The sequence below is a fragment of the Cricetulus griseus genome, chromosome 5 (genome assembly GCF_003668045.3).
Source record: "Cricetulus griseus strain 17A/GY chromosome 5, alternate assembly CriGri-PICRH-1.0, whole genome shotgun sequence".
NCBI classification, from domain to species: domain Eukaryota; kingdom Metazoa; phylum Chordata; class Mammalia; order Rodentia; family Cricetidae; genus Cricetulus; species Cricetulus griseus.
The window spans coordinates 155894767-155966855 of record NC_048598.1 but is presented as its reverse complement, the minus strand read 5'-3'; the positions used below and the strand labels follow the sequence as shown (position 1 = coordinate 155966855).

The 72089-nt window shown below is 38.5% G+C and overlaps 2 long non-coding RNA genes across 2 annotated transcripts; both read left to right on the top strand.

Moving 5' to 3' along the window:
• The first annotated feature begins 15109 nt into the window (after positions 1 to 15109).
• Positions 15110 to 23957, top strand: LOC107978217. Its single transcript, XR_004770333.1, has 3 exons — positions 15110 to 16124; positions 22162 to 23052; positions 23900 to 23957. It is a non-coding gene; the product is annotated as an uncharacterized LOC107978217 (long non-coding RNA).
• Positions 23958 to 47982: 24025 nt separating this feature from the next.
• LOC103160099 lies at positions 47983 to 66071 on the top strand. The gene is made up of 4 exons (XR_004770332.1): positions 47983 to 48922; positions 50059 to 50188; positions 56282 to 56542; positions 65408 to 66071. It is a non-coding gene; the product is annotated as an uncharacterized LOC103160099 (long non-coding RNA).
• The last annotated feature ends 6018 nt before the right edge of the window (positions 66072 to 72089 follow it).

The following is a 72089-nucleotide window of genomic DNA, read 5'->3' as shown; positions in this document are numbered from 1 at the left end:
TTAGTTATTTCAATAAAGCAGTGTGAGTGATCTTTATCATTGCCATTCAATTCCTCCATGCATTCATTGCTTCCCGGAACACATTCCTACTACATTCTTGGCTGTCTTATAATATAGTTTTGGAAAATGGACTCAAAAGAGCAGAAGGCTGATGATATTTAGTAGTGGACGTTTTCTCTATAATTTTACCAAATGCTGCTTTTAAAATGTAACAATTTAACCAGGCACAAAAGCCAGTCTTTTGCTCCTGGGCTTTGCTCAGAGTGGTGATTTGATTTTAAAAAGGCAGCCTTGGCTGAGCTGTGATTTCTCCAGGCTTGTCTCTGAACTTTGTGTATTAGTCCTAGGTGTGTGTGTGTGTGTGTGTATGTGTGTGTTTTCACGTATATGCATGCACATGCTTGTATTCTTGTGTGTGTACTGAAACATCTTTGCATTCTTCCTTTGAAAGTGTACATATCTCTTCGAGAAGATAACCTGCTTTTTTATACTCCCTACAAACAAACACAGCAGGCATAGGAAATATTAATTTCTTATTGATAACTGGGTGTGAATGGGCAGGAAGAGAATCTGTCATGGAGGACATCTTTATCTAAGTCAGTCACCAAGTATAGGACAAAGTAGTCACCATATATATTCTTTATACATGTTTATTCAAAAATTATGTGTCTGTAGATTATATGCATGCTTCTACTTCTGTGTCTTCACATGTTTAAGAGTTCATGTGAATTTGGAGGCCTGAACTTTATCTCAGCTGTCTTGCTTATTTCTTGCTGAATCTTCAATGCATCATTTAGACTACTCAGGTGAGTTTTTCTTCTGGGTACTTCAAGCATCCACCTCCAGTGTTTCAGGAATCCAGGTGGGCCTCTACATCTTTCCTGCTTTTATGTGGGTTCCTGGAATTAAACTCAACTCCTCACACTTGTGTTGGTAGCACATCACCAGTACAGCATCTCCCTAGCCTTATGTCCATGGTTTTCAATTACTTCATACTTGTCCTTGAGTTTCTGACTTTCAAAACTGGCCCCCTAGAAATTCTAAGCCTTTATAAAATTTGCAGTTACATAGTTTTAACTATAGTCCACTCTACAGAACATCCAAACTTACTATGAAACCTAGACCGCCCAACCTAGAACTCTTAGGAATCCTCCTGCTTCGATCTTTCTATTGCTATGATTATAGGCAAATTACATCAGGTGTGGCTCAACCTTCCTCTGAAACAACAAATGATAAATTAAGGACATTTTGTAAAAGGGACCCTAAACACCTCTTTTCCCAAAGCTGAAGCTAACACTAAGGAACAGCAATAAGGACTCTCATTCTCAGCCATTCTTTTTGTTCCTTGATGATGTTTCTCTCCAGATATGTGAATATTACTCAGGATCCTGACCACTCCTCATGTCTTTACTCCTACACTTTCTAAGGTCAACTGTGAATTAAATCAACTAAGGAATTAGTAACACAAAATAGAGAAATATAACTAGTGTGCAGTGTTGACTAAGCATAAACCACCCTTGTTACTCACAAAGTTTATCAGTTGATGGCTTATTTTCAGTCTAGGGTGGCTATCTCTGTCCATGTCATCCTGCAGTATCCAATGAAGGTTGTGGATACAAGCCAAGTTTTCTACCTCTTGTATTTTGTTCTATCTTGTCCTCTTTTTGGCTTTGCTGGGAAAGTAGTCTCCAATGTTTCTACATAAGAATGCTTGGGAGAAAAGGCAACTAAATAAATTATACTAAAATGTTGCATACCAGCACATTTTCACAAAAGTGTGTTTATTAGAGGAGACTTGGGGAAATACAGAAATAGGTGGACATAAAAAAATATCTCCCATCTCCATCAACCCTTGGCATAGGCGAAGACAAGAATGAAGATAACTATGAAGGTATTTTTAAAGGACACATGTCTTCATTTTGACAGTAAACAATTAATGCTTTTTCTGAACTAGCTACTTACAAGTTCTTCATCCTAGCTCATGCCCTCTTGGTTCTTCTTACATGTCTCTCTTCTCTGAGAAGTTTTGTTAGGAATGGAAACCCAGGGTGGCTCTGTTTCTGCCTTAGTAACCTTCATACCAAAGGTAATCTTCATACCAAAAGATTCTGCAAACCAGAATCTGATCCTACTGGTACAGATTGTATACTCAGTTCATGTATGAAGACAGAGTTATAGCTAATCCACTCAGGAATGTGGCACTATTTTTAAAAACTCCAATTATGTAACAAAAAGATGGTTGAACTATCATCTACCCACGTTTTAAATACTGCTGTGTACCCACAGATCAGTGCTGTTCTCACCCCTTATCAAAGAAGCTCCTTTTGCAACAGTGTGAAGCTGTTACAGAAAGCCATGAGTGAAAATACATAGAACAACTAACTATGGGGTGCCCAACCCCAACTAATATGTTTACAACACAACTCCAGCATTAGCTGCTCAGAGAATATCACAGAAGATGGGGGCAGGGAGGGGGAGAAAATTCTTAGAGCCAGAGGACCAGGAAGTGTGTTACAAGATAGTGTCTTGTAGATAAGGCAGGGAAGTTGCACCCTGAAATCTCTACAACATATCTTCCTTAACATGACCTGAACGAGGAAACAGTACTTGCTGTCTTAAAGTGACAGAAATTCCATGGAGCTCAGCCCTGGATGAAAAGCTCCAGGCAAATAACAACTACTAAGAGAGAAACTTAATCTTCCCCCAGGGATAAAACATAGAGGCAACAATGAAGGAATTCATCAGGTTGTATTTTCCTGTTATTCGCTTATATGGATATGTAACAACCATGAATGAAGAAGAGGAGGCAGTGAAATCAGGTGGGGTGTTAGAAATGGGAGGGGTAAGAGTGAAGAGAGGAAAGGGGGAAGTGATACACTTGTATTTTAATAAAATAAAGAGAACTGTCTAGACTCCACAGATAAAATTATAGAAAGCAATCTTAAGCAGAGGGGACAAGACCAGGCTGAGGAAACCCACAAAAATAGTTGAACTGAACAAGGGGGAGCTCATGGACCCCAGACTGACAACTTGGAAACCAGCATAAGAGAGAACCAGGCCCGATACATGTGGGTGTCAGTTAGGAAGCCTGGGCAGTCTATGAGACCCCTGGTAGTGGAACAGTATTTATCCCTGGTGCACGAATAGACTTTGGGAGCCCATTCCTAATATAAGGATACTCTCTCAGCCTAGACACATTGGGGAGGGTCTAGGCCCTGCCCCAAATGATACAAGAGACTTTGATGATCCCTCATGGAAAGCCTTACCCTTTCTATGGAGCAAAAGAGGGATGGGATGGGGGTTGGTGGGGGGCATGGGAGGATGGGAAGGAGAGGGAACTGGGATTAATATATAATATAAGATTGTTTTTAGTTTAAATAAATATATAAAAAACCAATGAAATAACATCTTCTACAATTTCAAAAAAAAAAAAAAAAGATGTGTAGTTTCATATTCCCATGGTCCCAAAGTTCTGTGGAAGAACATAATGGTAACCTTTAATGGGTGTGACTGGGAGAATAATGGTCTAACCTGGATCCTCTGCTCTATGGCAACACCTTTTTATTCCAGTATCTGTTGATCTGCATTTTCCACTTCTTCATTTAGAGTCTCTAACACTGAGCCATGATATTTACTAATGTGTTTGCTTAAATGGAGTATTAAGGATTAAGAGTTAAGTTTCTGGGCATACATTTCTTCTACCCCTTTATGCTCAGTGTTAAATGAGATGGTTCTATGATTGCATGTTTTCCACACATCTATAGGCATTTTTCTACAACTAAACTGTGACTATTTTAAGGACTGGCCTTTTTTTTTTTTATTGCAGTTCCTGAAACACTGAACTGAGTTAAACGAGTGAATTATTAAAAACAATTGAAGACATCCTACTTTTTAGAATGCATTTCCCCAATATCCCCACTGTAGGGGCATATAGAAAAACCTTGGCCACATTAATTCAGATTTCATTATCAAGAGGCTTTTAAAGTTAATTTGGCTTAAGATTTCTCAGCCATTACTGGATTCTCTCTATTACTACCAAAAGTCACCTGACAATACTACTAAGAAGAAAACACTGTATCCTCACTTTAAAAAGAGAAACTTTATAAAAATCAAAACATGCATCTCTCCCCAGAGATGGCAGCACACTGATTAGATGGGAGATTTCCTAAAATACGTTTCAGTAACAAGCCACTAAAACTGTCTTGAATGACTGATAAAGGAATGAAAGTTTTAAGATCCTTCCCAGGCATCCGTCCTGCATTTTAGAGTGCTCCATTTTTATTGTACTGATTAATCATATGCTCAGAGGAAGTTGGCAAGAGCTATCAAAAGCCAACAGTATGACTTGAATGCCAACCTCGCAAAATAATCAGGGTGTAGTGGGGAGTGTCACAAAATATGCCAAGATGGGTCATTCTAATGCCCCCATAATGTATTGTGCATATTTATTCTACTCTTTTAGCACCTGACTGACACCAAACAGGTGAAAACACCAGACCCAATTGTCAGGGCACAGTTTCCCCAATGAAGGGAGCATAGAGAGCTAAGGGGACTCAACTCAAGTCTAGCCAGTGCTGTTCTCATTTGATAGAGGAATGAAGCTTGCTGGGAGAGATAACTACACCTTACTGTCATTTCTGCTTGTAGTTTGGTGGCAAGCTTACAAAGAACATGCTCTTCTCAATAGAAGACCCCATAACTTTTTGGTTTTGTTTGTTTTAGACTCATTGTGAGGAGGGAAAAGCCATCAATCTAAACGAAATGCTTTCTTTAAATATCTAAGATCATCTATGAGCAATGGAGGGCTCTATTAATCACTAATGAACTCCTAAATGCCACCTTCAGCTGAAATAATGATAGGTAAAATTATACTGTGACACACTGAGTGACAAAAAACATCCCCCTTACCTAGTTTCACAGTGTGTTATTGAATTGCAGGGCACTGCTTTAAAGGAATAGAATAAATAGCTAATGACCCCTAGAGAATCAATTCCACTTTGCCATATATCTACTTCTATGTGTATGTCACATATATACATATACATATACATATACATATACATATACATATACACATACATATACATATACATTCTTTTGCATAATTTTGACAGTTATTTACAATGCTTCATGTCACAAACATCCACCTTCTTACCTGTCAAATTTCAGTGAAGAGAACCATTTACTTTTCTATAATTAGGACAGTGATACTTACAAAACTAGAAGTATATATAATTCCAGGTGAGCTAAAGAAAAACAGTTGACCTCTAGACAGCAGTAATATTTCTAGAAGCCTTTGAGTCTTCTACATGCTTTACATTGAAGTACATTACATTACAGTACAGAGCATGTACTGACTGAGGGGGGAATGTAACTTTCCAACATGATTTCTGTACTATCGTACTATCGAAGATTTGACTTTACAAGAATGTGTGGTTACCCTGTCCTTTTGCCAAGAGTGTTGCTCATAAATTAAAGAGAAGGCTCTAAGCTGCCTTTGCATGGCCTGAGTTTCTGACCCTGATCCAGTTTTTATTCTTGTTAGCCTTTCCCCAGACAACCCAATGGAGAGAGTACAGTTGATGATCACATGGTATCTGATCTAGGAATGACTTCCTTTTCATGGTTTCCAACTTCTTTCATTCCACTGACCTGAATTTGTTGTTGGTCACACCCTTTTGGACTCCTTTGTTCTGTCTTAGCTAAGGTGATGGCTTGGACTGAATTCATATGAATAGAAATAACCCAGATTAGATAAAGCCAACAAACCAGATAGCAGACTGTGGTAGTGGGCCAAGGGAAGAATAGTCACTGCATTGCAATGAAGAAAATTCTTAGCTGTAACAGTAGGGTGGGTAGGGGGAAGACTGTGTATGCCTAGATTAAGAAAAACTCACTGTAGATATTTGACTTCAATGGCCTCTTCTGTAGCTTTCTGAATTTCCTCATAGCCTGCCTTGCAACTGCGCTATACTTTTCTTTCCTTCTTACTGTTAATTTTTAAAGTTTTAATATTTCAATGAGCTGAAGCAGAAGGCTCTGAATTCATCCCCATTGCTTGGAAACTCTTTGGGCAACTTATTTCTCCTTAATTTTTGCTTTCTTTTCTAATGGTGTTCCTTTTAAATAATGGCTTCTTCTTTTTGCTATTTAAAGAGTTTTTTATTTGAATTAGAAAGATTATTTGACATTTCAATCCCAGTTCCCTCTCCCTCCCTTCCTCCCCTGCACCCCCAACTAACATCCTACCTATCCCATACCCTTTCTACTCCCCACGGAGGGTGAGGCCTTCTGTAAAGCACAGGCATAGCAACCTGGCAGTGCCTGCTGCCTCAGGTGAAGTTTCCAATCTCCAGGGGATTAATCACATTCTATTCAATAGTATCTTTCTTGCCCAGGCCACTGCAGAGCTATAAAGTACTCCAAGACAGGATTTCCTTGAAAACCCATCCCAATGGAGGGGCTCAGAGAAGGAAATGAGCAGTCTAAATATGAAAGCTCTGGCCAATCTGTCGTTTATGGAGGATACAAAAAATTTTGCAAGTTAATCTTTGGGTGGCGTAGCCCAGAATGGTACAGCAAGGTATGTACCCACAGGTGACCCTGGCTATGGTTTCTTGTATCCGACTTGAAGTCTTAGTATCCTCAAAATGTATGGGAAGCAGGCACAGTAGAATTTGACTCTAAGAAAGCACATGGTGTACCTAGAGGGATTTAGGTTAGGATATCTTTATTCAAATAATACCAGACAAGCACAAGCCAGAGCGTGCCCAGAAGCAGCAAGTTAGGGAGGCCAGAGAGAGAGCTCCCATGTGTCTGCCGCCCCTTAAGAACTCCCCACATGTCATCCTGAACCTCCCCTGACCACGCCCTGACAGGCATGGTCAAGCACACCTGTAGCTAGGTCTTAGGAAGCATGGTTACAGTGTCTCCTTACAGGGTGCCAGGTGTACCAAGAGGGATGTTGGTTAGGATATCTTTATTCAAATAATACCAGCCAAGCACAAGCCAGAGTGTGCCCAGAGACAGAAAGTTAGACAGGACTAGGAGTCAAAGGGGATTCTGGGAAATGTAGTAGAGAAGTGATGATTCAGGTAGGAAGTGACATAACAAGTTGACTCATATATAAACAAGGAGAAACAGGAAGTGTCCCCTTTTCCACTTCACTTCCTCCAGCGGTGCCATCTGAGCCACCAGCAAGAGAGGATACCAGCAAGAGAGGACACCAGCAAAATGCATCCTCTATAAGATAAGTCTTATAAAATATATAGATTTAGGATAATTAAGACTGAGCTAACAGATGAGAATCCTAGTCATCAGCTAAGCAACATTTGAACCTAATACAAGTTTCTATGTATTAATTTGGGCCCTAAGTCAGGCGGGCGGCTGGCGTAAAGTGCGCATGTGGCTGTGGGGCTTGGCGGCTTTTGGCAGAAAGATTTATTGTAACACACATGGTGAAGTTTGCTCAAGCCCTGTGGCTGCTTTCTGTCTTCATTTTTGTTACTCTTCTGCCAGTGAATGTTTCTGTTCTGTCTGATTTTATTTTCTCATTTTCATCTACTTACTGGTCCTTATACTTTAGAAGGAATTTCGTCTTGCAATTTGACAAGCTATCACTAATTTGCTCCTTTATAATTATTTGTAAAGAATCTATTATTTGTTAGGTATAGTCAAATATCAGCTGTTGCAGAAATATCAAGGAAAAGGAAATAAAATCCCTGTTCTGAAATAATTTTTACTCTAATGAAAGAAGATGGACAGATAGATATTTTGAATTCTCACGTATTTGTTACATCCACATACTGAGTTTATGAATAGAGTTATTGTTATTTTCTACATTCTCCTTCTCATTTGAATCTTTCTAATAGAGTCCTTATTCTTGGGCATATTTAGTAGATATTTAGAAGTCTGAATTTGGTAAGTATGAAATTTATATTTCCTCTGGCTCTTTTTTGGGTTTTATTTTTATGTTTATATATGTATTTTTGCCATTTGGTAGAATCTTTTTACATTCCTGGTACATTTTTAACTAAATGACCATCATTGAGAATTTATAGGTAATTAGTTCTACACTGAAAATTTTATTTTATCGTTGCTATCAACAAGCATTTAGGATAAGACTAAAAGAGATGGACATATTCTGACTGAGGAAGTACTAAAAGTCAGGGTTCTGGTTATGGAGACTGTTTAACTCTCTGCATGATCTTTGTGAGATATTTTCTCTCTTGGTAATATTGCAATGAGAAGTTAATGTGTCTCACTTTTGCAGTATCTTTCTTTTCCCTTAAGCTTTCAGAGTCTTAAAGATGAGCTTAGCTTTCACTCTCAGGGGCCAGCATTTACAAACAGGGAGAACCAGAACTAAACAGCTTTTTCAGGAACTCTTTTCAGGAATTCTTCAAGATCTTGGCCCTCTTGTCTTTGCTGACTTGGACTTTTCCCCAGTATGTCTCTCATTGTTTGATGCAGCCTTTTAAGTTCTTAAAGGAGCAGGGGATGGTCTTTATGCAGTAATCCATCATAGGCAGAAGCATAAGCCCTTTATTGTAAGAATTTAATCTTTTAATGTAGACAAGTTCCCTTTTATCATCACAAGATCCTGGTAGCTTTATCCTGTTCTCTGGCTAATGATTAGAGTTTTTTCCACAAATGCCCATCATAAATAAAGGCTGCCACAGTGAGGGACAGCTTGTAAGGTGATGTGCATGGGCCCTCTATCTTCACGACTGAAGTAAAAATGCTGAATGCCCGTGATACTGAGCAGACATTCACATCAACTTCACATAAGGACAATAGTTGATTTTTAATGTTTAGGTTTCTACAAATATTTCTGGAGGAACAAAATGAGATATTTTGTTCTTAGGACTTCGGGTGATTTTATGACTTTTGAAAAATTACTACAGATATACAGTTCAGTCAGTAGAGAGATTTCAAATGCTGAAATATGCTCTTCTTTGTTTTCCCTGACAGTAATGCATGGATAAGAGCCATAAGTACTTGGAATACTTTCCACAGTGTTCAGGTATTGATGCAACTCAGCTGGGTTCACCTTGAGATTGAAATTCACTTTTTTCTCTCTGGCCACAACATGATTTATCTTTTGAAATACATCACATGGATTCATGCACATTTTTTGCATCTGTTTCCAAATCACCAATAGTCGCTACATTTAGTGATCCTCTTCTGTTTCAATAGCCACACAAAAAACAGTCTGCATTATTGGGTGGCTCTGTCTCTCTAGCTGAGTGTCCTACCTAGACTGACACCTAATTAAGAACATGTTTCTAATACAGTTCCATCTAAATGCAAAACTATTGTTTCTAGAACATACCATAACAGGATTAAAATACTCACACTTAATAGCATCTCCTGGCTGGAATTTATATTTTATTGAGAGAAATATTTAATAAAATTTAGATACAAATGTATAAATACATAACAATATTTGAATTTTTAAATGTAAATTTATAATTTGTATTAAATTACAATGCTTTTGGTCCATGAGGTTGGAGGGAGAAGAAGCAGGGAACAGGGTATGGACAACTGTGGATATGACAGTGACAGCCCTTTGGACAGCTTTAGTACATCTGCTCAGCATCATTCCAGAATATAAGAAATATGTAGGACTGGGGAGCCTAGGGACAAAACTTAATTTGTATTAAGTGTTACAGTCCCATCATAAAGCTTCATATGTGGCAGTGGGGTCCTTATAGCAAAGCTCTTAGCACAGTTCTTAGTTACCATATATGCAGCAGGTGAGGCTTCTAGTAGGAAACATTGCCAAGGGTCAGCTTAGAGATAAATCAGGTTTCCAGGCTTAGAGATAGCTTTCAGATAAGGTCAGTTTACCAGGCGCAGAGACATTCTCCAGGTAAGGGCAGGTAGAGAGCAGGAGGTTTTGCTGATGGGAGGGAGTCTCCATGTTGTCAAGCTTTGGAAAAAAAAAAAAAAACCAAACAGCCAGGCCATGATAGACTGCAAACTCTGACTTGCCAGAAACGTCTCCCAACAATGTCTTTGCATTTAAAACTTTCCGAAGTATTTACATTTGAAATGATATTTAATATTTATCACCTATATGAAATGCTAAAACCTTAGACTTTAGAATTACCATTACCAGCCTTCACAATATTTGTTCTTCTATATAACTCCACAACATTAGCAAATAATGAAGAGTGTAGAAGAGTAGATTTTATGTTGTAATGAGTTTTACATTCCTGACCTGAGGGAGACAATTATAGAGCTTGGGAAATCTAAGTAGTATACAATATTTTGTTTAGACATAATTAATATTACAAGAAAATCTGTTACTATATTTAGGTATATTATGTACTGTCCCTTAAGAATTATAGAATAATTTAGAGATTATATATACATATATATGTGACATTATATATATATATATATATATATATATATATGAGTTGAAAAAAATGTCACTTATCAGAATAAGTAAATCTTTTATAGTGACATTGAAAATGTTCCCAAACTAGTTTTCTTATTTGCCTTAAAGAGGTCCAGAAATTTTCACAACTCAACTTGAAGGAATCCATTTTCGTATGTCCACTATTAATAGTCTATAAAATCTCGCTTCAAACTTTAACCCATGCATATCAACACATCATATAGAAGCTTGACATCTATGTTGTAAGCCCTAAAATAGCATGCTTATTCTCCTTTTTGCCCTACAAATTAGTATTTGTCAGAAAGAAAGGCCTTTCCTCACATCAGAAAACCCTCAGAGGTAATAGCACAGCAAAAGAAGAGGAACATATTTCTCTATGAATTACAGGGCTTCTGCCATGATTATATATGGCATGTGTTGATATTACAAGGCATATTAGTAAGGTTACAATTTTCTTCAGACTACAGTACCTGAATTTGCTGCTCTTTATCTCTTTAGGAGTGATTTTGCAATGTAGACTACCACTGTTGTCAAAAACATTAAAGTACAAGAAGTTGGAGTAGCTGTGTTTGATCTTGGCAAGGGGGACAAACAAAGACATGAAGGTTGAGGAAAAGGGAAAAACTACATTCTACACGTTTTCACAAAAATGTCCAAGTCCATGAGCATAGATACTTTGCTAATCTTTTAATTAGCTCTTTTTTCCCAACACTTACTGTGTAAATAGGACTGGGTTACATACTTGTCCTATTGCAATTTTTTTCTTATTTTGACAATAAGAAATATGCATAAAGCCTATGTAGTTAAAACCAAAAAGGTCTTTTAGGAAATTAAGTAGTCCTACTTATCATAGTGTTGAGGAATATTCCCAATTCTAAAATACTAATATTCTGTAATGTCACTAAAGACAATGGTAAATCACTAAGGTTTTGTAGAAAATGGCTTTGCTCAAAGTAGTATTCTGACAAAGTTTTTAAAAGGTCATATTGAGCAGAAGAAGGGAATGTAGAAAAGTGATTTAGCACCATGCACAAAACTAAACTCCAAGTAGATCAAGGACATCAAAATAAGGCTAGACACACTGAACCCTAGAAGGGAAAGTGGGGAAAAGGCTTCAACTTTTTGGCACAGGGAAAGGCTCTCTGAACAGGCATTCCAAGAACAACAGTTAATGAATGGGACCTCATGAAGATACAAAGTTTCTGTATGGACAAGGACAGCATCATTTAGGCAAAGCAATAGCCTACAGAATGAAAAAAAATAAACCTTCATCAACGATACATCTAGTACAGGGTCAGTACGTACAATAGATAATGACCTAAGAAAAACTGAACAGCAAGAAAATGAATAATAGGTTTTACAAAATGAGGTACATCCCTGGGAAGCTAGGAAACAAGGGAGACCCTAAGAGAGACAGACATACATGGTCCACCAGAGAAGGGAAAGTGGCAAGATCTCCTGAGATAATTGGGAGCACAGAGGAGGGGAGAGAGAGTTAGGAGAAAGAGAAGGGGAGAAGAGGAGGAGAGAGGAGGACATGAGAGAGCAGGAAGACTGAGTCAGGGGAAGAATAGAGGAGAGCAAGAAAAGAGATACCTTAATAGGGGGAGCCATTATAGGTTTAAAGAGAAACCTGGCACTAGGGTAATGTCCAGAGATCTACAAAGTTGACCCCAACTAACAATCTAAGCAATAGTGAGGAGGCTACCTTAAATGCCCTTCTCCCATAATGAGATTGATGACTACCTTATATGTCATCCTAGAGCCTGCATCCAGTAGCTAATGGAAGCAGAAGCAGAAGCAGACACCCACAGCTAAACACTGAGCTGAACACTGGAATCCATTTGCACAGAGGGAGGAGAGATAAGGAAAGTGTTCAAGACCAGGCTGTAGAAACCCACATAAACAGCTGACTTCAACAAGGGGTAGCTCATGGACTCAGACTGACTAGGCACTGCTCCAAATGATATGACCGACTTTGACGATTCCCCATGGAAGGCCTCACCCTCCCTGGGGAGCAGAAAGGGGATTGGATAGGGGTAAGTGGGAGGCAGGGGAGGAGGGGAGGGAAAGGGAGCTGGGATTGACATGTAAAACAAGATTGTTTCTAATTTAAATAAAAAGAAAAGGTAAAAAAAAAATGAGGTACAGAATGAATCCGAGAAATCTCAAAACATGAATCACAAGTGGCTGAGAAACAGTTAAAGAAATGTTCAACATCCTTAGTCATCAGATGCATGCAAATTAAAACTACTTTGAGAGTTCATTTGATGCCAGTCAGAATGGCTATGATTAAGAAAACAACTGACAGCTATGCTGGTAAGGATTCAGACAAAGGGGAATACTCATTCGCTGCTGATGTGACACATTTATACAACTTATACAGGTGCTGTGGAAAGCAGTGTGGTGTTTGCTTAGAATAGATCTACCTCAAGAACCAGCTATACCACTGTTGGGCCTATACCCAAAAACCTTTCCATATAGAGATCCTTATTTATTTATTTATTTATGTATGTATGTACGTTCATTGTTTGCTGCTTTGTTCAGAATAGCCAGAAAATGCAAGCAACATAGACATCTGTCAATGGATGAATGATGAAAATTATAGTCCTTTAAAAAAACGGGTTATTATTCAGTTGTTATAGATGGCACTAGAATAAAATCACCCTGAGTGAGGGAACTCCAACCCCCAAAGACAAATATTGTAACTTTGATATGTTTGCTACAAACCAATAAGTACAGAGTATACATATCTAATAAGTGACTAGAGAATGAATGAATGAAGACAGAATATATTATTATGGAAAAACAAGGAAACTAGAATAGGAGGATTAAATATAGAAGAATATGGATGACAAGTGTAAAAGAGGGAATGTTGGAAATGACAACTAACACCAAAGACCATTTGAAAAACCATACGCAAACGTCTAAAGTGCATACATAATTGAGAGGAATATAAATAGCAGCATGAAATAATAGGGAAGAAAATGTCCCCAACTGGAAATCTTACAGCATCAACTAAAATCTCCACAGCCATGAAAAGGGTTTAAATCTTGTTGAATTGTTTGCCAAGGGGCCACCTGGAAAAGCCCAAACAGTACAGGCTACTGATAACTATACACAAATTTTGCATATCTCATTGAACGTGAAGAAATTAAGCTGATGTCTAACTAGAAGCTTCATCCACATCATCAATGACATATCATCTATGTTACTAGATAAATATATATCATTGTGGTACTGGAGTATTCTCTACACAACAAAAGATGACACAGAGAGTCACCAACTTATGTTAGAAAGCTCACTGTTGTAATGCTTTGCCTTTATATAATGTAAATCTTTCTTTGGCATCTTGTCAGTTTGACAACACAAAAAGTCTTTTTCAAAGATCCCAGACTCATCTTTTGAAATGCAATCATCTGTTTATGCCCATACCACCATACTAGATCTCATTTGAAATATTGAATATTTTCAGGAAGATTGGAAACTTTTACCCCAGTCTCTGTGGGATAAAAATCATAGAGTAAGTGGTTCTTTCAGTAAATACTGATTGTCAAATCTCAATGCTCTGGCCACACTGCCCAATCTTCTTTGTTGTCTAATACCAGTATTGTCTTCTAGTACTCCCTTACTCTCCTCACCCCACAAAGATCATCTTGAGGCTTAAAATTCTTCTGCTTTTGATAGAGTTGGGTAAAATCTTTCTTCCCTAAAGCATCAGTTTTTAATAACTTTTGAAATGTCCTATTTGACTTGCCCAGTATGTTTTTTTCTCTGTGCAACTGTCTCCAGATTCTTACTATGGATTCCCTTCAGTTCCCTGGTTTTTGTGATAGCTGTTGAAAGAATTATTAGAAATACAAAGAAGACCCTGTATGAATGTGCATACTTGGGTATTCATAAGGCTCTTTCCAACTATGTTCATAGCAGCATTATTTGTAATAGCCAGAACCTGGAAGCAACCTAGATGCCCCTCAACTGAAGAATGGATAAAGAAAATGTAGTACATTTACACAATGGAGTACTTACTACTCAGGAGAAAAAAACAATGGAATCTTGAAATTCAAAGACAAATGGATGGAACTAGAAGTAAACATCCTGAGTGAGGTAACCCAGTCACAGAAAGACAAGCATTGTATGTATTCACTCATATATAGATATTAGACATAGAGCAAAGGATTAAACAGCCTACAATCCACACCGCCAGAGAAGCTAGGGAACAAGACAGATCCTAAGAGTGATATAAATGGTTTGCCAGAGAAGGGGAAAGGGATAAGCGCTCCTTAAGCAAATTGAGAGCATGAAGGGAGGGTGGAAGGAGGTGGGAGGAAGAGAAGGGGAGAAGAGGAGAGGGGAGGAGAACAGGGGGGATCACGAATATTGAGTCAGGGGAAGAATGGAGGAGAATAAGGAAAGAGATACCTTAATAGAAGGAGACATTATAGGTTTAAAGAGAAATCTGGCACTAGGGAAATGTTCAGGGATCCACAATGATGACCCCAACTAAGAATCTAAGCAATAGTGGAGAGGCTAACTTAAATGCCCTTTCTCTATAATGAGATTGATGACTACCTTAAGTGCCATCCTAGAGCCTTCATACAGTAGCTGACAGAAGCAGAACCACAGCTAAGCTCTGAGCCGAACTCATGGAATCCAGTTGTATATAGGAGGAGTGATGAGCAAAGGGGAGTAGACCACGCTGGGGAAACCCACAGAAACATCTGACCTGAGCAAGTGGGAGCTCATGGACCCCAGTCTGACATCTGGAGTACCAGCATAGGACAGAAGCAGACCCCCTGTATGTGGGTGTCATTAGGAGGCCTGGAAAGTCTATGGGGCCTCTAGCAGTGGAACAGTATTTATATCTAGTGTACAAATGGACTTTGGGAGACCATTTCCCATGGAGGGCTACTCTCTCAGCATAGATATACAGGGGAGTGCCTAGGCCCTGCCCCAAATCATGTGACAGACTTTGATGATCGCCATGGAAGTCCTCAACCTCCCTGGGGAGTGTATGGAGGATGGGATGTGAGGGCTGGTGGGAGGCATGGGATGGAGAGGGAACTGGGATTAATATATAAAATACAATTGTTTCCAATTTAAATAAAAATTTGCATATATTTAAAAAGGAAGACCCTGTACAACAGTGGTTCTCAGCCTGTGGGTCATGACCCCTTTGTGGTGAATGAATGACCCTTTCTCAGTGGTCACCTAAGACCATTGGATAACACAAATATTTACATTACAATTCATAACAGCAGCAAAATTACAGCTATGAAGTAGCACCAAAAACAATTTTAGGGTTGGGGGTCACCACAAATTGAGGAACTGTATTGAAGGGTCACAGCATTAGGACAATTGAGAATCACTGCAGTAGAAGTTAACTGGGTATTATTAAAATATAAATTTAAGCAGTCACAGGAGGTAAGTTTAACAATTGTCCAAGCATTCATAAGTCCATCTATATCTGAAATAAGCTTCAAACTATTTCTGAAGTTTCTAGAACATAACAGTTAACCCTGCAAAAGTTTGCCAAGCCCATTTGGGTTGACTCTTGGGAAAAAGACAATGGTATGTTCATGATCCTTGTTTTTTAACAGAAAACCTGTGCTGGATACAATATTATGACCCTTACTGCAATTCAGAATACCAATTATCCATTATCCACCCATGGGTCAGAGGAGAAAGTCACTGTTTACATTAAATGCTTGCAAAGGTAATGGGAAAATGGAGCAAAATTGTTTTTTTATTATATAGAATATAAGAAAACCCTGAGTCTACAATCCCCACTGCCAGAGAGATAGGAAACAAGGAGGACCCCAAGAGAATATTGCATAGTACCTCAAAGAAGGGGATGGGGACAAGAACCCCTTACCAAAGTGGGAGCCAGGGAGAAGAAGGAGAGCCTTCATCCGGTTGCTGTTCAAAGCAGAAACAGGCACGCACAGCTAAGCACTGAACCATACTACTCGAATCCAGTTGTGGAGAGATTGGAGGGATGAGTAAAGGAGCTAAGAGGTGGCTGGAGAAACCTGCAGAAGCAGTGGACTTGAACTGATATCATGGAGACCCTTGTGATAAAGCTGGGGAAACACCATAGGACCAAACCAAGCCCTCTGAATGTGGGTGCCAACTAGGAGACCAAGACAGTCTATGGGTCCTCTGACAGCGGAGCCAGTCTTTATCCCTAGAGCACAAATGGACTTTGGGAGCCCATTCCCTATGGAGGGATACTATTGCAGCCCAGATACAGTAAGGAGGGCCTAGACCCTCCCCAAATGATATGGCAGACTTAAAGGTCCCTGGTGGAGGACCTCACTATGCCTAGGGGGGAGCGGGGGTGGTGGGGAACATGGGAGCATGGGAGGGCGAGGGAATGGGGGGATGGATACGTAAATATGAGTAGTAATTAAAGAATTTACATAAAAATAATTAAAAAAAGAAGGCAGGGTGACCTGGGCCAATATGTAATTGAATAACACTGTGGACAGAAAAGGGGAAGTAGAATGTACAGAATTTGGAAGCTGTAGTAGCATCTTGACTTGCCAGTGAATTTGTGTTAATGGCCACAGCACTTTGGGCTTGGCTTCAGGTGAGGATATGACTGGAAGGTAGAGAAGCTGGGAGTGGTGGTGGGGTTGGGGTGTGGGGGGAGGAGAGTGGGGTGTGGGGGGGCATGTAAAAAAGAAAACAATGAGATATAAGGAGCACCAGTTCTATGTGAAAAACAAATATATACTATAAGAAAAAGTCAGTGCACTAAAGCAGACATGGAAACACATCTGCAATCCCTGCAACTGCACTCTGAAGACTGAATCAATGGAACTGCAAGTTCAAGTCAGTGTGGGTTATATAGTGTTACCTCAAAAACAAGTAATTGGATAAAATGTTCAGGTGAGAAGAGGTGATATTTATTCTAACATTTTAGTTAGGTACGTATTATGGAGTTTTCAAAGCTTGAGTTTCAGAAATGAGTAAGGCAATCAAAGCCCCAGGGTGCATACAGCATCTACTGAATTGAAGGCATAAAATAATAGTAATGGTATTAATAATTGAATTAGTAGTGGTAGCAGTAGTAATATACTAAATGCTATTAAGGAATTGAAAACCAATGTCCAAATAGAAAGTGACTGAGGAGATATTCTAGACTGGACTGAGATGGAAGCAAAGAAAGGCCTTTGTGAGGAAGATGGAATTTGGCTGTGGTCAAATGACCAGAAGTTTCAAATTTATATTGTATAATCAATATCAACCTTAGCTCTAGTGCAGAATGTGAAGCTGAGAATGGCATGAACTGAGGACAGTATTGTCCCTAACACTGTAGACCATGATAAGATGCTCAAACATGTTTTTTCAGTGTGACAAGGAATCACTCTAAGTATTTAAGAATAAGGTCAGGATGGTATCCTCAGGTGTGTGTTTAAACAGATCATTGGAAGCTTTATGGGGAAGAAATTTTAGCCATGTATATCAGGAAGCAATGCCTCTGGGGTTCTTTCAGTGATAGACTAGGGTGGCTTAGATCAGTTTTTATTAAGAAAGGAATTTTGGTTTTAAAAATGGAGGCTTGGCATTAGATTTGTGTGAGAGGAAATAGGAATGGGTTCAGTGGTAACAGGAGCAGGTACCATCTTGGTTTAGACACTTGAGTGTGAGGTATACAGGCCTGGAAAAGAAGCATTAAAACTCCTCTTCTCCATAGAAAGTCATTCTGCGAGTTTCAAAAAAGAATGGATCTGAAGGAGAACATGAACTCACTTCAGAGGCAAACTTTAATAAAGGAAAAGAAAAAGCATGAAAAGACAGACTTCCAATAAACGTAAATGGTACTTTGGATGGGAATCTTTGCATGGTTCAGTGAGTGGACAAGGTACTCCTTTCTCACTTCCCCCATTGCCCAAAGAAATAAAGGCTAGCAAACAGTAGTTAGTGCCAGAAGAGATTCCACCTTTCTTCTCAATTTACAGGTCAATGTCAATGACTACTCCATATGCCAGCTGCCATCAGACCCTCTCTGAACTTCAGAGGAAGTTGAAGGGAAAGTCAGAATGTAACAAGGCCAAGTCAAACAACAAAGCAATAACAATTACAATGAATATTTTCCCTAAGAATTTTGTTTCTGAATAAAAACAATTTATGAGACTGGCCAATAGACCAGCAAAACTCTGCAGGTATTTTAGAATGTGAAATCCATGCTGAAAAATGATTTGAAACATGTGTCAAAAGGCTACACCATGTTGTCCTGTGCTTCAGCTGTGCTTGTATGAGCATCAGAGCATCAGTGCAATTACTAGAGGAGAAACTTTCATAACCACTGATAAAATACCTCACATCAGAAGAAATTCTTGAAACCAAAGCAGTAGCAACTGTTGCCTTAGCATACCAGACCAGTTGAGACTTAATAGTACACATTGTCCCTTAGTGTCCCAAGTCTTTCTCTTGCCACCCTTAAGGATACTTTCAGGGTCCTACAACATGAAGTAAATACTCGTGTGTCATTATTATATTTTTTGTTATTTGTTTAAAGCACCAATTGCTCCTATGTTTCCAGTGGCCTGAGTTATCATTGTGTGCCACCAACAAGCAGAAGATGAGACACTTACAATGTGTGGGAAGTCAGATCAATGAATCTTTAATGTGTCTTACTGTTCTAACATGACATAAGATACTGCCCATGAGTCCCACTGGACAGAGGGCTGTGAGCCTCTCACCTTGACTCCTAAGCAAAAACCCACAATCCTTGAACCTTTAGGAGACAGCATGTGGCTATGGAGGGCTTGGGAAGATAGGTTGAAATATTCTAGGCACAATTTCCTGTTTGGTTTTAAGGCTTCCAAGACATTTAGATAATTTCTTTCCATAATAATCATATGAAAGGTGAATTTATTTGGCCTTGGGTTTGGCATAACTTTCGTTCATGGTTAGCTTTGCTGCACTGCTTTTAACGACTTGAAAGTGTATATGTCATCTCTAATTGGAACTCCCAGGCAGAAATGATGCCATCAGGGAGCTTAAAATATGTGGCCATATGAGTCGCCCAGCAGACCAAACATATTGCTGTAAAGCAAATAATTTACATTTAAATAACTTATCTGCATTCACCTAATTTAAAAGTAATCTTTATTCTTTCTCAACTAATCCCCAAACTTATGGACTAGTTTGATCATATTTGTGCAATAAAATTGAAAATTTCAGATATGGTAGGTAATCAATTTTAGTCACCTCATCTGCGTTTCCAATCTCATTACAGATTGCAATTTTCAGTGCAGATTACATGATGACCCATCAGTGGCTTTGTTGTTTCTGAATTACTGATTCCTTGCCTACTGCCAGATAAGAACAAAGCCTATGCATCAGCCTGACAGCTTGCAAACAGAAAATGGGCTTGTAGGATTGGATTTAAATCCCAGGTGTAGGGGATAATTACCACATCACTCATGCAGTAACTGAAAAATGGTATTTCAACAAGAAAAATTACATTCCGTTTATAGTGCCAACAGAAATCATTATTTGAGGCTTCACACTGATTCCCTGTATCATTACATGTGCACTGTACTCATTAAAGGGAATGTTTGTTGCAACATAAAAAAGTTATTGTTTTAGGTACTTTAGTGGAGCAGGTAGCTTAAATTTAAGGTTTGTGGGAACTTGATGGTGTAGAGGTCATTTGGACTCTAATATGTACTGGGCAAGAGAAATGACAACCCAGATGAAGGGCTTTTCAACTGGCTCCTATTACAGGAGGTGTGGATGGATAGTACAAAGAAAATGGAGTATAAATCTTTTGTTTCTGAAACTTCAGCCATTTAACCCTACAGTATGTGCCAAACAGAAGGACAAATAATGACTCAAAGCTCGACAGAACATTTCCACATAGTGCATATTTTACCATTAGCATTGATGCCATCAAAGTCTAATGTATATATTCATAAAATAGGGAAGGACAGGCACCGTATTCATTCTTGAAATCATTAAAAAGAAGGCAGGAGCTGGCACACTGGAAATGAACTACGCACCCCTGGCACTTGCTCTATCACCTACAGGCCTGTGGTTGTTGTGTGAGCAGCACAGTAATGAAAGCAAGACTGGGCATTCATATGTCAATGCAGTAGGCTGCGTGTCGATGCTGAGAACACTACACTGTATTAACTGGAGCCCTGTTATATTTAAGACCAACTAGCTTTCTCATTAAGTTTACCAGAATAGCATAAGAAAAGAGAGTATCCTCTGCTTTGCTGTATTTTTGCATGGACTCCAAAAGGAGGCACTGACAGATAGATGGTAGGACAAATAGGTAATAAGTAGGTAGACAGTACATACATACATAGAAACATAGATAGATACATAGATACTTATATAGATACATAGAGAGATGATAAGATGAACTTTATGTGCCAGTTCACAGTGACTTTCCCAGTATTTCCCACATTATTTACATATGTTTATATATATTCTTACACGTATGAAATATTTTATTATGTCTGTGCATGTGTGCATATGTGTGTCTGTATGTTCCTGTGGTGAACTTGTGGAAAGCAGAGAACACCCTCAGGTGTCAGTTCTCACATGCTACCTGATTTGTGATAGGATCTCTTGTTGATTATACCTTTGTACACCAGGCTAGCTGGTCTGGGTGCTTCTGAAATGCTCCCATCTTGGTTTCTTGTCTCAGTATTGGAGCACTGAGATGCCAAACTACCAGGCCCAGTTACACAAGTGTTCTGATAATTAGAAGACTGATTCTTGTGCCTGTGTGGTAAGTGGTTTAACCATTGATCAATTAATATTTTGAGAGTAATTAATTACTCCCAAATTAATAATTTGTTCCTATTTCTCCTTACATGAACTGACAAAAGACCATCTATTGAGAAGTTTAAAGTACAACTGCAAAGAACTACAAATGTATTTTCGAATCTTCTTTTCCTCTTACCTCTTAGAGGCTCTTGAACTGATGATCTCTTCACAATGGCCAGGGCTTCTCTGATGTTGATACTGGCTTGCATATGTGGAAGATACACACAATTTCACATTTATTTCTTTAGCTTTGGAAGATATTTTCTAAGAACTAGCTCCTATCTTCTGTAACCTAGGAGAAAGTTTACACAAGCAGGCAGATTGCTGCCTGAGTGCAATGAGTGTATGCTATGTTGGAAACTGATTTGGAAGTAAGAGTAAATAGTGAAACAAGATCCCAAGCATTAAGGACTGCAAATGCTAGAATTATAGATCTTACAAAGGAGTAGCAACACCTGACTAGAGGAAGCTGTGTACGGAAAAGAGATTAGGCAAAAGACAGTCTGCAAATTGTTGTAAAGGGCTGAGGGAATTCCACTAGCAAAATCTGTACAAATTAATTCAAAATGCATTGTGCTTCTTCTCACTCTCAAACATGAGTGGGGGTTGGCATTGAAAGCAGTTATAAGGCAGTTAATATGTTAATCTAACAACTAATTATAAAAACATATAACAGTGTGTGTGCTGCTAATCTAAGGATAAGTGCTAACCACTTAAAGTGACTCATGATTTACTACTTATATCAGTCTTATGGGGGCTACTATCATGACATTTTAACAGGTAGAAATTGAGATATGAAAGGTTTTATTGATCTACCCCAGACAGACAGATATGAGCACCTTACCTTCTATAAAGCCTATATGATTTTTTAAAATAATTTTTAATTTTTAAAGATAATTATATAATTGCATAATTATTTTAGTATATGTGCATCATGTTCCCCTTCCTTTTCTATTCAGACTTAAGACCTGATCAACAAGGGAAATCTTACCCGGTGCTGGAAACCTAGGCAGCTACCAAGGGCTAATGAAGTCATGGATCTTGGAGGAGAATCTACAGCCAGCTCTTTGCTAAACCAGCGTAATCCCTACCAGCCATCAGTATATTTGTCCACATAAACACAGATAACTGCGGTCCTCACCGTGCACCAACACAACTTCTCTTTGCAACAAACAGAGCCTATACTCTTAACCATAATATTATGTAAACTTCTACATTAAAAAGTGTTCAGTTACAAACTTTCTTAGAAAATTTTGAGTCCTTTTTGTCCTATGGTAGAAGGACAACAGTGTTGTATTTACAGACTACCTAAGACAGAGCATGCACACTGTGCTGTCAGCTCTTTTGAAACAATGACTTGAGGACTCAGTTATCAGTGGTAAGAACACACTGTCAGGTGTCAGTCAAATTTTACATTTTCTCTGAGAAACACATCAGATCCAGCTAGTCCAGTATTTAGAGTCTTAAAACACAAATTGTACCCTGTACTCCCCACTCAGAACCACTTGAGGATAGAAGTCTCTTTTCAATGGCATCATAGAGGAACTTTTCATCCAGACTTTATCAGAGAGAACACTGTAGCTTTGGCGTGGATTATGTAGTCACATTAGAAAATGGATTAAACTGCAGGCAAATGTGAAACTGCTATTCTGTCCTCCAGGCTGTACTGTGGAGAATGAGATTTGTCTGTTTTTGCACTCTTGTGGACTTACACGGTGTGATTTAATTGGAGGTCAACATATGGCTGAACTGGCGATTACAAACTGTGTTAGCAAATTAAAACTGAACGAACATGAATGTCATTTCTCACCTGCACGGTCCTTGTAAGACATAGGACACATTTTCACCAGGTAATCCCTGTACCTTCCCAGAACCCTCTTTCTGGACTCAATTGTGCTGTGGCACATAATTTAGTAAGAAGCCAATCAGCCGCATTCATGTAAGCATCTCACAGGAATCCTTGTTTAGGGATGCTGATCAAACATCTCCCCTATGTGAATAAACTGTCTTTGCCCAGAGTGAGAAAATACACTGTGTGTATATTTTTCAGATTTTTTTGAATTAGAAAAAGGATGGTTTTACATGACAATCCCAGTTCCCTTCTTCCTCCCGTCCTCCCCTACCACTCCTCCCAAATAAAACCCTACTACCCTATCTATCACATATCCTTTCTGCTCCCCCTAGATGGTGAGTCCTTCCATAGGGTCTCATCAGAGTCTATTGTACCTTTTGGGATAGGGCCTAGGCCCACCCCTGTGTGTCTTGGCTCAGGGAGTATTCCTCTATTTGGAAAGTCCCAAAGTCCACATGTATGAACTACTACAGGAGGTCCCGTAGATTTCTGAGGTTTCCTCACTGAAACCCATGTTCCTGGGGTCTAGATCAGTCCCATGCTGGTATTCCAGCTATCAGTCTGTGGAGCAAGAGTTCCCTGATGTTAAGGTCAGCTCTTTCTGTGGGTTTCACCAGCCTGGTCTGGTGATAGGTTGAGTCAGGGGAAGAATAGATGATAACAAGAATGGAGATACCATAATAGAGGGAGACATTTTAGGATTACGGAGAAATCAGGCACTAGGGAAATGTCTGGAGATCTACAAAGATGACACCAGCTAACAATCTAAGCAACAGAGGAAAGGCTACCTTAAATGCCCTCCCCAGATAATGCAATTGATGAGTAACTTATATGCCATCCTGTAGCCCTCATCCAGCAGCTGGTGGAATTAGAAGCAGATACCCACAACTAATAACCCAACTGAACTGGAATCCAGATGCAGAAAAGGACAAGTAAAGAGCAAAGTGGTCCAGACCAGGTTGGTGAAATACCCTGTGTTTTCTTTAAGGAATGTGATTAGTACATGTATAATTTACAAACAACACAGTATTTTCATTGAGACACAAACATAAATGGATTTAGTCTCTGTTGAATCTCAGCTCTTTCTGTCTGGGATGAAAGAGTTGTTCTTCTGGCCCCTTGGCATGCACTTTAGAAAGAGCCAGGGAAGCCGATGATTGCATTACCTAGGAGAACTCTTTTTTAAAACCTTTCTTACTCTATAGAGCTTTGTGGCTTAATTTTGTTTTTCCTACATGTTAGATGTCCCTTTCTGGTGCTCCCTCCTGCTGTGTCGTTCACTCCTGGCTTATACCTCTGCTCCTCCATGCTTAGAGGAGGTGCTGCACAAATTGCAGACTAGCACATTGTATGGAAGACTGAGAGCCTCTGAAATGAAATCACAGAGAATTAGTAAGGGTAGCTTTGTAGTTTGGAAGGTAGAAGTAAGAGGCCTGGAAGTGGGGTACGCCATATGACATGAACAAACAAGTGAAACAAAGGGAAGACATGGAGCTAAGGGCAAGCCATGAACAGATCTAAACAGAGCCCTTTTCTTCCACATTGCCCTCTTCTCCCTCTGGGATTCTGGAACCCCCCTCCCCCAAGATATTTGTGATGTATAGTGGGAAATTACCAATACAGAGTCAGGTAGAAATATAAGGGTATTTAATAGGGAAAAGCCTTACTTACAGAGCAACCTAGCCAGCCGGCATGGCAGCGGTCTGTATTCAAGCCCCAAAGAGAAACCTAAAGAGAAAACGCAGTCACACTACATCACCCTGACCATGCCCTCGCAAGCGTGGTCAGGCACACCTGTAGCCAGCCCCTAAGTAGGCGTGGCTACAGATTCCCCTACAGTGATGGAAGGAGGTTTCTCTTTATCCCCACCACATTTTTTTGAGCCTAAGATAATGTTTACAGGATTCTAAGGTACCTCATATGAAACATCATTGAAGTAAAAGGAAGACTAAAATGTCTTCCCTCTGAGGGAGACCAAGACAGAGGTGGTGAGACAAATATGTTAGCTGTCCAGCCCACACCTGCCAGTGGTACCTGTTATTTTGTGCCACCAAAGACAACTTTGGAATTGCTCGAGGCCCACAAGTCAATGCTTGTTTTACTTTGGAAAATGAAATATACCTCTTTTTACAATTTTTAGAATTCTGGGGCATCTTTGAACAAAGCTCTCTAGGGTGTATTTATTACTTAACCCAATATATAATAATATATAAATAAAAAATGAGGAGCAAGGGTGAGCCAGAGAGTTGCTGTTGACAGTAGAGAGCTGTTTCTCAGATATCTGTGAAATTTTGTTTTCTGAGATAGGATCTTATTATCTAGCTTGTTTCCACCTAATCAATGTTGGAACTACAGGCATGTACCATCACATCTGACTCCCGAACTGTTCTTAAGTTCAAAGATACAGAATAGTTCACAGGATGGCTCAACTCTTTAATTAATATTTATTACTCATCTACAGGCCCTAGAACTCTATGCTGGGTGCTTGGAGCAAGATGAACAATATCTGATTCTGTTTTTAATCATTTTATAATCTAGTAGAGGTTAAAGCTTCCCATTCTGGCTACAATATCAAAAATTAAAAAAAAAAATCTTTATTACAGAACCTAGAAGACAAACGTCATCTTTAATGGGGGTGACTAGAGAAATTCCTGCAAGAGATATGTTGAGTCATGACTTAATAAGAGGTAAAATTTTGCATTACTGGGTTTAGGAAATGAATCATAAAAGGATAGAAAAGAGAAGAAAATGTGGATTGTGTGTTCCAGGGTTGTGGAAGAAGAGTGCCCATCAAATGCCAGCTTGTATATCTTCTGCTATGCAACAGGAAGACCATATAGTACATGCTGCAGCAGAAGATACCGCCCCAGCATATAACACTTACGGAGGAAACAGAGGGGCTGGATGGGAGACTGTTGATTTCAGTGAAAATAAGGGTTTGATGAAGACAGTGTAAGAGCATGGAAAAGGCCACAAAAAGTAAGAGGCACAGCAGGCTCACCAGACTCTGCTAGTAGCACTAACATTAAAGCATTCTGAGTCTGACTGGAAAGCCAGGCAAGAAAGAAATCAAGAGGAGGATGAAGCAGAAAGGAAGACAGAAAAAGAAAGGAATCAGGGAGGAGGATTCAATTGAGTACTGAGTATATCACAGGACCAAAGAAAGCAGACATTTCAAAAGAGAGCCCAAGGTCACTAATATCAAATTCTCTACAGACAATGATAAGAATGATAAATAGCCATTGGCAATCAGAGCCAGGAGGTCATTGTGCTTTGCCAAGAACAGAGTTTCAGATTACCAAAACTCGGGGACAAGTAATAGCTGGGAAGTAGACTCATAGATGATCTTCCGAGATATTTTTCAGTGGTACGTGGTGAGAATGTGACTTAAATAAGCATTGTTATGCAAATTAGATGTATCAACTGGCACCATCTTTTTGGAAAGCACTCTTGGGTAGGTGAGAACTCCAAATACACACCTCTGTTGTGCTGAGACATTTTCTTTGTTTAAATACTCACGGGGGGGGGGGGGGGGTGGAGAGATGGCCCAGCAGTTAAGAGAATGTACTGCTCTTTCAGCAGACCTGAGTTCCACTCTCACCACCTACATCAGGCCATTCACTGTCACTTTAAATCCAATATTAGAGAGTTTCAGCACCTCTGACCTGTGCGGTCACCTGCACGAATCATTCACATATCTGCACATAGACACGCAATTAAAAAAAACAACAACAAACTTGTCATGTGATTCAATCGTATTTGTAATTCAAATAAATAAGTCAAAAAAACAACAAAGCTGTGTATTGGTGGCACTTGCCTTTAATCCCAGCACCCAGGAGGCAGAGGCAGGCAGATCTCTGTGAGTTCAAGGCCAGCCTGGTCTCCAGAGTGAGTAATAGGATAGGCTCCAAAGCTACACAGAGAAACCCTGTCTGGAAAAACCAAAAAAACACAACAAAAACAAAAACAAAAACAAAAAACAACAAAAACCCTTTATTTTGATCATCAGGATGTGTATTGCACAGTACTGAAACATTTGAAATGATCTAAGCATGTGGATCAAAGTGGGAACAACAGCTGTCTCTGACTCTTTTGCAGGCCTCTAGGATCCTACTCCTCATACTGGTCACCTTGCCCAGGCTTAATACATGGGGACATGCTTAGTCTTACTGCAATTTGATATGCGAGGTTTTATTGAAACTCATGGGAGTTATTTCCTAAATATAAAAGAAGGAGGAATGGATTAGTGTAATGAGGGGTGGAGGTAAAGGGCCTGGGAAGAGAGAAAGAAGGGGTAAATGTGGCTGGGATAGAAAATAAATAAATAAATTTGTTAAAAACTTCTATTGTATTAAAAGAAAACTTGGTCATCGAAACAAATTTCTATTCTGTTACTTATTATTGAGTTACAAAAATCAGTTATGGGATAGAGAAATGACTTAAGAATGAAAGTTCTACTATATACAGATGACACATTGGTGGAGAAAGAAATCAGAGAAGCATCACCCTTTACAATTGTCACAAACAACATAAAATACCTTGGAGTAACACTAACCAAAAAAGTGAAAGACCTGTACTGTAAGAATTTTGAGTCTCTAAAGAAAGAAATTAAAGAAGATACCAGAAAATGGATAGATCTCCCATGCTCTTGGATAGGTAGGATCAATATAGTAAAAATGGCAATCTTGCCAAAAGCAATCTACAGATTCAATGCAATCCCCATCAAAATCCCAACACAATTCTTCACAGACCTTGAAAGAACAATTCTCAACTATATATGGAGAAACAAAAGACCCAGGATAGCCAAATCATCCCTATACAATAAAGGAATGTCTGGAGGCATCACCATCCCTGACTTCAAGCTCTATTACAAAGCTATAGTCCTGAAAACAGCTTGGTATTGGCACAAATGGAATAGAATTGAAAACCTTGATATTACCCCACACACTTATGAATACCTGATTTTTGACAAACAATCCAAATTTGTCCGATGGAACAAAGAGAACATCTTCAACAAATGGTGCTGGCATAACTGGGTGCAAACTTGTAGAAGACTGCAGTTAGACCCAAGCCTATCGACTTGCACAAAACTTAATAAAAAAGAATCAAAGATCTCAACATAAATCCAGCTACACTGAACCTATTAGAAGACAAAGTGGGAAATACCCTTGAATCAATCAGTACAGGAGTTTGCTTCCTGAACATTACACCAGTAGCACAGACACTGAGATCAACAATTGATAAATGGGACCTCCTGAAACTGAGAAGTTTCTGTATGGCAAAGGAAACAGTCAGCAAGACAAAACGGCAGCCCACAGACTGGGAAAAGATATTCACCAACCCCATATCTGACAGAGGGTTGATCTCCAAAATATACAAAGAACTCAAGAAGCTAGTCCCCCAAACACCAAACAATCCAATTAAAAAGTGGGGTACAGAACTAAATAGACAATTCTCAATAGAGTAATCTAAAATGGCTGAAAGACACATAAGAACGTGTTCAACATCCTTAGTCATCAGGGAAATGCAAATCAAAACAACCATCTTACTCCTGTCAGAATGGCTAAAATCGAAAATACCAATGACAGTTTATGCTGGAGAGGATTCGGAGAAAGAGGAACACTCCTCCACTGCTGGTGGGAGTGCCAACTTGTACAGCCACTTTGGAAATCAGTATGGCGATTCCTCAAGAAAATGGGAATCAGTCTACCACAAGATCCAGCAATTCCACTCCTAGGCATATATCCAAAAGAAGCACATTCATATAATAAGGACATATGTTCAACCATGTTCATAGCAGCATTATTTGTAATAGCCAGAAACTGGAAGCAGCCTAGATGCCCCCCAACCGAAGAATGGATAGAGAAATTGTGGTACATTTACACAATGGAGTACTACTCAGCAGAAAAAAAAAAAAGAAAAGAAAAAAAAAACAAAAACAAAAAACAATGGAATCTTGAAATTTTCAGGAAAATGGATGGAACTTGAAGAAACCATTCTGAGCGAGGTAACCCAATCACAAAAAGACAAACATGATATGTACTCACTCATATGTGGACCTGCTTTATGATACACAGTAATGACCATGCTTTATCAGAGCTGTTTTTAATGATGTTGCTCAAAATGGTTTCTTCCCAGATGATGATTGAGAAACTAATTTTAAAAAAAAATGGTGCCAAGTACCACAAGAGTAACAGAACTGTGCTGTCTTCTGGGATTTTGTTTTTTGTTGTTGTTGTTGTTTGTTTTTTGTTTTTGTTTGTTTTTTGTTTTTTTTTAAAAATGGAGTGTGCTGGATGTCTCTACAATTTTGTTCAAAGGACTACAGAACCTGGAAAAGCTGTTGCTGCTATTGATGAATAACATATTGCCATTACTGCTCTTTTTATATAAATATAAATATATACATATATATGCAAATATGCATATATATATATGTATATATATATGCAAAAAAATAAAACCCGAGTTCATTACTTCTGGCTATATAGCTAGCCCCAGCTTCCCATTAGGATCTGTATTTCCTGAGTACTGAAATTAAAGAAGAGCTGCCATGCTCAAAAAAGAAAAGAAAAGAAATAATCATTGTAAATACATGGTATTTATGGTAACCTTCATGGTAAATTAAATGGTCTGTGTTTGTGTACAGAGTAATGGTGTTGAAGGGTGAAGATGCTGCTGAAACAAGATGAGCCATGAGTTGTTGATTGTTAAGGAAACATTGGAGTTCATACTCTTCATGTTTTATTTTTTAATTTCTGTGCTAAAAACAAGAAGTATCAGCCAGGAGGTAGTAGTGCAGACCTTTAATCCCAGCACTTGGGAGGCAGAGGCAGAGCGATCTCTGCTTTCCTGACTGACTTGGTCTACAGAGTGAATTTCAGGACTTCCAGGGCTACACAGAGAAACCCTACCTCAAACAGCAAAATAAACAAATAAAAAACAGGAAGTATTTACAGACTAAAAAAAAATAATGAAAGTTCTTACCATATAAGCATGAGGACCTGAGTTTAGATCCTCACTACCCACATAAAAGCTGGACTTGGCAGCACTGGGTAGGTAGAGGCAAGAAGGTGTCTGGAGTTACTGGTCAGCCTATCTAGCTGACTGCCAAGCACCAGGTTCGGTGATACATCTTGTCTCTAAAATCAAGGTGGATAAGTAATTGCAGACAGCCAACATCAACCTCTTGCCCTCCACATGAATATATATATATGCAAATGTACACTTCTGTTCCCATAGTAACACACACACACACACACACACACACAGAGAGAGAGAGAGAGAGAGAGAATTATAAAACAGAAAGATATTATTTCATTTTTAGATGTACCTGTGCCATAAAATGTATATTCAAAATATAAATATTAAAGCATCTATATACAAATCCATACATTTATTTGTGTTAGATACAGCCAGACATTTTTTTCTGCTTGTTCAGACCCTGTTTTAAATGTTTTCTGCCTTGATCCTTGTCTTTTGTTTTCTGTAATATTTGGAATAGTTTGCATATGTTGTGATAGAGATAGGGAGCCTAAGAGAGGCCAATGAAAGGAGGGAAGTGTACAAGGATTTCAATGCACGCCCTGCCAACTCCATCCAATTGTGTTCTATTGACCTCTGCCCTCATTATAATATACAGTTCCTCTCCAGGCACTTCCCCACAGCACTCCATCTTTCTGGGCTGTTGGTGATTGCTTCTGTCTCTCTTACTCCTTCACCACCAGGATGATAACAGGTGTAAGTAGTAAATAATCTGCACTCTCATTTGTTTGGCTCCCCTGCACCTAACATCTTGCAGGTCCTCCAAACATGAAAATCTGTACTTTTATTGATTTCTTATTAATGTTTCTGAAACTGAGTTCCCTTAGTTTAGGAGGGACTCTCAATAATACATGAACCCAATGTTATTTATTTATTTATATTTTAACTGTCTTTTTTTAAAAATAAAATATTTTAAAATTTATTCTTTGAGAATTCCACACATGCATAAAATGTATTTTTGTAGTTGGGCTTTACTTTGGGCATGGAGACTTCTTATTAATTATGAAAGCTTGGCCTTAGCTTATGCTTATATCTAACTAGCTCTTGTAACTTAAATTAACCCATTTGTATTCATTTACTTTTTGCCTCATGGCTTTATTGACTCATCGCCATCCTGCCCATCCTGCTTGGTTTACATCTCCACCTTGTTCTTTCCAGTGTCCTCTCTGCCTAGAAACCCTCCCTAGCTACTGGCTGGTCAGCTTTTTATTAAACCAATCAGAATGACCCAGCTTCACAGTGTACAAAAAGATTATTCCGTGACATAGTTTGATTATATCTACTTTATGCCTCTGGATTCTTTCCCTTCAACTCCCTCTTAAATACATGTCTTCTTCTTTTTCTTTCTTATGTTATAGCCTGCTGAATCCAATTTATGCTACCTGATGCATATGTGTGTGACCATCCACAAGAGCATGGCTGATCTACCAGGGACCACACACCTACGTGAACCCAACTATTTTCCCCTTGGTAGCCATCAACTCTCATTAGATCCTTGTCTGGAACTTGTGTATTTTTCCTCCATTGTGCTGGAATGTGATTGCCTTGACTGTGTGCAAGCAAGCACAACTGCCATGAGTTCATGAGTTTAAATGTCCTGTCTTGTCCAGAAGACATGTTATAAGTTTCATTGTCATTAAGGAAAGAGCAAATTGAGTTCATTGTTCAGAGTGCCATGTGCATGCTCTTTGATATAGGTGGGGATCCTGGGCTGCTAACTGTTTTTTGGGGTGCACTGTTAGAAGCAAGCAGACTCTCACAGTACTAAACAATTCTCTATGCTTCTCTGACTTTAAACTGTCTCACTTTATTATCTTTCCCTTAATTCTATACCATGAAATCCTATGGTGTCTTCAGAGACATCTGAGCTAGAAGAAAATATATCAAAGGGCATATAAAAGGAGAGAGCTATCTTGAAAAACATTAGTTGGAAATCCATACTTTATACAACATATAAAACTAATAATCATAAAAAATATATTGGGAGGGAACCATGTAAATGCAACGCCTCCATGGCAAGTCCCAGGATTATTCTAGCTATTGGACACTTGCTGCTTGCACTGTGTCTCTGGCTCTCAGACCTAGTTCTTCATGCTCTGCCCACTATAAGCGGAATTAAGAGCCCTTTCTCCTTAGGAGTCTCATATGTCCTGAAGATTCTTTACAGATAACACTTTCTCAACATAGAATAAATGAATGGCCTTAAGAATTGATTATCAATAAGACCTTAATTCTTAATCCCAAACGGATGAAACATATCATATACCTCTATATAAATTGCTCGGTTTTAATTATTTAATTCATTAACTAATATGATATAATAAGACAAAATGACAAAACTGATAGAAAACTGAAGAATGGATAGAGATGTAAGTTAAAGCAAAGTGAGCCAGACTTTAAGCAGTTGAGAAGACAGTTGCATAATTCACTAAGTACACCACCGTTCTTCTCAGTAAAGAAAGGGAGCAGGCCAATAGCTAAATTTCAGGGTTATAATTAACATTTTTTAAGTGAGAGAGATGAGGCAGTTACAAAAAAAATTGATGGAAGTGTATACGATATTGAAAACAGAGAAGCATTAGATGGTGGCAGAAAACCTAAGGTAGTATCTTGTATAGCCAGCTCAACATCTATTTTATTGTTATTATTTAAATTTATTTTTATTTAAATTAGAAACAAGCCTGCTTCACATGTCAAGCCCAGTTCCCTCTCCCTCCCCTCCTTCCCGCCCACCACCAACCCCCAGCTCATACCCACTCTGCTACACAGGGAGGGTGAGGCCCTCCATGGGGGATCACCAAAGTCTGTTATATCATCAGGAGCAGGACCTAGGCCCTCTCCCATGTGTCCAGGCTAAGAGAGCATTCCTCCACTTGGAAAGGGCTCCCAAAGTTCATTCATACGCCAGGGATAAATACTGGTCAACTACCAGAGGTCCCATAGATTGCCAAGACCTCCTCACTGACACCCATGTTCAGGGGTATCTTGATCAGTCTGATGTTAGCCTCCCAGTCTGGGGTCCATGAGCTCCCCCTTGTTCAGCTGTTTCTGTGGGTTTCTCCAGCTCGGTCTTGACCTCTTTGCTCTTCACTTCTCCCTCTTTGCAACTGGATTCCAGGAATTCAGTTCAGTGTTTAGTTATGGGTGTCTGCCTCTACTTATATCAGCCACTAGGTGAAGGCTCTAAGGTGGCATATAAGGGTCATCAATCTCATTATCCGGAAAGGGCATTTAAGGAAGCCTTTCCACTATTGCTTAGATTTTTTAACTGTATAATTTTTAAAATTCATTTGGAAGCACTCTTATTTAAATATCAATGACCCCATTCCCTCACCCTCCCATCCTCCCGTGCTCCCCACCGATTCCCCAACCCAACCCCAGGGATAGTGAGGCCCGCCACAGGGGACCATCAATGTCCTTCACATCATTTGGGGAAAGGCCCAGGCTCTCCTTCCCATATCTCAGCTACAATAGTATCCCTCCATAGGGAATGTGCACCCAAAGTCCATTTGTGCAATAGGGATAAACACTGGCTCCACTCTTAGAGGTCCCATAGAATGCCCTGACCCACATTCTGGCACCCACTGGCACCCACATTCAAAGGGCTTGGTTTGGTCCAATGATGCTTCCCCAGCTTTATGACTAGGGTCTCTGTGCTCTCACTAGGTCAGGTCAGCTGTTTCTACGGGTTTCTCCAGCAAGGTCTTAGCTCCTTTGATCATCCCTCCTCCCTCTCCACAACTGTATTCCAGGAGTATGGCTCAGTGTTTAGCTGTGGGTACCTGCTTCTGCTTAGATCAATTACTGGGTGAAGGCTCTAGGAATGGTAACCAAGGTAGTCATCAATCTCATTATAGGGGAGGGGCACCAAAGGCAACCTCTCCACCACTACCTAGATTCTTAGTTGGGGTCATCCCTGTAGGTCCCCTAATAGTTCCCCTGTGCCAGACTTCTCTCCAAACCTGTACTGGCTCCCTCTATGAAGGCATCTCCTTTCTTGACCTCCTCTATACCTCCCCTGTCTCAGTCCTCCTCTTATCCTCACTCCCTCCCTGTTTCCCCCTTTCCCCTTCTCACCTCCCTCCTCTCTCCACCCATGCTCCCAATTTTCTCAGGGATTATTTTCCCCTCCCCTTCTTCAAGGGACTATGCATTCTTCTCTTGGGGTCCTCCTTGTTTCCAAGCTTCTCTGGTGGTGTGGATTGTAGGCTGGTAATCCTTTGCTCAATGTCTAAAATGCATATATGAGTGAGTTCATACCATATTTGTCTTTTTGTGACTGGGTTACCTCGCTTAGAATGATTTCTTCTCATTCCATGAATTTGCCTTCAAATTTCGAGATTCCATTGTCGCCCCCCACCCACCCAGGGAGTAGTACTCCATTGTGTAAATGTACCACATTTTCTTTATCCATTCTTCAGTTGAGGGACATCTAGGTTGCTTCCAGGTTCTGGCTATTACAAATAATGCTTCTATGAACATAGTTGAGCATATATCCTTGTTGTATGAATGTGCATTCTTTGGGTATATGCCCAAGAGAGGAATTGCTGGATCTTGAGCTAGACTGATTCTCATTTTCCTGATTTCCAAAGTTGTTATACAAGTCTGCACTCCCACCAGCAATGGCGGAGTGTTCCACTTTCTCCACATCCTCTCCAGCACATGTCATTGGTGTTTTTGATTTTATCCATTCTTGCCAGTGTAAGTTGGTATCTCAGAGTTGATTTGAGTTGCATTTCCCTGATGGCTAAGGATATTGAACAATGTCCTTCAGCCATTTTAGATTCCTCTCTTGAGAATTCTCTAATTCTGCACTGAACTTTTTAATTGCATTGTTTGGTGTTTTGGTGGCTAGGTTCTTGACTTCTTTGTATATTTTGGAAATCAGTTCTCTGTCAGATGTGGGGTTGGTGAAAATCTTTTCCTATCCTGTGAGCTGCCATTTTGTGTTGCTGACTGTGTCCTTCGCCTTACAGAAACTTCTCAGTTTCAGAAGGTCCCATTTATTAATTGTAGATCTCAATGTCTGTGCTACTGGTGTGATGTTCAGGAAGTGGTCTCCTGTACCAATTCATTCAAAGGTACCTCCCACATTCTCTTCTAAGAGTTTCAGTGTGGCTGGATTTATGTTGAGGTCTTTGATCCATTTGGACTTAAATTTTGTGCATGGCAATAGATATGGATCTATCTGCAGTGTTCCACATGTCTGCATCCAGTTATGCCAGCACCATTTGTTAAGATGCTTTCTTTTTTCCATCGTTTAACTGTAGCTTCTTTGTCAAAAATCAGGTGTTGGTAGGTGTGTGGGTTATTTTGTAATTTAGATTTTGTGAAACTTCATTTTAAAACACAACTTCCATTTTTATTTTAATTTTATTTATTTTTATATGTATGGGTGTTTTGCTTACACATTTATGTGCCATGTGCATGTTTGGTGCCCATGGTGGCCTCCAGGAATTGGGTTTCCAAGACTATAGTCATGGACAATTGTCAGCTACCATGTGGGTGCTTGAAATGTAACCAGGTCTTCTGGAAGAGCAGGTAGTGAGTGCTTTTTTTCCAACAAGTCATCCCTCCAGTCCTACCACAAAGTGTCTGTTTTTAGCGAGATATCATCAGAATGTCTCAATACAGAATTTAGTCTCAGGAGCAATTAGCAATAGATCTCACACAAAGTATGTCTGCAGAATTAGTTTTGCCCACAGGTAACCAGTTTGTACCCTTTACTTCAGAGACATCAACATGTATAAAATATGTAAAAATTCTAGCTCTACCAATAAATTTCATTTCAATTCTACAGATTCAGAGATGTCTAGAGATTTCCACTAGTTTTTGAAGTCATTACACATGTTATACAACCAGTATTTAAAATTAACATGGTTGGCCCTTAACAATAGTGACATGTGTCCATGGAATAGATATTAAATTAAGAATTGATGAGTTAAATAAACTCAATTAAGGATGCAGTCAATTTATCTGATTTGCATGCATCCAAAAAAATGGAAGTATGTGGGCATGAATGGTTTGTAAAGTTGTTTCTCATGTGCTTCTTAGCTTTCTACAAATACTGTAATGCTATGTTTCCTTACAGATATCATCCTTTCTCTGATTACTAATAGAAACTGCCACACATGCCTTTGCCTCCTGGTGGATGAAAAATATTTGACATTATTGTTAATCTTATCAGATAACTACCCTTAGTTAGCAGTATTGTCTACAGAACCTTATTTCTAAGGGTACAGAGACAACTCCAGTAGTCTCCATAAAATAGTCATGGACTAATAGCATTAAACAAATGCCTTCAAAACAAGCACTTAACAGAAAACTGTAAAGAAATTATACACTTGATAATTAGTTTAATTTTTGTTCTTCATCCTTATTCTCTAGACTCACATGTCAATTCATATGGGAGAAGGACTAAGACATTTTTCCTGCGTGTAACATGTTGCACCTCATGGCCAAGTAGCAAGGACTTCAAATACTTCTTTACTGGGTATTCTACTGTAAAATGGTGACCCTTTTGAACTTCAAGCTGTATTCAGAAACTTACTTGAAAATATTTCTGCATCCTCTAGGGAAACAATTCTTATTTAAGTGGTCTTTTCTGGACATGTGTCTCTTACTGTTAAATCTGAACTGCCTATTGTTTCAGTTTAATCTCATTTATCCTGGTTCACTCCCCAGTGACCACACTGACTAAAGGTAATGCTACCTCTGGGAATGAAATTGAAGGCCTGGATAGTCAGGTTTATCAAAGCTACAAATGCAGTAATAAAAAGGAATGGCAATATTTCAAAAGCATACCATAGTCCAAAATCCAAAGTAAGTGGCTTTACATACTCACTGTTTGCGAAAATGATACAAATAAGTAAAATCCCTAAGTGTTTCGGGGAGGTAGTAAATGGGTGAAAAATAAAAAGAAAAAATAAGAGGTAAGAGGCTATACACATAAGTGTATCAAAACACTGATTCTCTGTAGTTATTTTTATGATTTAAAAGAGGAGGTTTAAGAAGCTATAAGAAACAGATGGAGTCACTGAAGATAACCCAAATGCAATGAACTCCTCTCTTATTTCATAGAGTCTTTGGACTGATGGGCTAAGAGAGTTAAGTGTTATTCCCAGTATTATAACTTATTTCTACTTGGGATGCTGGAGCATGGGACTTTATAAATCAGGACCGTTATTCCCTGTTATGAGAGGGATTTAATAAAAGCTACTGTATTGTCAAATACAGTGAAGCATGACTGTGGCACAGCCCTGCAGACCTCAATGATACTGCAGCAGCACATTTGTGATGAAAGACACTCATCAACTCTTATTTTATAAGGATGGAGGTATGCAACAATAAAGCTGACTGAACATGGGGGAGTTAGGGCTACAGCAAGGCAATTGACCTTGTCCTTCAATACTGCACTCACCTTCATGGTGGTTTACAGATTAGCATGAGCTGTGGTATGTTAATTGCTTTTTATCATTGTGACCAAATACATGCAACAACAACTTAAATATTTATTTTTGCTATGGTTTTTGGAGGGTTCAGTTCACATCCACTTGCATCAGATGTACTTAGGCAAAACAGGTAGGAACATCTGGTAACAGAGACCTCTGCTACCTGGCAGATTCAAAATGGGGAACTGGGCATAATGGCAGGATCTGGGAGAAATAATAGTCCCAAAGACAAGTCCTGGTGATTTACATCCTCCCATTAGGTTCTACTCCACACATGGCCACCACCTCCTGATAGTCTATTCAAAAATTAAAATTTGTTGGTAGCTCTGTCTCTCTGTCTGTCTCTGTTTTCTCTCTCTCTCTCTCTCTCTCTCTCTCTCTCTCTCTCTCTGTGTGTGTGTGTGCGTGTGTGTGTGTGTGTGTGTGTGTGTGTGTGTGTGTGTGTGAGAGAGAGAGAGAGAGAGAGAGAGAGAGAGAGAGAGACCATGCATGTATGGACATCAGAGGACACCTTGAAAGAATCAATGTTCTCTTTCCCCATGTGAGTCACAGAGGTTGAACTCAGGCTTTGGTGGAAAGCACCATTACCTGCTGAACTATAATATCCTCCATTTTTTTAAATTTACTGGTAGATCAAACTATTCTTGGTCTAATATTAGTGACTTAATCCACTCTGAAAAGAGTGGATTCACAGACAACAGACATTCATTCCCCAGGTGTGCTTTAAAATCCCCAATGTTCTTTTGAGTCCAGTCAAGCTGACTATACATCACATTCTGCTGCCTTAGCTGGCAGATAGTAAACATTTCTGTAAAACCATCCAGACTGCCTTCCTTTGAGAGTTGTTCCTACCTCAAGGGATTCACATTTTCCTTCAGAAAATCATGTTTTTTTCGTGCTCCCCCGATGGCACATTCAGTGAGCAGGCTGAAGGTTTGTAGATTATGGCCATCCCTGACATCCATCCCTATAGCTGAAACTTATAAATCTCTCTACAACGAAGATGACACAGACCACACAACTTTACCACCAAAGGAGTTCTGTCCTAGGCCATGAATGATTCAAAGAGATCTTGTTCCATTCTACTTATGGGTTGGATGAAGTTTGAAATGATGCTAATATAATCGTAGTGGTTTGACTAGGAATGGCCTGCAAGCACTCCAGTGTTAGAGTGCTTAGCCCAGAGGGAATGACATCATTAGGTGGTGTAGCCTTGTTGGAGGAAGTGTGTTATTTGGCAGCAGGCTTTTGAGGTCTCATATACTCATGTTATGCCCAGTGTGGCTCATTCTCCTTCTGCTACCTGTAGATAAGCATGTAGAACTTTTAGCCACCTCTCCAGCACCATGTCTGCCTGCATGTCACTATGTCCTGCCTTGATGATAATGGACTAAGCCTCTGGTCTGTAAGCCAGGCTCAATAAAATGTTTTTGTTTATATGGCCATGGTGTCTCATCACAGCAATAGAAACCCTAACTAAGACAATAATCAACTTAAAATAGAACGAAACAGCAAAGGTACATAGGTACATCAGGTACATGGTGAAAGAAGTCTAGAATTGAGCTATAAACTATATGCATTTAATATGTACATTGTAATGCTTTCATATATTGTAGTCTTGTGAAATAATCATCACAATCAAGACAATGGGATATACTATGTTGCTAAGAAGGATTTTTGAACTATTTTGGTGGTTGTTGTTCTAACCTTTATAACATTAGTTATTTGAGACAAGGTCCCTTGTAGTCTTAGGATGGGCTCAAAGTTCTCTGTAGTCAAGGCTGGCTTTGAACTTCTGATCCACTTCCCTTAGGCTGCAAAGTGCTGGTACTGTATATGCCACCACATCTGACTAGAGAAGTATCTTTCAAACCTTTTTAAAAGATACTTCCTTTGGGGTGAAATTTAACTGGGCAGTACTTGTGTTTGATTTTTTCCATAAGCAGAGCTTTTGTTACATAAGCACAAAATAAATCTAACCTGAAGTTTAAAAAAGGGTAGTTTCTCTCCTAATTCTAGTTTGCAAGTTTAGGTTTCACATTTGGTTTATAATTTGGAATAATCTTTATTTATAATTAAGTGTATTAATTACACAATTCTTTAGAAAGGACTACCTACTGGACTGAATTTGGTTGCTATTCACATATGTGTGGGTCCTGTCAGAATATCTGTTCTATTGTTTTGTACCCTCTTGTCTACATGTAAACCATTTCCATGTTGGCATTACAACTACCTTTGTGCTATGTTTTTATATATGTCTTGAAATCCTATAGCCAGACTCACAACTTCAATTATTCAAAGCTGTTTGAGTTACTCTAGCTCTTCACATTTAAAAGTAAGGAAAGAAATTAGTTTATGTATTTGGTTGTTTTGCTTGCATATATGTCTGTGCACCACATGTGTGTCTGACACCTACCGAGGCCAAACGAGGAATTTGGAGCCCTTAGAACTGATGGATGCTGGAAATCAAACCCTTGTCTTCTGTAGGAACAGCCAGTGCTTTTAACCATGGAGTCATTGCTTCAGTCCTACCAGTTCACTAGTTTGAAGAAATGTGTGTGTGTGTGTGTGTGTGTGTGTGTGTGTGTGTGTGTGTGTGTGTGAGAGAGAGAGAGAGAGAGAGAGAGAGAGAGAGAGAGAGAGAGATCATGTTGTGCTATATATACAGGTCTACAGATCACTTGAAGGAAAAAGAGCATCAGTGAGCCTCTTAACTCATAAATATAATCTTTTAATTTAAATTTTCTTTGATTTCATAAGCAACATTTTATAATTTTTAATTCATAGTTTTACAAATCTTTAGTTAAATTTATAGCCAAATTTTTCTTATCTTTGTATGTTATTAGTAATGTTACTTTTAATTTTAATTTCCGATTTTTGTTACTAATACAACATTATTCTATAGAGTTGGTCTTGTATTCAGCATCCCTATTACATCCCCTACATCCCTGAGTAGTTCTGGCACATTTTCAACTTCAACACATTGCTTACAAAGTAAATAAATATTCTTTTACATTGTTTATAAATATCATTTTGTAATGGGTTTCTTTCTTTGTCATTTTACATCTTCATGATTATCAAAAGTGTTTACACTTAACTATTCATTAATTTATCAGTATTTTATTACTGTTAAATATTACTAACAGAGTAGCTGAAACAAAAAGGCTCACATCATAACAAAACTTAAATAATTATTCATCTATTTAAAAAAATCACATGTATTTTAAAATGGGTTTTAATAACTGTGAGAAATAGTGAAACTATGGACATTTAGACAAAAGAATAATAGACAAAAGCAAAAATAATTATATCTTCTAATTTGCAAAGGATTGGAAAGGATTAATTCTGCATTCTGTTTAAGTCCAAAGGACTTAACAAAGATTAGTGGTGAAAGTTGAGAAAGAAACTTAAGAATTGCTACCATAAAACTATTTGTTATTGAAACAATTAGTCTTGAAAATATTTTGGAAAAGTCTATTAAGACATTAGTAAATCTTTTATTAGACATGTCAAAAGGCATCATTGTCAGACAGAAGACATAGTGGAAGGGGTAATAGCATAGTTTACAGTTTGGATAATGTAAAATTACAAGAAGCAAGAAAAAAGAAGAATGGCATAAGGCCCAGACTTATAATTGAAATTTCTGTGCAGTCAAGTAAAAAAAAACACAACAACAGGTATATGATACAGATAATACAATTAAAATCTTGGGTACAGATAGCAAGACAAAGATAAAGATCTTTGAAGCTATCCACAAAGAAGTGTGTACTTGATGTGTATGTTTGTGTATATACATACATATATATGTATGTAGTATTTGTCCAGATATTGGACATCTAATAAAGTCAAGTGGGAATGTAGTTATCTGTCAGATCCAAAGGAAACTCTGAACAAATGGTTATTGATATACAAAAATGTATTCTGAACTGCAGGCTTCCTCAGTATCACAACCTATGGCTCTTTACATTCTTTTCACCCCATCCCCTACTCTAAGCTTCTCCAGAACACAGGTTTCTCTTCCCTATGGGGCCTGGAGAGATGGTTCATTGGTTAGGAGCATTTGCTGCTCTTCCTCAGGACCCACATTCAGTTCCCAGAACCCACATGATAATTCACAACCACCTATGATTCCAGTTCCAGAGGGTCTAATGACTCTTCTGGCCTTCTCTGGCACTGCACAAAAGTATTGATAACCAAAGAAGAGCAAGTTTTGAGAATTTGGGAGATGCTAACAGCCTTGCATTTTGCAATTTTATTGAACTCCTGTAGACAGTTTTGTGAGCTTTGAGACTGTCTGAATTCTACAATTGTAATCTCAAATCTATATCAAAGGATGAATGAAGTTTACCAAGGAAGGATACTTTTGAACTTTTGTTGTCTGCTTTTACTTGGACATTGTTTATAGTCATTTGGAGAGGTACTGATGCTGAAGGTTCTGAGTATCCACTAATGGTAGAGTCTCTGATGTCCCTTCTAATCAAGCATTCTGCTATTCTTTTGGCAACAAGCCTATCTCTCAGTAATCTCAAGGCATTGTAGCATCTAGAGAATATAATTTTGGGTAATGCCCATTTTATTAAGAGCTAGCCAGACCTCTATGTTATCAAAGTTTCAAAATTTGGCCGATATGGTAAATCTTCATGTTCAGCTGCAGGCTAGTCTGACAGCCTAGACGCATCCAGAACTGTTAACAAAGGAGTTCCATACTTGGAAAAATTGTCCCTATCCCCCACCTAATGTTTTATTTAACTAAAAATATTCTGAAGGTGTACTGCTGTTGCTTTGGCATGGTTTGAGTGTCCCTCCTGTATCTGTCTATTGAAGTTTTATCCTCATAGTGGACTATCAAAAGGATAAAAATTAACTTGACTGTGTTTTAAAGACATGTCCTTGGGATGGAATGAAGCTGTTAGAAGAAGCCTATGCTTGAAGTTTATAAGATTGACAGAAGTTAGAAGAGATCCACTCACTTCTTGTCTTGTCATATAATGCTTGTGCTGTTTCAGCCATCAAGGATATAATCATTAGGTACAAATTTGAACTCCCAGAGCTGTGAGCTGCATAAACCTCTTTCCTTTATCAAGTTATCTAAACTCAAATATTCCATTATAATAACACAAAACAAGTTAATAGAAGCAAGAAAACGATATACTTTGTGAGGCCCTACAACTAGAGTTACTTTGACCCACTAGTGAAGGGTTCACATTCAACTCATCTTTCTCTTCAAGACCAAATTAAGACTAATGTTGATTGGTTGCCTTGGAAACAACACTGTCAGGGATAAGTCCATTTTTCTCATCTGTTGCTGTCTGTACTGCTTGTAAAGTGCCATATATCCTATGTCACTGGTGTCTTGGTTGTGGTTTTATCAGTCACCTGATTCTAGAAAGGCCAGGAGATTGCCTCTTATGAATGCTCCTAGGGCAGAAGCCTGAGTTAACTCTGCTCCATTGTGGGCAGATGTTTTAACACTGAAGAGTCAGTCACCCCAATAAAACTCTCTGGAGGAGGTTAGTCATCTCCATCCTTATCACCAACTAGTCCCAGGTATAATCCTCAGAGAAAAAAACCTGCCTCTTAGCTTAGTTTACTACAACTATCAATCGCTATGTATTGATCAGAGGATTTCTGCTTTTTTTGTTTATTTCTAACATGCTGGCAAATTGTTGTTAATGCAGGTAGTTCCAAATGGAGCTTCCTGTAGGCCTATAATGTAATGTGGGAGCCATAGGAAGGCAAGTGAAAGCTGGGATTTAATAAAAACCCAGTCCATTTAAGAGTCATGGATCATGGATGGATACAATGATTAATGAGAGTGCAGCTTCAGGGTCCACAGAAAAAGGTCTGATCATTCTTTTATTGTTCTTTGTTGTTGTTTTGCTTGTTTGTTTTTTCCGAGAAAGGGTTTTTCTGTGTAGCTCTGGTGGTCCTGCAACTCACTTTGTAGACCATACTGTTCTCAAAATCACAGAGACCCTGCTACCTTTGCCTCTCAAGTGCTAAGATTAAAGGTGTGAGCCACCATGCATGGCAGGGGGTCTGATCATTGTTAAGGTCCCCTGACTCTGACACTGCTTGAACCCAATGCTGGGAAAGTTGCAGCTTCTTCACCGAAAGGGCCCAGCTGTGGAGGAGCAGATGGATGTTAGGATCAGGGGCCTGGCTATCTTTGAGTCTGTCTAGCAGTCAACATGGTCTCAGCCTGTTCTTGCATTAGAAATTTGTCTTTACTGCAGGATCTAGTGTAGGTGGTTTCTCTTTCCTCTACTTTAGGTTGGCTAACTGGCAACCCTGGTATAAGAAGTTTCCTGGATGCTATGGAAGGCTCTGTGTTCCTACACACTAACAGAATAGACTGAAAGTTTTAAAATACACTGGAAATAGCCAGCTAAGGGAAGGTCCCTGTGAAATTATTGCTTCATGAGACCAGATGATCCTTCCTACTTGCTGATACCTATGAGGTCTCAACACCCCCAGGTGAGAGCTCAGCCTGCTGACTTGACAGTGTGCTCTCTGACTCACACTTTGGCTTGCTGGTGTTCTGTGCTTTTTAACTCTTCAAATTCTATCTGACGGTGGAAGATAAATGCAAAAATTTTCAAATGTTACAATGGTAGCATTTAGAGTATTTTCCCTTATCTTTGATAGATGCATTGTATGGGTATTGTTGATTCATATTCAGCGTTTTAATTATTTAGCAGTTGGGGGCTGGGAAATATTTTACTGTGAAAATGCTTGTTCTACAAGCATGAGAACCTATGTTAAAATCTCCATCACCCACTTGGAAGAACCTCTCGTCTCAGCACTGGGGAGGCAAAGACAGCACATCCCTGGAGACTTGCTAGCCAGTCAGGCTAGTCAAATTGATGAGACCCCCTTTGCTGTCTAATGCGTGAACTGAGGCCTGCCATATAACACCTATAAATCTTCTTTTCATAATTTGTAAAATGAGAATAAATTAGTTATATAAGTGAATTTGAACAGTGTGTTAATGGCAAGTCTTATGGTGGTTTGGCCTCCATACTGCTGCCATGACTTCCCACTTGTACTCCTCTTCAAAACAACAGAATGAAGGGTTCAACAGGCTTTGTCTTCATCTTTGCTCAGCATTATCTGTCCCTAGAATGCTTGCAGCTTTAGGTTTTCACAACGGAAAACATCTCCACAGTTCCTGCATCACAACAGACCTTTTCATGAGAGATTACGTAATCACTTGTCACCATGAGATTCTTTCTGTGGAGGTGCCTACCCCCTTCCTTCTTCACCCACATGCCAAATGCTTGCTTCTTTAATATCTCCTCCTCTGTGTGGCTTGTCTCCAGTCCCCAAAGGGAAGCCTAGCTCTTCTTTGCACTCCCACACACAATTTCTAAACTTATATCCCTCACACAACACTAGAAGGGTCTGTTTGTACCTTATATGTTTACATAGCTGAGTTTTTTTTTCTTGGAGCATATGCTTCTAAGGGGTCTAGGGAGGTGTCTGTCATTCTTAGAGAGTGTTAAAAATGTCTAATGTGCTAAAAACAAATGGAACAAACTTGCAAGGTCAGTGTTTTCCTCTGAGAATCAAACACATAAGTTCCTAAGAGTCTCAAGGGTACATCAGACCAAGATTTTGTTCTGCATGCGGGTAGCAACCCAATGCAGAAAGGAGGAAGAGTTCCATTCCACACAAACCTAATTGCACTCCTCATTTGATTCACTCTTATAGATGACAACCATCAGATGCCAAGTGTGGCAGAGTGACATCTGCCTCTTTGGCAGGCACCCCCGGCAACAGTGTTAATGACTTCAGAGATCGCTCTTGATGTGTAATGTAGTTAAGTTTAAGTATAGCCTCCTCAGTATCTTCTTGCATCATCCTCTAACTCACTTCTGATTCAGCTTCTGTGAAATCTGGACACATTTATCCAAATTTGTCCAATGCCCTTCATGGCCTTGACACACCAGTCCTTTAATATATTTTCATCAGCTCCTGGATATTTTTCACACACAGCTGAAGGAACTTCACAGCCACTTTGTGTTCACATAGGTGAAGGTTTTGTTGTCTGAGAAAAGTTCTTTAGTGCTGGACCAAATTACATTTTCTAAGATGACCACATTAGGGGTGCCTTTTGAAATCATGCTATATAAGGAAAAAATGCCCCAGTGACTACATATGCTTTGAATTTGAAACCAATATGTAGCGCTTCATTAGCTCCCAGGATGAGCTGTGGAAAGGCAGGCTGGTAGCTACGACAGTCTTGCTCAGACTAGGAAAAATATACACATTTTAATTCTATCCTAGGCATTAAAAAAAAGCCTATCGAAAATTTCATCCAGTTTTCAAAAATGATGCATTTAATTTCAGATGGATTTCTGTTTTTGTTTTTTCTCTCTCTACAATGAAGAACTAAAAGGCCAAGGGCAAAAAATGAGGACAACCTGAGAAATAATAATAATCCCCAATGTTTTCTCTTTTCTGTTGATTGGTTACAGTGCTTTCACAAGGCATCACAATTAATCAGATACAGTGTATATTTGCATACACATGTGTAAAAACCTAACCAAAAACGTTAGGACTCAAATGGTAAGTCATTGCAGTAAGAAAGGAGATTATGCAGTCTTCATAATGCAAATAAGCTCCTGGAATCGATAGGCTAAAATAAACGGCAACTTTATTTTATAGGCTTTATGACGTTTTTGCATACAAAATAACTAAAATGCTTACAATTGAAAAAACAATCACATTATCTAGTGTTATGACTTATTGGAAAAACGGTTACTTGTGGACCCAATGCATTTATCATTTTTAATTGGAAATTAATGAAACAGTATTTATATTGCATATGCTTTTACATCTTTTCATCAGGCATGCCATCTTTAGATTTATTATACCTGTTTAAAATGCTGATGGAAATCATAGATTATAGGATTATGAAATGTCAAATGTAAAATAAAAAGGGAAGATAGCTGTAAAAGCATGCACTGCACCTCTCAGTGAGACTAAGACATACTTTAGCTCCTCAAATTCTGAAAGAAGAGGGACTACAGTCCATGCTTCAAAGGTGAATTTCATCCACAGTATTTTTCATTTGTTTTCAGAAGATAGGCAAAACAAGAGAGGTCAGAACATAATTGTTCTGGGGATTGTAAATGGCTTATTTTTATTAACTACTTTGATGGGGGACAATGGGATCTTCCTAAAAGTCATCAAGTCTTTGGCCAAACTCCCCTGTGCCTTGGTGAAATGGTACTCACTTCAATCTCCATAAATATATCGAGGCATGTGAAAGGTGCAAGCAGCTGCTTTGTCTCCACATTGTGTGCATAAATGTTCATTGTGAGATGTAAATTGATCAAACTGCGGAAACAAATCATTTAAGGTTTGTGCAGTGATTAATAACAGAAGCCAGTAATCAGAGCTCCCTGCCACCAGCACATCTGGTACAGAGAATTTCTAGTTTGCCCTATTATGCAAATGTGCAATAAAACAAATACATTACTTAATTTAGCAGCTGGTTCAGACACATTATTTTAGGTGATTTTTTTATGTTTTGTGTACTTTTGCCATAGATGGTGGTTAATTTGAATTAATTCAGTTGTTTATGGAATGAGGGTTGCTACATTAAAACAAAAAGCCCCCGGTAAAGCCAGCCTCTGAGAGTACACTATAGCTGTGGGCTCTCAGAACCAGATACAGCAGCAAATACAAGGTCTCAGAAGTTAAAAATCGAAACTCATTTGATTTCCATGTTCCTGAAAATGGAAGAAAATCCCATGACCGCTGTTAAAACTTGTTGGACTTAGCCTTTGTGTTTGTTGTGAGTGCAATTTCTTTTCGTACCGAGCTAAAATACGGATCACAAAGAGAAAATGTATAAGAGATGGAGGGATCCAAGAAATTTGTCCCAGGACACAAAATGTTGGGATGGGAATGAGACTCTAATTTCAAAATTCCTTTTCACAATTCCATTATCTTGTTTCTACATCAAAGTTAAACTTCCACAGGAGAGGAGATAAAATAGTATAGAGAGATTTTACCACTGTGGGTAGTAGAAAATTACTCTATCTAAATACAACCATCTCCTACTTAATAATGTTTAGGTTCACAACAGACTGTATGTAAGGAAGAGGTACTATAAGATTGTGTCTCCCAGTGACTATATCACCTTGGGTTGTTTAACTATACTATGATGGTCACACAATGACAGAATTACTGCACAAAGAATGGTTATAAATACTCAGTTATACATTCTGCCATGTATAGAGGACAATAGTAAGTTGCAAATATAGACATTAGTATTTAGAAACTAGCAGCAGAGATTTGGAATTCTAAAGTGAGGGTGGGCATTTTGGAAATGTGAGTCAGTCAACAGAGAGATTGTTTTGATCAAGGTTATTCAGAGAATCAGAACAGGCATATGTAGAAATGGATTTATTATAAGGCTTAACTTCTGTAACTATGGAATATGGAAATCCCAGAATCTGCATATGGGCATGTGTCAGGAGAGTAGGGAACACCTTGATAAAAGGTGAGATCTATAAGCTATGTGCAAGGAAGACTGATTCTCTTCATGCCTAAAGCTGCCTGGAGAAGACCCACCAAGAGTATGCATAGCAGTCTCTTTTACTCTAAATCTAAAAACTTCAATATTATTCTCATCCCCAAATACCCTCCAGACTGACATTAAAAATTTACCTTCACATAAACCAAATGTGTATTTAAGAATGCAGAAAAATAAGGTATGTCAAAGGAGAATGAAATAATGCTTGAAATAACTACATACACAGCATTTCTAAAATAGAAGTCAAAAGCTAGTACTCTTGAATTTCTCATTTTTATGTTTCCTTGTAGACATTCTGACATCATGGACATCAGTGATTAAGATTCTTAAAGACTTAAAGTGGTAACACTGAATGTTTCAAGGAATCAGCTACTGTGTTTTTTTTTCTCTTCAACCCTGGAGAAGTCATAAAGGAAGTAGATTGAATTCATTCAGCAAGAACCAGGCTTGACAACAGTAGCCTTACTTTATATGTGAACTATGAAGGCAACACAACATAATAGGAAAGAACAAGGCATTGAAGTCAGAAGGCTCTTTTCTTTACCCTGTTCAACACTCAGTTGGTGTGATTTCTTGGCAAGCTGCATAGCTCACTAAGCCACAATTTCCATATCTATAAACTAACGATAATTGAGCCTATTTTCCTAGGGCTATCATGAGGATTAAAGGAATTAAAGCATTTGCAACTCCACACAATGCCTGACATGTGATAACTCAATAAACATTGTACTTATAATAGCTACAGGAGAAGAAAAGGAGTTGGAGCCAGAGGCATAGAACTGTGATAAACCAATCTCATCCTTACTTCCCATCTTCTACAACAGGTACAAAGGCCACTGAGTTAATACAAAGTCATTGAAGGACTATCACAGATACCACAGTCTCTTTGGGGAAAGATTGTTTTCTATACCAGAGAAAGTAGTTCATAGAAAAATAATAGCAAATATATAAATAAATTGTATAATAAAAAGTTCTTCTTACAATTCGGTGATTGAAAATATTTGGGACTAAACAAATCTATTAAATACTGACTTCAAATCTTAACAATAATATTACACATGTGAAAACTTCTTGAAATCAGAAAGATTATTTTTCTAATGATATGGAGATTTTACAAAATTAAAATTTGGGACATGCTAACATTGTCTGTTGCTGAGATCTTCTTTTAAGTGCACTTAAAAACATTTTACTTGTTGTATACTTGGAGCCTGTCATATAGCCTCACAATCTACAAATATTTCTGAACGTTTCTGTGAAAAGGGTTTTAAAGGCTTGAAATATTATTCTCATGTGGCATAATGGTTGAAATTGCCTTGTTTTAGGTACTATAGAGTCAATATGCCAATGATGGATGAAATTTTTATTTTTAAATCTGAAAAATGTAATTATCCATCAATTCTGTACATTTTCAGGCTTTATGGATTTTTATATGACAATTTATTTTTTCTTTCTGGAATGCTACTGGTGAGCAATCTTACCCATCTATACTTTAAACTCCCTTGCATGATTTCTGTTTATTTATTTTTATTGCTTTTAAATTTTTTTCCCAGATTTACCTTTAATATTCCAAAGACTTCCTCTTTTTGTGTAACCTACTTTTTAAAGCCTCTGACGAATTTTTTTAACTTCAACAAGATTGCTCATACACACATATCCTGTCTTTTCTATTTGAAATCTATATGTTTGTCAAATTTCATAATCTTGACTCTTTTCTTTGTTGTCTAGCCAGTAAGTAGTCTATTCATTTTTGGTTTTGTAATAGTTAATCTGTTATCTCAGGTTCCTAGTCCCTAAATTCTTGGTTTTATAAATCTGAATTCTATTCATAATAGATTATTTTATGTAAAACACACATGCTCTCCATGTGAATCCTCCACCCCCATTTCCCAGTGATTTCTACTTGTATTCCCAGGAACTCCACCACAAATGTTAATTTTTGATTTTTATATTTTGGTCTCAGAGACAATAGCTAAACAGCCATCATAGCTCTGGACCTCAAGATTTTGTGATGTCCCTGGTCAGAAGTTCAGGCTTTTAAGAAGACAGAAAGAAAATGACACAATAAGCTTTATTTTCATCTTTCTAAAATGGTAAGTAGATATTTTCCACAAAATTCACTTTCAAGTTCTCTGATGTGCATGCACTGTAGTGGCAGAATTCTGCTTTGTTCCAGCTCTAGCTCTTCCTATTTATTACCTAGGAACCTAGGATTGAAGCTGCTTGTCCATGGGACCGTGATGTATTCTGTTGTGCCTCAATTGAAGTATGTCTTCTCTGTGTAATTTCTTCTTTGTTTTGAGGATCTGCTGAATTCTTTAACTTTCTTCTCAGTTCAGCTCACATTTAAATTCTTTTCTTCTATTAAAATCAGTAGTTTTAAGTAATTATTGCTGTAAGATATATATTTAGTAAATGGTAACATCCAAGTTCTCATGTTGGAGCCATAAATCCAATGTGATGGTATTTGGAGATGGGCCATGGCAAGGCAATAGGTTTAGATAAAGATTTAAAGGTGAGAGCCTTGGACAGGATTAGTGCCTCTGTAAGTAACTTGAACTAGACAGCTCTGGCACCCTGATCTCAGCCCTTAGCCTCCAGAAATGTAAGGATATGAGTTTCTGATGTAGAAGAGACATAGCTGATGGCATTTTATTATGATATCCTGTGGAGACCATCAGTCATCTTGCTGAGATATTGAGTCTCCAATCATGTTTCGCCAACGAATATGGATGGGTTTGAAAGGGGCAGGTCTAAATGCTGTTGTTTATACCAATAAGTGAATTGATATAAAACAGGTGAATGTTGCATTTGACTCTTGGTGAATTCAGGTAAACCACAACCTCTGAGAAAAGAGCAGGCAATAAAATAATAATAATAATAATAATAACAGTAGTAGTAGTAGTAATAAATAACCTGATTATTCACATAGAATGATGAGTGTAAATCATATTAATGCCAAGTGGACTATGAAGTAAAGAATCAAATTCAGCAAAATAGTTGAGAGGAAAATGATTTTATTCTGTAGAAGTAACGAGAAAATGAAACAAAACCATCAACAATAACTTCTTGTAGCATTAAGAAGCCATATATAGAAGTTTCATAAAATAAAACTTCTACCTACATTTAACATGAAACCTCCTGGTAGTGTGTTTAATTGAGAGTATAGTTAAAATCTTAAATATAAAATATTACCAAGAGTCCTCTAGCTAATTCAAATTCAAATGGCCTTTGGTTTTTATGTGGCTACTATTACAAAGGAGAAATTTGCAGTAGTAAATATGTAGTACCCACTGCATTCTTAAGCCCTGAAACATTTTGATAAACCATAAACTGGACTTTACTGGAATATGAGCACAAGGCAGAAACAAGGTAGCTGGCTTTTCATATAGCATTATATTCCACTCATATGACAAAAAGACCCCAAATGCACCTTTTCCTGTTTTTTGAGGCTAGTATTAATAAAATTACTTGGTAACTTGGCAGTTATAAATTGTGACTCCAGTGTCACTGGCTAGGTCACAGATGACTCCCTGTTTTCCTTTTTAAACACTGATGGGTTCAAAAGAGTAAATAAACAGAGTCAGAGTACACCATTCTAGTCACTTCTGTAATGGAAAGTAAGCAAAGCCCTTTAACAGGAGGTAGGGGAGGAGGAGGGGACAGGGACCACAGTCAAACAGATGATGGAATGAATATCCTATTTATGCATGCCAGATATGCTCATGTAAATGGAACTTGTGGGTCACCAGAGATGACAGGCATGGCATATTGGTCTGATCCCATAATTAAGGGAAAAGACATAAGTAGGGAACACTGCAGACTGAATGTACTGCTTTACTGCACCCTGTAATTACTATTCTTGGGATTTTTATTCCAGTAGACACTCTGCACTGATGATATGGAATATGGTCTCCTTTCAGTACCAAGAGTTATAGGGTAGTGTGTGTGGCAGATTAGAGAGTCATCTGTTGCTCTTACACATAGTAAGGCTATCCTTCCATGTTGGCAGAATTCAATAAAGCAGAGATTTCTACAAGGACGCAATGCAAATCCTGGTTCCACATCACATAGCAGATTTCTTTATGTCTATCCTTTTCCAGATTAAGCAGTTAGTAATTAATGAACAAAAGGGTTAAACTTCCCTGCAACATTAGCACTTACTACATAAACACAGGCAAGCACATGCATACTTCTGTCTAACCGAAATAAATAGTATTTTTTCCTTTGAAAACTTGTTATTTATAACATCTCTTGATATTTATGTGAAAGACAAGGTAAGGTGTCATTTTTTTCCTGACTAATAGGGTCCTAATTTTGTCTAAGATGGAGTATGCTTATCTCTAGAAAATACAATGTGATTGACAAAGCCAATCATGAAAGTTGTTTCAACTCAGAGTAGCCATGTAATGATGTTTCCAGTAAGGACAAAGGGGCATGCTGCTACATATACGTCAAAGAAAGGGCTAGCAGGTCAAAGTGAGCAGATAATATGACCAATGCCTTCTCCTCTTTGTCCTACATGTCCGTTTATTAGAACACAGTGTGGCAGCTAGAGCTTCTGCAAAAACTTGAGATAATGACAAAAGAATAGACACTGTTGATGAAACATTGACCCTGGCATCATGAAACTCTAACCAATAGTAGCGTTAGCTGTATTGTGCAGGGAAACTAAGCTGCTTGTTGAAAATACATTCAGTGAATAGTTACTCACTGCCTGATTTATTTTTAAATAATAAAAATAACCTATAGCTCTTCCATTTAGCTACTTGGTTATCCAGCTATTATTGACTAGAATGCTGCATTTTATTTTCACAAAAATCCCAAGGTGAAGATGGTGCATTATTTTAAAATATTACATTTCCATATGGGATAGTTCCTATGGTGTAAGTTCTTATGTACTTTAGGTGAGCCAGCTGGTATGTGCCATGGCATTATGGTATGTACTGGTTGTACAGTGTGTTGTTTATTTCAATTCATTCATTCCTTCACTTATTCAATTCTTCCATTCATCTATGTACAAGGAACATGGACTTCAATAATGTGACAGTTTCACAAGGACCTAGCAGTCTAATGAGATCAAGATTTATAGCCTGTTCAAAATTAAGGATTATGTGCTTAGTACTATAGCCTCCTGAATCACCCTTGATTGGTGAGGCAACCCAAGCATAGAACCTACTACCACACTTTCCTGCATTAGTAAATATTTAACTACATTATTATATGTATTCTTATATCCACATATAAGTGTAGTTACTTGACATTCATTAATGAGCTTCTTTATTTGAAGCAGAGACCATCACAGAAATCCACAATTGGTAAAAATACAAAGATAAATTGACCATGGGTTACCCAGTTTAAACTGGTACAACTACAACATAAGCCCTATGACTAAGACTTGGGAAATATTGTGGAATGGGGGTTACCACTAATTAGAGAGCCCATATACAAGGAAGTTTGCTGTTTTCTCATAGTCATATCCCCATAAGTTATCTCCTCCCAGTTGGGAAGTCCTAAACACATTCATAGAAGAAAGACTGATGGACTCAGAAGGATATATATATATATATATATATATATATATATATATATATGCACACACACATATATATATATGTAATCATATATACAATGTGTGGTATGTTATACATGATATATTTATATGGAAGAAGTCATGAATTTGAGTGTGAATGGGGACACAGGAGAAGTTGGAGGAAGAAGAAACAAGAATGGAAATTATGTAAATATAGTAGTCATTTACAAAATTCACAACAAATTCAAACTAAAAGAAGAATAATAATGCTAAATAATAAAACTAACAGAAGAAAATAAAACATACAGAAAAAGAGAAAATATTCTGGTGACATGGAATGCTAGCCCAAAACATAAAAGACAAACACATAATTGAGAGGAAAGGAAGTGCACACCCATACAGAAAGTATACTGGCTGGAAGCCCTGGCCCCAGGCACACCTACATAGACTAAAAATTTATTTGAGGGAAGGTTGTGCTCTCAACGAAGAAGTAGCTTAAAGTAGTGAAGAAATAAAGAAGCCTTTGAAATACTGAATACACATTATATCCTATCATCTTTGGAGAATATTTTATGTAGAAAAAGATGCTGAGGAGAAGAAGGGGTGGGGCTTTGTGTATCATGGGGAGTAGGAGTGATATCTTCTAAAAGAGATCATAGGGGTCAAGATGAAAGCTATAGGCAGAAGTTCAGAGCTCATTTTAAATGTGCCATGTACTAATTCAGTAAACTTGCTTTCTTCATTCACGAAGTGGGAAAAAAATTGTGTCTTCAGTTTCCTCTAATGTACATTGAGATTAAATAAATATTGTAAGTACAAAATTGTTCCATAAGCACATGCTTTTTGGATTTGCAAAGATGATGGACTGGTTGGAGTAGAGTACTGATGAGGGATCAGTTTTTTCTCCAATTAATATGTAATGAAACAGGAACAATGAAAATAACATGATTGTCAGTAAAGAAATATGCCATATTTTGTCTTTTCTGTACATTGATGTTAGTACTGGAGACCAGATGGAGCTTAATCCTTAAGAGTATTCTAATGTCTAAAATTATGCAAGTTACATCATAGATAGGATCAATCAAAGGAGACATGACACCCCGTAGCCAACTGAAGCTGTGTAATGTGATTTACTTCCCTATGTATAGACAATAAGATAATGGATAGTTTGTATAGAATTTTAAAAGCGACAATAATACAATTAAAACAAAATCTACCATTCTCAGTATCTTCAAGAGAATACTGTGCTGAGACACAACACTGATGTTTTCATTTGAAAATCCATTCATGTTGGCTTAATTCATAAACAATGTATGGGGCTACTGTTAAGTTTTACCATATGTAATATGACCTTCATATTGACACCTTTTTCTAGTACTTTAATTTTCAGAATGCTTAATCCTTGGGGTACATTAATCTTCATCTTCTTACCTTCTCTATGGCTTGAATTTTCAGCCATGATCATGCACGGATTCTATAAACTGTTTTCCAATAGAAGCTGAGTCCTTCATGTGTACTACTGACAAACTGTGCTGTTGAGTAATCAGTGGATTTTAATTCATCACCCATTCTAGAGTAGGAAATGTCCATAGAATAGAAGCATACACACTGGTATATTTTTTCATGCTTTTCCTCTATTCCCTTAAAACAAATCTGTGTGTTAAAACCATGAGAAGAAAATGCAGGCCAAGATTGGGGAATTGCTTGGGAAATGCAATACAGAGCTTATTCATTTTCCCTAGACACTACAATTATAAAGTTCCACCTAGAAACATGGGTACTATTATGCTGTCAGCCTTGAATTGCTGCCCTCACATGTTAGTGTGGACAAAATGCACTCAGGACATTAGACTTAAAATGTACATTCCTATGGACCCTAGTGGCCCATGCCTGCAAGCCTTAATACATTGACTAAACCAGGAGAATTGTAAATTCAAGGCCAGCTTTGGTTACAAAGTAAGACTGAATCAAATCCACCACCCTCACCAACACCAATGATAATAATAGAAACAAAATCAAAACAATGACCACAGCAAATTAAACAAAAATATGGATTCCAAGAGCTGGTACCCCCAGAATATCCAATTCAGGAGACCTGGGTAAGTGCTTGGGACCTGTGTTTAAGTAGCACAGTGACAATCCAATTAAGCTCTTCTCTGACTGAACACTAATAATTATTGAGAAACGGAATGTTTTAGAAATATTTGGCCTTTTACATAATTTTTGTCTATGATCTGGTAAGAAGTTAAGTAAATTAGAATGTTTTGTATCAAAAATAAACAAATGAACAAGTAAAAATTGCCTGTTCACTCAAATACTAAGAGGAGCAAGCAAGAGAGCACATAGGAAGTGTCCCTCCTGCAAGCTTAATAAGACAGTAGTCCCTGAAACAGCAAAGGGATTAAGCAGCTAAGGGGCTTGCCAGCATTAATGTGAGGAGGGCAAATTTCTGTTTTGGAATTTAATAAATACAAGATTTTGGCTTGAAATTTTTAAGATATTTTGAGGAGACTTTAATTATAGACAATTCATCATTTTACTTTCAAGAGTAATGTTTTTTTTTTTATGTTTGGTCAATGGTTTCTCTCAAAAATATCTATGAAGTGCCATTAACTGCCAAGAATAGAGAAAAAAATTGTTATTGTCTTTGCAGGGACAAGAGGAAATTTCCGTCTGCCTTCTGAAATTTGCAGATATGAACTGATGATGGTCAAATTTATAGATGGGAACCTTACAGACTTATTAATGAGCATAGCAACATCAAGGAACATCACTAATCCCGTGCAACTGCTAAGCTGTACATTCTTCTTCAGAGGTGAGAGAGAGACATATGAAGACAGGCAATTGGGAAGGTTAGCTTCTGACTCCTGGGATATAACATGATCTGGACACAGTGCCTGTTGGTCTTGGAAAGGTGAGTACAACTTGATGGACCTGCTATAGGTAGAGTTTCTCAGATGATCCTTTGTACCTTCTTTCAATGGAACTAATGAAAAATTCTATCTGTGCCTGAAGAAAACCATCTGTCTCTGTGATTAAGGTTTTCCTTGTTATTTGGGGTAAATTCATAGAGAAGAGGTCTAAGACAATCTTCCTTTTTCCATGAATGAAACTTGTTTTGGTCAGCTAAGCATACTTCAGAGACAGGAAAAGCACCAAGAGTGTTCAACAGGCAGGAGTCACACAGGTCATGAACTCCTAGATTTTGAGACTTCATTCAGCATCGTACCTCAGAGTTACCTTTGACTCATCCAGGCCACTCTGCTTTAGTGTGATGTGGTAAATCTGTGCATGAGATGCACAACTCTCTGGCACTGTCTCTTTTTCTCTTCCCCCCTCTGTCTGTCTGTCTGCCTGTCTCTCTGTATATGCCCCCCCACCGTGTGTGTGTGTGTGTGTGTGTGTGTGTGTGTGTGTGTGTGTGTGTGTGTGCAAGACGACAGGGCAGCATGCTGGTGTTGGTGAGGGTTTTTTCTACATAGATGTAAGTCCCAAGAAGTTTTTCCAGCTCTTTCTCAGTATCACCTGCCTGAGATTCTTGCTTAAACACGCCACAGTTTCTATAGGGACTCATGATCTTCTTGTTACTTCTCATTTTGCCACAGTAGCTGGAAGATGCTGTAACCACTGCTGGCCTCTCCTCAGCTAGAGTCAGGCATCAGGCAAACGGAGAGTCCATCTTGTTCTGATATTAAATATAAGCCCCAAGGGTGCTGTACATGGCACAGTGTGTCCTTCAGAGTTGTTCCAAATGGAAAAAAAAAAAAAAAAGAATGTCTTTGTGTGTTTGGGTAGTGGTTTGAAGACATAGAGATAATAACACTCAACAAAAAGTAAGATTCCCCAATAGCAAACATTCCCTGCCCCCTCTTCTTTTAATGAAATAAAGCCCTTCTCCTTTCTTCTTGCTCTGCTGTTGTTGAGCCCCAGAGGGGCGTTTTTCTCCTACAATTTCTCACTGACTAACAGGCTTGCTCCTTGTGCTGAGGCTGAGGGCTGAGGGCTGAGGGCTGAGGGCTAAGGGCTGAGGGCTAATGTTTTCCCTTGCTCAGGTTTATCCTACTTCACACTGGTTCCTCCTGACTCCGAGATGCTGAAAATCAGATTTCTGGGGACATGTGAAGTGACAGAGTGCTGACCTGGGGAAAGGAATGCCATTTGCAATCTTCCAGCAACCTGCTCTATCGATCCCAGATCTCACACTACCAGGCCACTCTCTGTTGCTGCACTTGGCAGTCTCCGAGATAGAGATTCCCTACTTCTTTCCTTGCTGCAGTCTCTACTCAGTTACCAAATATGACAGTATTCGGATAGGAAATTAAAGGACCGGTTACTTCCAAACACTGGATTCTGAAGAGATTCTGAAATTGATATTTTACTTTCAAAAATTATTTGAGACAAATCATTTAAATTCTAAGGACACAAAAACATCCCCAAGAGTGTTCACTACAAAGTGCCCTTTCTCTGTGCATTACAAAGCCCCATGGCCCCTCCTCATACAATGAGGTGTGCGGAGGAGAGCCAGAAATTGCCCATAATAACGCTCTGCCTTTCTACCGTACATCCAATATGTGCTGTCATGATTTGAGCTTTTGAAGCTCTCATGGCAGCATTGGCAGGGAAGATAATGGCGCCTATTATTTTCAATGAGCTCCATCAGGAGGTTTCAATGGGCCCGCTATCACTCGAACAAAGACACGTTGGGAACAGCTCTGCTTTCTTGTCATCAAAATGGCTGTGAGTTTGTGTGAAGCCAAAGAACACCGCTTTCCCTTTTCAGCGCTGCTGGATTTGAAAGGACCAAGAAAGGCAGCTCAGAAAGAAACACGCCTGAGTCTTTGCCGGTGCCCTTCGCCGGGGCTGGATGTATATACGAGGAGCTTTGCTTTACAGAATCGATAAGTTCAGCAGAGTGAAACCTGCTTTACCATCGATTTTCTATTCATAGCTAGACATATGTTCCCATGGAAAATGCCTTTTGATTGAAACAAATAAAAACAAAACAAAATAGAAACAAATAAAAGCAGAATCCCTGCCGGCAAGGAAGTAGTTTAGAGGACAGGGAAGCTGAGAACAAATTAAGAGCTCCGGTACCATTGACTCAGCTTGGCCATGCCTTGGCTTTACTGTTCTGTCACTGGCTCTCCTGGTCTCCTGAGGCTTGAGTCTTTTCTTCCAGAGCTACCCCAGCCCAGTCTCCAACCTCCTTTGTCTGGATATTTACAAAGACTTAAAGTCGACCTTTCCTGGGACCATAGGAACAGACAAATCAAAGCCCTCTGAATGGTGGGTCATTTAACACATGTTTACATATATTTTGGTGAATTTATAAGTCTGAGAGTTGACAAAACAAGTTGATTTGTGTTAATGGCTTTATTGATCTTTTCTAAATAAAAATAAACCTCAATAAATTGAAGCATATCAATTTCCTGCTTACACCCATGTATCTGAGTGTTTAAATTACTCATTTAAAATTCAGAGAAAGAGTGTCATTATTGGTCCTGTATGAGTATGAGTCACTGTTAATATTGCCATGACAAGATACCTGATAAAAGAAAGTTAATGGGGCTGCAGAGACGACTCATTGAGTGAAATATTCAGTACAGAAGCCTAAGGATCTGGCTTTGGATCTCTAGACCCCACTTAACGGTGATGTAGTAGAATCTGTGTGCAATCCTGGTGCTCTGACTATGAAGTAGGATTCAGAAGCAGGAGAATCTAGGACTCCAGCAAGCCAGCTTACTTGGTGTACACAGAGGAGAATAACATGATATCCTGTCTCAAACAAGGTAGAGGTTGTGTACTATATTTGACATCATCATCATGCAGTGACACACATACTCACAAATATGAACATACATACACTATTGCACATGCATCACACATACAAATAGCATACATACATATACAGACACAGACACAATCACATACTCACACACAAATTTAAAGTAGGAATGGTTTGTTTGTTTTGTTTTTTGTTTTATTTTTGCCTCACAGTTTAAGGGATGCATTCAATAATATTGGAGAAGACTTGGTGGCAAGTGTATTGCATTGCATCCACACTTGGGAAGCAGAGATGGATGCTGTACTCTGTTGGGTGCATCTTTTATTCAGTGCGGAACCCTGGCCTATGAATGGTACCATCCATTTTGGAGATGAGTCTTCTGACCTTGTTTGATCCAAACTACATGCTCTCTGGCACACTTGTTGAGAGTTTGTCACCTAAGTGACTCTAGATCTTGTTACATTGACAGTATTATTAGCTGTCCTAGTTTACAGTTGAGGACATGCTATGATCTAGACAGATGAAATAACTAACTTGTCTGTTATTACTCATTACTGGGAAGTGCCCAGAATAGGATTAGGATCCCTGAAATTTAATTCCAGTACCATAAACATGAAGACCTCTTCAGAAATCTGACGTGTGGAAGAACTGTTAGAAATAGCCCATTTGACTCTTGTATTCCTTACTCTCCCCACATGCTTCTTCCTCTCCAAGATTTCTCTAGTCTCACAATTAATAATAGATTCCTGCCCCATTTCCTCAAGTCTTCCAGGGTAGAGAGCAGTAACACCCTAGTAGACTTTACTGCAAGTGTTTCAAGTGTCTAGATTCATTTAGATACATTACTACTGATATTCCTATGTCAACAATATGAAAGGATAGTAATGAATCTTAGAAGATAAGGATAAGAAGTTTGTAGAAATCATGGGAAATCTCATGCGTTGTGTAGAATGAGAAGTCATACTGATATACTGCCAGGACAAACATGTAGTTCCCTTTGGTGACTGAAAACTAGGCTTGGTTCTATTCATTATTACTACCCTACAAAATGGCATAACATTGGGTGTCAAGAGAAAGAATGTTATGGAAAAAAAAGAATGGTCGAATAAGTACATCAATAATCACCCAAGCCATGGCACTTCTTGGAATCAGCCCCATTATAACAACTTATCTTCTATATTTATAATAAATACAATTAAATCTGAATTTGAGTGAGAAAGTGTATCTCACAGAACTATAACCCTTCATTTTTTTATCCCATAGCAATAATGTGCTGTTAGATGACCTGATTAAAAATGTATTTGTATCGGTGTAGAATAACTAGAAATATTTATGGTAATCACAGAAGCACAGCAAAGGATCAAAGTTTTCACAGTATTGATTGACTTCTAGTTCATACCTGTTGTGCCAGATGGCACAAACCAGAAGAATGTCTCACTGATCTGTGTGGTCAACATGCACAACTGAATCTAGGTAGGCCACAGGATCTATGTCTTACATTTCATCACCACAAAATAATTTAAAGTGACAATGTCTGAATGAATCTAGAAAAGCTAACTTCTACAAAGTCTAAATGACACACATCATTTTTCATGTTTAACAAACCACCAGATACCAGAGTCTTCCTTTGCAGATAGTAATCCATTTGAACAAGATAGTTATGGCTTTCTGCTTCAAGAACTCACTCTCAGGAGAAAAAGACAGCACACTCTCCAAACCTCTGTCATATTAGAAAGATGACATTTCTAAAATCACCCTTTTTTGTGAACATATGTAAGGAAGTGTTTGCCACTCTATGAGCTAGCAAGCACTTGTCCACAGGTCACCAAGCTCTCACTGCCTTGTTATTAGTAGTTCCAGTACATTTTATACTATGAACTCTGAGTTCCCTAAGTAAAGACGTTTTTGGGAGCACAGCTTAAGCATAGTGACTAGAATATAGCCTATGGTTAAAATATCTTTTTGTGTAGGGTCAAATGTTCATATTCATCTGAAGATCAGCATGAAAAACATGAAAGAAAGTCATCTCCATGAGGAGGCAGTTGCCGTGACAATGGAAATTCATATGCAGTCAGAAAACTTTATATTGTTCTTTCTCAGTACTTTTTTTTTATGAATTTGCCAAACTTCAAATAATTTAATGAATGTGTTTATTTGGTCTCCAAATGGACTCCATGAAGTACTATCAAAATTCTTATTGTTTGCCATGCATTTCAGATGAGAAAACTGAGGCAGAGTGGAGATGATCTGCTCCCGAGCACATTATAGATGTGTTGGCACATCGCTTTTGATTTCCAGCCACAGGAATGGCAATTCTGCTGTATAGTATTTATGCAGGTGATTTAGGCATATAATAAATTATGTTAATAATCTTTCATAGAAATGAATGGTAATTTGTTTACTTAAACAATTTCTCCTGGTCCCCAACCAATATACCTTGTCTAGTGGTTGGGGTGGAAGATCCATAATGTTTGGCCCCTTAACTCCGGAAGCATGCTTTGCTCTGTCCAAGTATTTATCAGAAACTTGCCTAGTTCACCCTCACTAAGAAGACATATTATTTTATAAGATAAATTTTCTGGGTTTTCTCCATACAACAGCACTATACCAGATTATGTGGACAAATGCACACTTAAAACATTCCATTAAAAAGTGTTATGGCAGCAGCTAAAGCAAAGTGACCTGGAGGTCCTGCTTGGATTCAAGTTCAAAATGCTATTTAATAATAAATTAATGTATTTATAGTGTCTGATTTGGAGTGTGTGTGAGGAATCTTTATTTGAAATGCAAAGCTTAATATCAACTCCTAATTTTAAAAGAGGAAATTGACAGTTGTTAATTGACCAAAAGTACCCTTAGAAAGCTCAGGGTATCTCTAGGTTGTAACAATGGAAAAATCAAGAACTGTTTGGTTTTTCCACGGGAGGATCTCAAAAAGTCAATGTCTTCTTGGTTAATTAAGATAAAGATGGCAGAAGGTTTCTGTCTTTCTATTTCTGAAACTTGCCTTCATCCCTGCACTATCATCACCTCTGACATGAATGATTAGTGTTTCCTCATCTCATCTTCAATTTCTCCCAAATAAAAGCTTCACAACACCCCTCAATTATCTTTCATATACATAAACTTTTCAGTAACATTTCTTGACAAGCCCTCGAATGACTCCTCCATGCACAAACATGACTAGCTCCTCAGTTCTGAAAGATTTCTGTACTTCACATTCCTATATGTTAGTCTCCTAGCTCAACCCTTGATGATCTTTCCTTAATTAAATGAGTATTTTACTTTTTAAGGACTTAGTACTAATTGATTGTACTTTCAAACTTAAATTCCCATAAATACATTATTTTGTATCTGCAGCTCCATATCTTTCATTCCACCCTCAATTGATGGATCTCTGTGCATCCTTTAGAACCACTTCAAACATGCTATCTCTTCTATGATGCCTACCCATCCCCTACAGTGAGGACAGTGCCTCCTCTTCAACATACTCTGTAGTTTTGTGCAGTTACCAGGCCACAGTAACAAGCTTATGTGCAGTTGTTTATATTTTGTGAACAGCTTCCCAAATTAGGACAAGGTCTTGGTCAATACAAAGACTCATTTTTTTTGATGCATAGGATACATGGTAATGTGTTCTATGTAGGGGGATATTTAGTAGCAGTATAATTATGATGTTGATGATGATTTTATTAATATATATTAACATAATATTAGTAACATCTATTAATGATATCCCTTGTTCCATACAACCTTAGGCAATTGGGTTATTTAACATAAAAAATTTAAGCATATGGAGCAAAAATAAGCTCAGAGGGAACATTGTTAGATTGAAGAATTTGAGAATGGGAGAGGCTTCCTAAAGTTTCACAGCTAATAACTCAATAGAGCTGGAATTCAGGAAGAAGTTTCAGAGACTCTAGAATCTATAAGCCACAGGCTAAATGCCTGTTTTCAGATCCCATCCTGAGAATAGGAAGTCCCCTGTCTCCTTATGGTTTCATTCAGTGAAATTTTCTTAAAGAATAGCTACTTTTCATAAATCAGGCCTTACAAAAACATGGGCAAAGGTATGTGAAGTTGAGAAGAGATTGCTACCTGGCATGACCATCATTACCTTTCGAGGCACTGAATAATCTTCAGAAACCACTCTACTTGTGTATGGACAGTCTCTGGACACACCCTCTGCCTCCATTGCCTTCTAACCAGAATGCTGCCCAAGGCCTTGTAGGAAAATGTGGGGCTGCCACTGCCCTCAAGTTTTCCACAGCCAGCATTCACTAGGAAAGCAAATCTTGCAGTAGGAAAAGATGAGCTGAAAAATGTTTGTGTCTATTCCCCTTGTCTCTGTCCACCAAGAATCCTTTTGGAAGTTCGACAGTCTTATCTGTAGCACTAGGATGAGAGTATTGCTGTATTCCTGTCTACTTAGAAGGTTGAAGAACATTTTGAATTCATTCCTTAAAATATACATAATATTTGCTTTTCTTCCTACCACAGGATATGTGCCAGGTGAAGTTTATATACATATATATTCCCACTCAGATCACATTTTGCCATCTGTGATACATCCCAGAGGCCCAGACAGGCCCACATCTATAATGGTTGTACGTTAATAACTCTGGATGCTACTATAGATACCCATAGATTTGGAGCGAAACCAAAGCCTAGGGAAATATAGGGAAAAATTCAGCTCAGCTTCTTTTCTGTAGATTACTTGCCTGGAGTAGGACATCCTAAAGTTTGCAGATTTGTCTGTGACATCTTTTAAAATAGCTCTGGTGTGCAGCCAGAAACTCAAAAAAATAAAAGGAGAAATAAAACAGAAAGAAAGAAAAGAAAAAAGAACGTCAAAGGTGACTCAGCCTAGCAGAAGCAAGAAAAGTTTAATTCAGAACATAATTTGCTTTCTTTTATTTGCACACTGCAGTTCTGGGGAATAAAAGCCATTATAGAATCAAAGGACAATTTGCTTTCTTGTTGTTGTTTTTGTTCTGCACTGAATTTTTAAAGGCTTTAAAAAATAACATTAACAGATGATACCAGATTTGGTGCAGTTTAAAACCAAGTACCTTGAGTTTCTTCTAGTGATAAACAGAAACAGTCTAGACTCTCTGCCCCAAGCACAGTGCTGAGTGAGCTCAGGAAGATTGATTCTCTTCCTAGCTGGGAAAGGAAGTGAATAGAGGCACAGAAAAATGATTCTCAGAGAAATGTAGATGTTAAAAGTTGTTTAATTATGGATGTTTCGATCTTCATTTTTTTCTCCCATGAAATCTGTCTCTAACTATCTGTTAGTATGCTAGGTGTTACTTCTCTCCCTCTCTTCCTCCATCTCTTCCTCCCTACATCCCTCCCTCCCTCCCTTCCTCCCTCCCTCCTCCCTCCCTCCTCCTCTCTCTCTCTCTCTCTCCTCTCTCTCTCCTCTCTCTCTCTCTCTCTCTCTCTCTCTCTCTCTCTGTGTGTGTGTGTGTGTGTGTGTGTGTGTGTGTGTGCAAAATATGTGTATCAACTTTTAAGCCTCTCAGAGAAATTCTCAGTTCTTATAGTGTGGAGGGATATTACAATGAGAGAAATCAGGGGACCATTTATCTACACTTAAGGAAAATAAAATTGAAAATTGAAGAGGAGAAAGGTAGGAAAGATTCATATGAAATGTGCTTCTGCAAGATTTGCTGAGAATAGATTATAAAGTGTGGATGAAAAAGGTTTGGGGGCAGTGGCAGAGTGTGAGGACATTGATATGAATTATGTATTAAATCCCATGGCCCTTCTTCAAGAAATGTCAGTAAAGAATGGGATTGCTTTTAATTACTTTTTGATTGTTGAGCTATTTCCCCAAATGTGACATTTCACAGAGACTAGACAATGTCAGGTCCAGCTTATAACAGGAATGAAAGGGGGGAAAACTAAGTTGAATTTCAGAAAGGAGAAAAAAATTTCTATTTCTACAGTGTTTCTCAAATCAGGAATATTGTGTGTGTGCTCTTACAGCCTCTGAGAAGCTCTAGGAATACAATTCCCAGGAGAATGTTGACCTGAGCATGCAGAGAATGAGTGGAAGTCTCTTTGTATGGACATGTATTTCTACAATACCCATGAATGTTTTCCTTCTGGCCACTGAAGAGGAGGATTCATCTTTATCTTCACTGTCATCAAAGGATAAGATTAATTATGCCACAGTAAGTAACTACCAAATTCCAAGCACTGGGTGAGTGTAAACAGGTCAGGTTTGGAGCATAAGCGAAACCCGAGATGCTCATAATCTGTGTAGCAACTCAAAAACACACAAGGGGGACTGCTGGGACCTGTGAACAGGAGAATTCAAGAAGTGACACTCAGTGGAGAACTTGGGTGCTGGCTGCCTACCCCATGCAAGCTAAGGAGCATGTCCCACAACAAAGGTTGCAAACTGGTTTTAATGACAGACCTACCTGAAAGATATCTCATTCCTGATGAGGACCCCACAATTTCTTACCACCCTTCTGACAGGAGGTCATGTAGTTGACTCTGAGGATGTGGTGCTCTGAGGGCAGTGTGAGATTCCAGGAAGGGTCCATGGGACTAGCATGGTAAGTGTAGGCATCTCTTATTCTATATTTAGGAAGATGCATCATTTTGTTATCACAGCTAAAATTTGGAAATGCTTAGTCTTTCATTTCACCTGTTTCCAGACATAGACTTGAGAACAAATTTTGTTGAGCAGACATTATGCAAATTCCATGAGATCTTATTTGCCTCCAAGATAAGAAGGCTAAGACTCACTACTAAGGTTTTCAAAATTATTTTTTCTTCTTCCCCGAGTCATCAGTGCAAGATTCTGTTCTTTCACCAGAGTCAGGAACTGTAATAGCCGAGAGTGCATCCTAAAGCTAGGGATGCAGGAAGGGGACCACTTTAGTTCAGGTTTAGAGTTGAGTGGTCATGGCAGAAGCAGCTTTCCTGTCCTTATGTCCTTATTTCTTACTTTATGAGGCAAGAAACACTTTAAGTGAGAATAATTGACCAATTGTATTTATACTCATGGAGAACATGGAGCAATTCCTTTGTGTTCTCAAATTATTCATCCTTCCAAAGGAAAAAAGCTGCTTCAACAGGTTTGCAAATCCTCCTGCAACCCACCACAGCTCTGTGTTACAACAGACCTGTGCCCACCCCCTTTTGGGGTGATTCATAATATCCAGAGTCACATATTGATTGGTAGTTGTAACAAAAGTTAGGTCCCACAGGCTTTGGAATTATGGAGTTAAATTAAGCCTCAAACCCATGTTAAGTCATTTCAAAGCTTTCTTGTATTTTGTGTTTTCCAGGAAATGCAATGATAAAACAACAAAATTGGATTCTATGATTTATAACTAAGTGCATGTAATTTTTAGAACATCTGGTTTACAAATAACAAAATCATTCAAATTACTTCTCCAGAACAGTTTTAAGTAAAACTCAGCTTATTTTCTAATATTTTTTCCTGCCTGTATTTAGGCAAACCAAATTATGTTTTTATATTTTGAGTAATTAAATGCACTACCAATATCCCAAAGTAATGCTTTTGATCTGCAATTTCTCATATTTCACAAGATTGCTTACTATCATGCGGGTTTTTGTTTATTTGTTTGTTTGATGATGATTCCCCTGGAGTGTTCCATTCAGATGTATTCAGCTCAGAATGAAGACAACAGTGTCCAATACTACTGCATGAGAGTCTGTATTGTTCACTAACAAAAGTTTCTATAGCTCATCCACTGCAAGACTGGGCTGGCACCTCAATTTTTGGAAAACAACTATCATTGTACCTGTTCTTCACCATGTGTTTGTCTTTTTCCTTATGCTTGTGATCACAAGGTCAGAACATGGCTGCCACAGATCCTTGTATGTCACTTTGCCAAACACCATCCATGGTGGAGGATAAAAAATTTTTAGAAGACATCTCCCTTCTTTAATTCTCAAGGACATTAATACTATGATGTCCTCCTAAGATAAACTTAGTAATGTGCTGAGAAAAAGAAATTTAAAGAAAAATACATTATTTGCCTAGACTAGATGTCTATTCAATAGACTATTTCAATAGTCCCTGAGATAGCCAATTCTGTTGTGTATTCTACTAGTGAGAGACAGGTTATCTGAGACCACACAGCAAATTATAAAGCTACATATATCAGTTCAATATCAGGTCAATATCAGTTCTTTGTCCATCAGAATGTTATTTATTATCATCAATACTCCCATATCTGAACTGGAAGCCAAGTCAAAACCTGTAAGATTTTTTTTTAGGCCATCATAACCTTTTTCCCCTTTCAAGATGAGAAATACCATTTTAACCACAGTAGCTTTAGAAAACTTTAAGTGGCTATAGAAATACAAAGCTGCATGATAAACAGTATTTTTTTCACTCACTAACGGTTACTATATGCAAGGCTTTGTTCTAGGTATCAAATATTTATCAAGGGAAAAAAAAAGTTGAAGTGGCTTGCCCTCAAGATTCTAGGACAGACAATGGACTATAACCAGTAACCAGTAGCTGCTACTCCTGTGCTGGAAAAACACACTTCCTTTCCTATGTTGATTCAGTTATAGAGTTGTTTTTAGATAATGAAATGTTAGTGATTATAGTAAGTGCTATTTCCAAGCAGACACTGCTGTTCAGAGCTGCTGTTCTCTTCTGTCTGAACAAAGGCAATGCAACATGGACTCCTCACAAATCACAAGTCACTGAAGAGCTTCAGTCAATTCATGGAAATAACATGTGAGTGCCTGGTTGAAGTGATTTCTGACCATAGCATGGCAAGCTACATAGATTAATAGTGTACGTAGTATACCCAGTACAAAGACACTGTACTCTAGGAAAAGAAAAATAGCAGAGTAGAATGTGAATGGCAGTCGTGAAGGCTGAGTATCTTCAAGTACAAGCATTGAATAGGACTATGAGAGCAGATCTCAGTGAGGAAATGAAATTGCAGTTGCATTCTGAAGAATGCCAGGAAATTTACCATGATGATGTCTGAGAAAGAGCCATTCTTAGTGCTTCTTTACACACAAGACCAGCTAGAAGCAAGGCCTTGAGATGAGAAACTGCTTAGAGGCTTTGTAAATATCAAAGAGTTTTCTATGGCTGGAGCAAGTAGAAAGAAAGTAGACGAGTTCGGAGGGATAGTGGGTGACATGGTATGAAGCTTGAGGCAAGTCATGCAGAGATAGAGTGATTTCCCACAAAGCAATAAAAGACAGAGTATCACTTTGTTCGCTGTGTGTACAGTGCGGCTGAGAAGCAAAGGTAGTGTGAGGAGATGAAGTGAAATGACTCCTGGAAGAATCTGTGCTAGACCCAGAAATTACCCAAACCAAAGGTAAGCTGTGGACTCTTCAAATGCTCTGAGCTTCTGGCTTTATGTTTTAGACAGGCAAAGGGTATGTACTAATATGTAGGTATGGGGTCAGAAGAAGAGAATATACTGTCCTTCCAATAAAGTGGAAAAGATTCTCTCACATGCAGCATTTATGCTCCTTTTCATCCTGACTAGAAATAGATCTTGCTATGTTACCCAAGCTGGACATGAATTCACAACTGTGCTTCCTTAGCCCTCTAAAAGATAGGATAACCCATGTGTACCACCATCGCCAGGTCAGCACCTGTGATCTCTAGTGGTAGGAGAAGCATTCAGCACTGGCACAACTGCTGACCATTTAGTATCATAACCAGCTGTGCCCACTGGGCCTGTGAAGCACAAAGTGCTTCCAGACCACGGGCCATGGCCACAGTAGTTTGTGAAATGTCATCGGTTTTATCGTGAAATTCAACATTATGTGATATATATTATGACACATAAATCTGAAATAACTTTATTGGTTTTAATACCTTCCTTATTTGTTTATGGTGTTTTCAGCTACAATGAACAACAACAATAACAAGAAGCCCACTAAATTTATACTGAATAGGTTTTCTTATTTTGAAGAAAGAGTAGCACTGAGTTTTTCATTATTTGTAGAAGTTGATAATTATGAAGTTATACAAAATCTAGTTACATTTGTGATCCTTTATGGTAGCCTTAATGATATTACATGGGGAATGAACCAGAAACAATGGTGCAATGAAAGAATGCCAGAGCTCACTTCAAAGTATTTGTAATGCGAAGGAGATTTTGTGTGCACATCAGTAATACAAACTAATGAATTACTACATGAAGAATGACTGACTCTTAGACATTTAAGATCAGGGTTCAATATTTAAACTCACTTTTGCTTACCTTCTATTTCAAGCTTTTTTTGTCTGGCAGTTAAGGAATATTGTGAATAAATGACCTTAATATGATATTGGTGTAGAGAAAAAAAAAACAATTCTCCCAGTAATGATTTCATTATTTAATTCCTCCAAAATTATCTCCAACTTTTTACATTTAAATTTTTACTTTAGTTTCATATTGTATTTATATAACTTCCAATTCTCTCTTCTCCCCCTCCTTCTGTGTCTCCAGACAATCTCTCTCTCAAATTCATAACCTTACCTTACCTTCTTTAATTATTATTCACACACACACACACACACACACACACACACACACACACACACACACACAAACACACACACACACACACACACTTGGTGTGTTAAAGTCTATTTAGTGGTGTTCATGTGTACTGTTGGCACTGGATGATTCTCCCCCTCTGAGCAGCAATTAATTTCTTCCAACTTTTCATCTAAGGCTGGTAATTTGTGAAATTATTCTTGTCCATGTTGACATATCAACTATCGTTGTCACTATGGAGGTCTTGTTTAGAAGACTGTGTTGTTGGGGTTTTATGGGATCAGCTTCCCTATCATACATAGGACACAATAAATCTAGTGTCTCCATCAAAATTTTTTTTGATGAGACATGAGTGCTACAATTATCTATAGGCATAAGGATACACCCACTCACCAGTAGTTGACTAGTTTCCTAGTACCAGACACAAATCCTCTTGTCTTGAGTGGACTTTAAGTCAAATTAGCCATCTTCTGGCTACTCCCAAGATAAAAGTGCCACTCTTACACCACAGTTCTATTTCCAAGTTGAGTCATTGCTGTGTTTGGAGGCTCTACAGCTGGGTTGGGACCTTTATTTTTATTCCCTGGCATAAAAAGGCCTAGGGGCATCAGATACTATGAAAGCTAGTCCTCAAGGAGGCAGCTTCCGGGTCAGTTTCAGCTCCATTCTTATAAGTCTTGTATCAGAAATATTTGATGTCTTCAGAAATAGCTTCTTACCTTCAAGATCTGTAAAGCAACCAAGGGCAATTGCAATAGATTATATTATTTGCAGAATCCCTTTATCTCCCGTGACCAACAACTTGAAGAAAGGTTTCTCATGCCTGGCAATGGGGATTATGTTAGTATATGGTTCTTTGGGGAATCATTATCACCATGTGTAATATAACTCCATTTAAAAACACATATGTAGATGCACACGTATGCTGTATCAGAAGAATGTGCTAAGTCCTGTGATTTCACAGCAAAATGTGGTGAGATAAATGACATATATTTAGAGAAAATTATTTTTTCCCGGACTTTCTATGAACTTTTCTGAATGGAGGTGAAAATGACGAGCTGTGGCACATTTGAAACAAAGCATATAGAAGAGAAAGAAGTCAGAATTGAAATACCCTCCATCCAGCCAAGCCTCCTCTCAGCTACACACACTTTTGACACTTGAGGACACAGTACTTTTGTCTTCTAAAATGTATTTCCTCCATAGGGAATGGGCTCCAAAAGCCCATTCATGCACTAGGGATAAATACTGCCTCCATTGCCAGAGGCTCCACAGACTTCCCAACCCCCCCCAACTGACACACAAATTCAGAGGGCCTGGTTAAGCCTTATTCAGGTTCCCCAGCTGTCAGTCTGGAGTTCATGAGCTCCTACTTGCTCGGTGCTCAGGTAAGCTCTTTCTGTGGGTTTCCCTAGAATAGTCTTGACCCATTTACTCAACACTCCTCCCTCTCTACAACTGGATTACAGGAGTTCAGCTCAGTGTTTAGCTGTGACTCTCTGTTTCTGCTTCCACTGGCTACTGGATGAAGGTTCTATGATGGCATTTAAGGTGTCATCGATTTCATTATTGGGAAAGGACATTTAAGGTAGCCACTCCACTATTGCTTAGATTCTTATTTGGGGTCATCCTTGTGGATGCCTGGAGATTTCCTTAGTGCCAGATTTCTCGTTAAGCCCAAAATGGCTCCCTCTATTAAGGTATCATTTTTCCTTGATTTCCTTCTGTGTTTCTTCCCCCAACTAGACATTCCTGAGCCTTCATGTTCTCCTGCCCCCCCCCCACTTCTCCTGTCTTCTTTCTCCTACCTCCCTCTCCCTTCCCCCATGCAATCAATTTACTCAGGAGATCTTGTCTCTTTCCCCTTCTCAGGGGACCATGTATGTCTCTCTTGGGGTCCTCCCTGTGCCCTAGCTTCTCTGGGGTTGTGGATTGTAGGTTGATTTTCCTTAGGTCTATGTCTAATGTCCACTTATGAGTTAGTACATACCATATTTGTTTGTCTTTGTCTGGGTTACCTCACTCAGGATGGTTTCTTCTAGTTACATACATTTGCCTGAAAATTTCAACATGTCATTGTTATTTTTTATCACTGAGTAGTACTCCATTGTGCAAATGTACCACATTTTCTTTATCCTCTCTTCAGTTGAGGGGCATCT